The following is a 61518-nucleotide window of genomic DNA, read 5'->3' as shown; positions in this document are numbered from 1 at the left end:
TTTGTTGATTCAGTAGGAATTTTGTGAGGTTACTTTGGTTTGATGGTCTCGGTTTTCACAGCTTGCTGCAAATGCAAAAAAAATTGCAAAATAAAGGACATTGTTTTTAGAAGTTGTTTTAATGTAGGCCTTTTTTATGGCAAGAAAATTCCAGAATGTTCCTCAGCAGTTATCAGTCTTCCTGTTCCAATGTGTGTTCCCATTTTACAACCGGATGTAACTAGAAGGGATGTATGCGATCTATTACGTGCACAGTATTTATAATATGTCTTTCCAAAGCTTGAATGTGTGAATGACATGCTTGGATTGAGTTATTCACACTTAACAGCTTCTTGGATACTGCTGAGTTCTCTCATCGCTCCTCTCACCATTACTAAGTGTAGTTTCTGAGATGGTGGCAGAGAATAGAGCACTTCTAATACGGAGGCACTGACCTTGCTATTATCTATTTAGCGCTGACTTAAAAAAATATATATATATAGTGTAACTTGCACAGCGTTTCCTAAGTTAGGGGTCGAGACACCATGTGGGGTCGCCTGATTTGAAAATGGGGTAGTGAGATGTGTAATAAGCAGTTGTAAACAGCTGTAAGTAGCTATTATTAGTGGAACATCTAATGACCAAACATACACTGATTGGAATCTTGTTGAAAAATAAAAAAATATAATAATAATAATAACATTTTATTTTTCTGAGAGTGTTTGATGATGATTGTATACAATGTAACAATACAACGCCTATCGCACGTGCCCTGTAGGCCTAGTCATGCAACCAGACATTTACGCCTCTTTATGGCCATTATCCATTTCAAATGGAGCTCGAGATAATGGGCGTGCCCTAACGGAGGACCGTACCCAATCCTGTCCATACTACTGGATGACGGGACTGTCAGTTAACCGGGATACCGACAGAGGTTTTAGTGACGCAATATTAGAGCCTACGGTGGACCCCGACAGTGGCAATCAAAATTATCGTTCTCAGGATAACATAAAGATTAGGGTAGAGCTATAGGAAAGAATATCAAATGACAGACAATCAACTTGTTTAAAGCCCGTTTTGAGTCATGATTCTGTCTGGTAGGCCAATCCAGCCGTTTTTTATTTTGCTGCGAAATCAATTCCTTGCTAAACAAGGCTATAACGATATGCGGAGGAGCTACATTTTACTTCACTGCTTTTGTTGAATTGTGTAGGTGGCATTCGCCGTTTGTCGCTCTGTAAACAATATTATTTGATTACACTTGTTAATTAGCGTGCAATGAGAGATGAATACACCTCGAATATGTAGTTGTGACGTCTGACTTCGAGGAATTACAAAAAGCATCTGGACAGCGAGATGGATCAACAGAAAGACTATGAAACAAGCAGCGTGAAAGGGTCTGTCTTAACTGAAACCCAATAACGATATTGGTCAACCTGAGACTTTGGAAGGAAAAAGGTAATTTAACTTTTTCTAGACCGAGGATAATATAATCGAAATAAATACTTACTGAAAAGTGGTTTCAGTTAATACAATGCAAACATTTTAAAACAATTATGTTTTATTAAATTAATATTAGGCTATCATCAAACAAGCATAATAATAATACTGTTATCAAAAATAACCCAGTAGGCTTATAATTTTAATTTGTATGGGTTTGTTTCAGTCCCTGTATATCGCAGAATGTATAGGCTATGAAATTCTATAGCCTCACAATCAATAATTTCATGTGATGAGATACTATTTTAATAGGCCGGCACATAATGGCTGACTGTAGGCTATTATTGCAGAAAATGCATCAAAAGGAACGTTTATACATTTTAATCACTGTAGTCATGTCGTTTAATCACAAATTTCTACACCTCTTACCATGTTAATGTTGACTACTATTATTTGTAACTTTACAACTGTATGAATTACTATGAATTTATTATGTTTTATTTCCCTATTTGATAACTGAACAACATTATCCAGCTCAGTAACATATGTGTAATTCAAATTCAGACACTCCAAAAGATAAACGCAATTTCCATTAACTGTATGGTTAGCAGCATAACTTTTGCGTCTCTTAGAATCATCTAAGGCTTTAAGGACCATATGATACATCAACATGATCATTTGCAGTGGTTAATGAAAGGCTCAACATTGTTTTGAAAGAGATCCAAAGCATTCAGATAGGTAGGCCTAGTGGCTGGCAGCAGGTCCCTGTTGCTAGGTTCCACAACTACTCAACATGCAGTGTTATCATTGACTTGCAAGGTACCAGGCAGTTCCTTCTTACCAGTTACTATGGTTTCTGTGGATATGTACAGTACCAGTCAAAGGTTTGGACACACCATTCCAGGATTTTTCTTTATTTTTACTATTTTCTACATTGTAGAATAATAGTGAAGACATCAAAACTATGAAATAACACATATGGAATCATGTAGTAACCAAAAAAGTGTTAAACAAATCAAAATACATTTTATATTTGAGATTCTTCAAATAGCCACCCTTTGCCTCGATGACAGCTTTGCACACTCTTGGCATTCCCTCAACCAGCTTCACGAGGTAATAACCTGGAATGCATTTCAATTAACAGGTGTGCCTTGTTAAAAGTTAATTTGTGGAATTTCTTTCCTTAATGCGTTTGAGCCAATCAGTTGTGTTGTGACATGGTAGGGGTGGTAAACAAAAGATGGTCTTTTACCAAATAGGGCTAAGTCCATATTATGGCAAGAACCGCTCAAATAAGCAGAGAGAAATAACAGTAATAACAGAAGAGACTGCGTGAATCAGGCCTTCATGGTCAAATTGCTGCAAAGAAACCACTACTAAAGGACACCAATAAGAAGAAGAGACTTGCTTTGGCCAAGAAACACAAGCAATGGACATTAGACCAGGGGAATTATGTCCTTTGGTCTGATGAGTCCAAATTTGACATTATTGGTTTCAACCGCTGTATCTTTGTGAGACACAGAGTAGGTGAACGGATGGTCTCCGCGTAAAGCTTGGAGGAGGAGGTGTGAGGTGTGATGGTGCTTCGCTGGTGACAAGGCACACTTAACCAGCATAGCTACCACAGCATTCTGCAGCGATACGCCATCCGATCTGGTTTGCGCTTAGTGGGACTATCATTTGTTTTTCAACAGGACAATGACCCAAAATACACCTCCAGACTGTGTAAGCACTATTTGACCAAGAAGGAGAGTGATGGAGTGCTGCATCAGATGACCTGGCCTCCACAATCACCTGACCTCAACCCAATTGATAGTTTGAGATGAGTTGGACTGCAGAGTGAAGGAAAAGCAGTTAACAAGTGCTCAGCATATGTGGGAACTCCTTCAAGACTGTTGGAAAGTATTCCTCATGAAGCTGGCTGAGAAAAAGCCACAAGTGTGCAAAGCTGTCATCAAGGCAAAGGGTGGCTACTTTGAAGAATCTAAAATCTATTTTGATTTGTTTAACACTTTTTTGGTTACTACATGATTCCATATGTTTTATTTCATAGTTTTGACAGTTGCATCAGCTGCATCCTGAAACAGTCTTATTCTACAATTTAGAAAATAGTAAAAAATAAAGAAAAACCCTTGAATGAGTAGGTGTGTCCAAACTTTTGACTGGTACTGTACATGTACTCTAATCTCTTTCTAGCTCTTCCATCACATGCTTTAAATGACTGTATTCTGCTGAATATCTGAAAATGGAAGAATACTGGCCTAACCACCAATTCATGTTTATTCTATTTGAAAGTGGTCAGTTAAAAGGTTGCTTTTATGAGTCAGCCGTGTGTGCATAGCTGCCAAATGGCTTTTGGGTCATTCTGTATGAAAAGGGGACAGATACTGTAGGCCATGATTTTCCCTGACATTTAGCTCAAATAATAGTTTTTTGGATTACTGAAAGCCTCTGTAATGACAGAATGGCCCATATCCTCCATTTCCCTCGCTACTTGTATAATTTGTATCAGGAATTATGTAGAAACAACATTGTTTCCACGTCACTTCAATGAAATAACGTGGAATAGATGTTGAATTGATGCTTGTGCCCAGTGGGAATTAGAATACAAGACTGCTACACAGTGCAGAATTGGTGTGACTGTATCTATCAACAATGCCTGCCATAATATCCTCATGAGGAGAGCAGAGCATGATGATCAATCAGTGTCAGTGATAGGAGGCAGACCTAGATTTCAGTCTGAGGTTTGTTTGCACACATCCTTTCGGTCTTAATCAGAATATAGCACACAACCCACCAGTCATTGTATTATCACCTAATAATACATATGTTCCTGTTCTATTCTGGCTAGCCAGTTTATCTCATTAATTAACCATTTTATTCTCTCCCTTGGTGTGGTGAGGTGACTGACAATTCTATTGATGCATAATGATAAATAGATAGAATTTGCCTCAAGGTTTCAGTCTAGCAACAGCCATCACACAATAATATCCTCCGTGCAGTGTACAAATTAATGTTAATGTAGAAAAAAAGCAGGCCAATTTACATTTTACTGTAGGTTATTTAATAGGCCTTGAATCCGCTTTATCACTTTGAATGTATCACTTTGTGTGTTCAACCCACATGGAATGACTAAAAATAGAAATGAGAGAAAGAGCACATTTGAAAGTGCTGCAGGAATGTTAGAAAATCACACTTAGAGAGAGAAATAGTAATGGCGCCTTGTTGTAGGCACTAACAGAGGCTTTATGCCTCGATCACACATACAGCGTTATTGCGCAAAATGGTACACAGCATCATCTGGATGTGTGCAACAAAAGTTCAACATTCACATTCTGCTACCATTTACTGTCAAGCCGTCTACGCATACAGTTTGATGCATGCGTTCAATAAATCCAACGTATTCACCACACAGAACGCACTGCAACTGCCTCTGTAATGCAATGCTGCAAGGCAAACACAACGTTCCATTGGAAATTAATGTACTTTTGGTGTACCAAAATGCAATGACACTGTTGGTGTGATCGAGGTGTTACTCCGCCATGGCTCCTCCACAATTAATGTTTTTTGTTGGGGGGGGGGGTTGGATAAACGCCTAAAATATGGTCTCTGGAAAAACACATGCTTAGGAGATCTTATGTTTTCTTCTATGACATCATATTCATCAGCTAATGACACTATGAATTTTAAAGCACATATATAATCAAAACCACACTGCTAACCTTAGTGCCTGACCCTAACCTTAAATGAAGACCAAAAAGCACATTTTTGTTTTCATACATTTTTACAATATGGCCAATTAAGACTTTGCAGCTGGCGAAACCCTCAGTTCTGCCTCCAGGACAAGACTCATGACAATAAACGTCAACCTAAAATATGTCATCAATTTTTTTAAAGATCTCCCAAACCTGTGTTAAACACCGAAAGTAAGGTCTGAGGTTATCCCAAAACCCCATTCTTTCACAATTAATTCCCCCCATATGAATGGCTGAATGAACCAGAGGTTTCATTTCCATTTTTTAGTACTACAAGCTGGCGAGCTCTATGGATGGAACTGCTTATAGTTTGGTGGTTACAACATTTTCTGTTTGAGGTTTGCCGTGGAGCCATTCTAAATGATACCAGCCTGTCTAAAATAACAGTATCCAATGTTTATATAAGCGATAAGCCTTTTTTATTGCAGTCTTGAGTTGTCCCCATAAAAACATTGACTTGGTCAGTGACATGGTTTGAGAAATTGCTCCCTGGCATGGTTTAATTAATGCATGAAATTGCTATGATATTTTGGAGATGGAGAGCAGTGGTAAGTTAGTTGTTTGGCCTGCTTATAATAGTGTAGTAACCGGGCTTACATCTAAATAGCTAAACTCCAAGGACTGAAGTCCTTTTAGCCCTTACAATACAAGTTCTGGATATAAACCATATGCCAGACAAAGTACCAACAAGTAGTCTTAGCCTTATCTAAATAAAGTATGGGAGAGTGGGGTCAGTTGAACCAAATAGGTATGATGTGCCACCAATGTTTCTAGGAAAGTATACCAAATATTTAGGAAGAGGTCATCATTTCATGGAGTCTGAAGGAATAAACCACATGGAAAAAGTGGTAAGCAAGTTTGGTCCAAAAAACAGATTTTCACCAAGTCAAATGAATTTGTTGTGTTAGAGGTTTCATGATGCTTTTATCTAAACCAAAGTAGATAATTTAAATATTGTTCTATACATAATTTGGGGTCTATATAAGCTACAATATGAGGTCCTAAACCTAGCATGAAAGTCAATCCTTGTAGCTGTGTGAGCTAATATAGTCAAAACGTTTTCCTTTGGACAGTTGAGCCAATGGCCATGGGGTAAGTTGAGGGTATGGCAAGTTGACCAAATGTAAGTGTTTTCTTCCCAGGTGTAATGCAAGGCATTAATCGCAGGAATATGACGTCAAATCAAATTTTATTTGTCACATGCGCCGAATACAACAGGTGTACCTTATAGTGAAATGCTTACTTGCAAGCCCTTAAACAACAATGAAGTTTGAAGAAAATACCTAAAAAAAGGTAGGGGAATAATAACAAATTACTAAAGAGCAGCAGTTAAATAACAATAGCGGGGCTATATACAGGGGGTACCGGTACAGAGTCAATGTGCGGGGGAGTATTATGGCTTGGGGGTAGAAGCTGTTTAGAAACCTCTTGGACCTAGACCTGGCGACCCGGAACCACTTGCCGTGCAGTAGCAGAGAGAACAGTCTATGAATAGGGTGGCTGGAGTCTTTGACAATTTTCAGGGCCTTCCTCTGACACCGCCTGGGGTAGAGGTCCTGGATGGCAGGAAGCTTGGCCCCGGTGATGTAATGGGCCGTACGCAATACCCTCTGCAGGATGCTCTCGATGGTGCAGCTGTAAAACCTTTGGTGGATCTGAGGACCCATGCCAAATCTTTTCAGTCTCCTGAGGGGGAATAGGTTTTGTTGTGCCCTCTTCACGACTGTCTTGATGTGCTTGGACCATGCTAGTTTGTTGGTGATGTGGACGCCAAGGAACTTGAAGCTCTCAACCTGATCCACTACAGTCCCGTCGATGAGAATGGGGGCGTGCTTGGTCCTCCTTTTCCTGTAGTCCACAATCATCTACTTTGTCATGATCACTTTGAGGGAGAGGTTGATGTCCTTGCACCACGCGGTCAGTCTCTGACCTTCTCCCTATAGGCTGTCTCATTGTTGTTGGTGATCAGAAAGGCCAGCATCTCGGAGTCGCCTCTTCCCTGTTGACGTTGAGGCAGGTACTATTTAATGAAGCTGCCAGTTGAGGACACGTGAGGCACCTGTTTCTCAAACTAGACACTAATGTACTTGTCCTCTTGCTCAGTTGTGCACCGGGGCCTCCCACTCCTCTTCTATTCTGGTTAGAGCCCGTTTGCGCTGTTCTGTGAAGGGAGTAATACAATGTTGTACGAGATCTTCAGTTTCTTGGCAATTTCTTGCACGGAATAGCCTTCATTTCTCAGAACAAGAATGGACTGATGAGTTTCAGAAGAAAGTCTTTGTTTCTGGCCATTTTGAGCCTGTAATCGAACCCACAAATGCTGATGCTCCAGATACTCAACTAGTCTAAAGAAGACCAGTTTTATTGCTTCTTTAATCAAGACAACAGTTTTCAGCTGTGCTAACATAATTGTAAAAGTGTTTTCTAATGATCAATTAGCCTTTTAAAATGATAAACTTGGATTAGCTAACACAACGTGCCATTGGAACACAGGAGTGATGGTTGCTGATAATGAGCCTCTATATGCCTATGTAGATATTCCATAAAATAAATAAAAAATGCAGTTTCCAGCTACAATAGTCATTTACAACATTAACAATGTCTATACTGTATTTCTGATCAATTTGATGTTATTTTACATTTTCTTTTCTTTCCAAAACAAGGACATTTTTCAGTGACCCCAAGCTTTTGAACGGTAGTGTATGCAGATATCTTTGTTAGAAAGAATAATGTATTTCCCTTGACGGAGTGATGCTGAATATAAAACACTCAATTTACCCCACTCTCCCCCATGTAGGCTAGGCATTCTAACATCTGTAAAACACACTTCTTCTGGGAAAATAAATTACCCGTGGCATTAAAAGGGATACATAAATACGCAAAAAATCTCATTAAATCTTTAAATTAATTCTGTACACCAGTTACACCAGCTGATTGGCAGAGTTGAAGTGGAGTTACCTCCAAATGGAAACCTAAAAATGAGAGACAACAACTGTTATGTTAGTGTTGGGAAGGCCATGTTGTTTGTAGGGAAGTGCAGTATTTACTGATGATGGAGAGAAGTGTGGCAAGTACAGGGAAGATCCTTGCCAGTCCCATATGAAGTTGGTAGCTTTTAGCAGTTTTAATGTCTTCTCTGTGCCCTGTGTGCAGTGTCAGGGTAGGATTTTGCTGACTGACTTTTCCCCACAAGGGCCTTCCCTCCCGTCCAACACTGAATGGATTAGAGGCTTTAGTGTCTCATTCACTGTAACACCGAAGGGATTTGGAGGGAAAGGATGTTCTCTCAATCTCTGTTGATCTCCTTTCAAAGTGCCTAATCATGGAGACAGTGAATTACGTGCAGATCAATGTGTATATGAACGTTTCAGTTTGACAAATGCATTGAAATAAGTCATTTAATTTTATACATAATATTGTCTTTTGAGGAATGCAACATTTTAAAACAAAGAATACCCATTTTAAATGTATTATTATTATGGAAAAACAGACAAAGCTATTTAGACATTTATGTTTCTGTGTTGCCTCCATTTCCCTCTCCGTCTCCCCAGGATCTCTCCTCCATGCTAAGATGCTGGCTTCTTCAGGACTAAGAAATGCATCCGAGGTATCATGTTTGGCGAGAGAAGAGCTCCAGTAACGATGCCTAACCCCAAGCCTGCACCCCTTGGGGAAGAATGGTTTACTCCACTGTCGTTCCCCCTGTGGAGGCAGGGGAGTCCAACAACGCCAGCCTCTGCTGCCTCGTCATGAGGCTGCTGAACCTCTCTGACCACCTCCTCCAGGGCCAGCCTGACATGGAAGACATGTCCATGCAAAACAGCTCCAATGGCATCTCCTGGTCACCTCTGGACCTGGTCACAGTCACGCCAACATCTGAGGCCCAGGATAGTGTGCAGGGCGTCAGCCTGCCCCTCCAGGTGTTCTTCTGCATGGCCATGGTCTCCATCCTGCTGGTGGCCTTCCTGGGGAACGTGGTGGTGGTTCTGATGGTCTACCAGCGCGCTGCCATGCGATCCGCCATCAACATCCTATTGGCCAGCCTGGCCTTCGCAGACATGATGCTAGCTGTCCTCAACATGCCCTTCGCCCTGGTTACTGTGGTGACCACACGCTGGATTTTTGGGGATGTTTTCTGCCGAGTGTCGGCAATGTTCTTCTGGCTCTTTGTCATAGAGGGCATGGCTATCCTGCTTATAATAAGCATAGATCGGTTCCTGATCATAGTCCAGAAACAGGACAAGTTGAGTCCCCACAGAGCCAAAGTGTTCATAGTCATCACTTGGACTCTCTCCTTCTGTTTCTCTTTCCCACTAGCCACAGGTCACCCTTCTCTCCAGATCCCCTCTAGAGCTCCACAGTGTGTTTTTGGCTACACCAGCGAGCCGGGGTACCTCGCCTACGTATTGCTCCTCATGATGGCCTTCTTCTTCATCCCCTTCATGGTCATGTTGTACACTTTCATGGGGATCCTGAACACCATCCGGCACAACGCTGTGCGCATCCACAGCCACCCGGACAGCATCTGCCTTAGTCAGGCCAGCAAGCTGGGCCTCATGAGCCTGCAGAGGCCCTTCCAGATGAACATAGACATGAGCTTCAAGACACGTGCCTTCACCACCATACTCATCCTCTTCTCGGTGTTCACCATGTGCTGGGCGCCCTTCACCGCCTACAGCCTGGTTTCCACCTTCAGCAGCCCCTTCTACCACAAGGACAACTTCTTTGAAGTCAGCACCTGGCTCCTTTGGTTGTGCTACCTCAAGTCGGCCCTCAACCCTCTCATTTACTACTGGCGGATCAAGAAGTTCCGCGATGCCTGCCTTGACCTGATGCCCAAGTACTTCAAGTTTCTCCCTCAGCTGCCCGGCCACACGAAGCGGCGTATCCGACCCAGCGCTGTGTACGTGTGTGGGGAGCATCGCTCTGTGGTCTGACTTGGAGGACACAGACTTCACTGCCATGTAGGTTTTGTTCGACCATTTATCCAATTTGCTCTCACCAGTCAAATTCATGAGGAGTTGTGATTGCTGTTTCGACAAGGACAGTATATTTTAGCTGTGTTGAATTTGTTTACAAAGCATGTAAATTAACTGCTTCTGTGGTTTTAATTATGGTGAAAGGCAGCCAGGCTATTACATTTTTTTCCTTGATATTTCTGTTTGATTGTTTTGTGCCTATTAATTAGTCTATGCCAGTCAGAATGCTGCTACATCTGCTGAAAATGTGCTATTTCAGTGTACTGCACTTAGGCCTCTCTTGAATGTAATAAAACATTTACATTTCTTACCATGTTAATACAGTCTTTGGCATTTACTTCTGGTTTGGTTTACTTCTTTATAACTCATGTTAGATTTTTGACTTATACTGTACTTCTGCAATTATACTATGGTTTACACACATCATAAAAAAGGCAAATAAATGTAGAAAAAGGTTCCTTAGCAACCCACAAATGTTTGTATTTTTGATTTTTTTTGCTGCAGTCTATTTGTTTAGATTGACTCAACATGGCCTTGAATCCTATTTGTGTTTAATGTACCATGCACTCTAGAGACGCATTACACCAGGGTTTGCCAAATGGTGGCCTGCGTGCAGTTTTATTTGGCCCCCAAAATCTTCTTAAAAAAAATATTTTATATCTTCATTGTTGTGCATAAAAGACTAAGAACCTCAGAAAATCAGCTCCCAGAGATTTTCATTTTTGATATCTGTTCGTAAGTATTCCCACGCATGGCATGATCTAATACAAACGTATGCAAGGTTAGAAATGATGTTTTAGTCTAATATTATATGTGCGTGTGGTCAATTTGCAGTCTACAAATGATTTGTAATTATTTTCCGTCTCCCTGATCATCCGCTCAAGAAAATAATTGGCCCAAGGCACATCTCTGCATCACCCAGTGGTGTCTCTTTCCTGTCAGCCCCTCCACTGAGTGTCTACACACGTGAAACGTTTCCACAGTGCATTTATGCATGATCTCACCATACACTTGTTTCCATAAGTCCGCCTTCATCTTGGCTATTGATATTAGCTACACACTTCAATGTTGCATTGGTCACACTGCTTATAAAACAGTGTTGAATATGGTAATGGTATATTGCCAGTCAGTCATGTCTGATGCCTGGACTATTTGAAGGTGTTTATGCACACGGTTCTGTTTGATATGCTAACAGGTTTTAGTGGAATTCTCCTGATGTATTTAACATTCAACTGGGTTAGATAGTAATAGGTAAACAACTCATTTCTGTTAATACGAACTTCAATTACAAAAGCAAAAGGTCATCTCTGCAGACACATTTGGGTCATGGTCCCAGGCATTATAGTCTAAAACGGATGCCAGACTCTGAAAGGTCAACGGGTTGATTTCCAATGTGGACATTTAGCCTCAAAGAGACGTTGGCCTCTGCAACCCTTTGTAGCTGGGCCAGGTGAATTTAGATACATTCAAAATAACATAGTTGTACCAAGGCGATTCTTTTCAGCTTGAAGAATATAAGGGATGGTGTTCTTAAATCAGCTTCCTCTCTGGAATTCATTATTCTGCCAGCAGTGACTAATGAGCGTGCTAAGGGCTTTCAAGCTCACTATAAATCATAGCTCCGAGCACTATTACTAAGCAACAGCTACTTGGGGGTGTCTCAAGAGAAGGTGGATCTAGTATTGTTCAGTAAAAGGTGTTGTTTTCTTCCTCTTAAGGAGCCTTGTGTTTAAATAACATGCATTATAGAATGTGTTGAACATAACACGAATGATATCCAATTATATGGGCAATAAATGGTATGTGATGTGTGCCATGACCTGATTATTCTATGATGTTGCAGTTGCTCCTGTGGACTGTCTACTAGCAAGATCCGTAAAAAATATTTCCTGGAAACACATTGCCCATGCACCCTTGAGTCATCCCGTCAGCTCTAAGGTAATGAGCCTGAAGCTCTTCTTGTGTGCAGGTATATTCTATGGAGTCCATTTGAGGACTAAATTATTTGACTTCAAACTATAAAAACTGTAAACGAAAATAATAATAATTGTTAGCAAATGGAGAAGAAATGTGTGTTGAGATCAAAACCTCCAAAATTCTAACAAAAATATAAAAGTTGTAAACAAAAATATTCAGCAATTGTCACATTTGTTTGATCAAATATCTTGTTCTTGCAACTGAAAAGAGATGGCGAGCAACAAGAGAAAGGAGATGGACGGCCGATGAAAAGCGATGGCGAGCAACAAGAGAAAGGAGATGGACGGCCGATGAAAAGCGATGGCGAGCAACAAGAGAAAGGAGATGGACGGCCAATGAAAAGAGATGGCGAGCAACAAGAGAAAGGAGATGGACGGCCGATGAAAAGCGATGGCGAGCAACAAGAGAAAGGAGATGGACGGCCGATGAAAAGCGATGGCGAGCAACAAGAGAAAGGAGATGGACGGCCGATTAAAAGCGATGGCGAGCAACAAGAGAAAGGAGATGGACGGCCTTTGAACAGAGATGAAGGGCGGTCCACTGACTTGATTACTAGAGTAGGGGCTAAAGATACAAAATCCACTGAAACCTTGGACTGGGAAGAAAAAAATGAGTTAACTTTCGTACTTGGGCCCAGGTTCTACTTCATGCACATAGCTCATCCAGCTTGAGCTCTTGCTTGTTTCCATGGCAATCGGAGGCACTTGCCTGTGGATAGACTTGTGTCTATCCACAGAGTAGGGCATGTGTCCCTCCTCAGGCGGGTCTATGTGAAAACCACCCAAGACAGACTCCCTCATCTCTGTGGTGGCGTACTGTCAGTCAAGTAGACCTATAGCAGTCAGGTGTTAGACTGCAACACAGATGATCTGCAGCGATCATAAATAATTACTATGCAGCCAGAACCTGTAGGTTCTGTTACATTGCTTGCATCCATCCTTAATCACCAGATCAGTGTAGATGAAGGAAAGGAAGACACTTTACAATATTGAGATGCACCCACCATCTCTACAGTATGCTGCCAGGGGCTTTACTAAAGATCAGCTGACAGACAACTACCACATGGTAGAAAATGGAGCAGGTCTAGACACTGACCTTCCTAAAAACCCATGAAGAAAAGCATTTTAGAATCATGTTTCTTCTATTACAGCGGTCTACATTCGGTTCAATCTAAAAATGTATCATTCAGCAATCTATATGTGTAGAATGTTGATTACTACCTTTCAGTTAAATATCCCCTTTGGCATTCCCCTTTGAAAGCAGCAAATCTCGTTCCATCTGGCACACACAATCCAGATAATGTAATATTATCCAAGCCACTCACTCAACCGTTCACATGGTACCATGATGGCGGGATAAAAATGATTTAATTTACTTCTGGCATAGTCTAAAGAGAAAATCCTTTACAGACTTCAGTCTATTTTGCTGTTCAATATTAGGGAATACTCCCCTCTCACAGTGGTGATGATTATAATATTGTGCACTAGGAAGTCATTAGGCAAAAAGGTAAGAGACAGATCGAAATTGACTGGTGGAGGGGTGGTCCAAAATAGGTGAGGGTTATCAAACTATTCTTTTTTGCTTTGGGGAGGGTTCTGTGTTTTTGGGGGGGGATACATTTGTGCTTCTGCTCGTATTTTCCCTCTAAAAAATGGCTTGACTTACTTGATATTACATTAATAAAAAGTGTAGAAACGTTTGTGAAGGTTTGGTATGGCTTTAGCTACTGCAGGCCTATGATATGAAGGCAGTGTGCCACAGCGCTACAACTGACTTTGACAGTTTAACTTGAGGAACTTCAGGCCTACCAGAGTTACTCCTATAATCTAAGAATATGCTTCTCTTTATACAAAATATTCAGACCAAAAAGGTACAAATGACCTGTGTCGTAGCATGCCACCAGCATATCTCTCTAGGGTTAGGAAAGTATTCAGACCTCTTCACTTTTTCCACATTTTGCTACAGCATTATTCTAAAATAAATGTAATTGTTTTTCCCCCTCAATCTACACACCATCCTCCATAATGACAAAGCAAAAATATTTTTCTGATATTTTTGCACATTTATTTAAAAAATAAATAAAACAAATATACATTTACATAAGTTGGAAGGTGAACCTTGACCCCAGTCTGAAGTCCTGAGCGCTTTGAAGCATAGAGTTCAGAGGCACAGAACTGGCGAAGAGAACCAAAACATTCTGAGGCATTGAAGGTCCAAGAACACAGTGGCCTCCATCATTCTTAAATGGAAGAAGTTTGGAACCACCAAGACTCTTCCTGGAGCTGGCCGTCCACCCAAACTGAGAAATCGAGGGAGAAGGAACCCGATGGTCACTCTGACAGAGCAGAGTTCCTCTGTGGAGATGGGAGAAGCTTCCAGAAGGACAACCATCTCTGCAACACTCCACCAATCAGGCCTTTATGGTAGGGTGGCCAGATGGAAGACACTCCACAGTAAAAAGCACATGACAGCCGACTTGGAGTTTGCCAAAAGGCACCTAAAGGACTCTCAGACCATGAGAAAAAATATTCTCTGGTCTGATGAACCCAAGATTGAACTCTTTGGCCTGAACGGCAAGCGTCACGTCTGGAGGAAACCAGGCACCATCCCTATGGTGAAGCATGGTGGTGGCAGCATCATGCTGTGTGGACGTTCTTCAGGGGCAGAGACTGGGAGACTAGTCAGGATAGAGGGAAAAATGAAAGGAGAAAAGTACAGAGAGATCCTTGATGAAAACCTGCTCCAGAGCGACTGGGGCGAAGGTTCACCTTCCAACAGGATGACCCTAAGCACACATCCAAGATAACGCAGGAGTGGCTTCGGGACAAGTCTCTGAATGTCCTTGAGTTGCCCAGCTAGAGTCCGGACTTGAACCCGATCGAACATCTCTGGAGAGACCTGAAAATAGCTGTGCAGCGACACTACCCATCCAACCTAACCGAGCTTGAGAGGATATGCAGAGAATGGGAGAAACTCCCAAAATACAGGTGTGCCAAGCTTGTAGCGTCATACCCAAGAAGACTCTGGGCTGTGATCACTGCCAAAGGTGCTTCACCAAAGTCTGAATACTTATGGGTCTGAATATTTATGTAAATGTGATAGTATTTTTGCTTTGTCATTATGGGGTATTGTTTGTAGAATGATGGCTGTAAACAAAGTGTCGAAAATGTAAAGGGTCTGAATTCTTTCCGAATACACTGTATGTATTTGTTTTTACTGACAAATAAAAATCAACCAATCCAAACTGTGCCACAGCCAATTGATGAATGGAAAGAGACATCTGTTACAAAACACTAAAAAGTTGAATGACATTCTGAGATTGTTGAGCCAAGCCTTCAATACTGGGTAAGCCTACAAGGTAGGGATGGATGTATTTTCTGTTTGTTGAGCTTGACAGTCTATTTATTGTGATGTTGTAAATGCAAACCATAATATTAAAGTGCCCAGTCAGTATGCTTTGTTTATTGGTTGTATGGTGCATTGACATTTGTTACATATATTTTATATTATTATAAATATGCCATCAGAATGTAGAACATCTGATTTCCCCCTAGCTGATCATTGTCTGCAGCTGGCTCTGATCGTAGTGTAAATGAAACGGGGAGGGAGAAGGAGCTCGTCTGTGGTGGCGGTGAACCCTCAACTTTCTGGCCCGTAGCCTACGTGGCATGTGCCACACAAGTGGCAAAGTTGATATCCACGTTTATAAACACAGGGTCGCTAGTTATTGTTTTTCATTGTTTGAGGGAGAGGGTCTTCAATTTATTTTATGACACCTTTAGTTGGACTCGCCCCCTCCCCAGTAAATTTAGATCTGTCCCTAATACAAGTTTCATGTGCAGTTGGTCCCAGTGTGTGTTATCAATAGAGGGCGCCAGTGGTCTGTGTATCTTTCATTTCAGTAGAATGAAGAAGATACTGAAGATACAGTAGCCTGGATGAGGCAGTGATTTAAGACTACTATGGATACATATCTAGCTTCTGTGAAATTTGAAGTGACATGAATAAAACAGTTACCACCTCTGAATTATCATGTTGAATATAAACCCAAAAGACACAAACTAAGTTACATTCCAAGAGAGGCTAAGTGTTTTTTAATTCATCCATGAATTATTTATTACATTACCGCACTGAGGACTTAATTGGAATGTTAATTCAAATGACATCCCAAAGGAATTTACTGCAAATCATTTGAAATAACAGGACCATTCACAACGCTACTACACTAGGTGGGTATCAGATATTTTTTTGTCTAAATGGGTACGACTGTTGAGAAATCACTTTGTAAGACAATTGTGTTTGGGGCAGCTGATCTACAGAATGTCATTATTCATTTATGATTTTTTTCTAGATATCTAGATATTCATTGGCTGCTTTGGCGAGCAATAAATCCGCAATTGATTGTGGGTAAATCGGTACTAACAGGCTGATCTACAAATAATAATGAGTAGTTAGGTTATTTGTAGATCAGATCAGTCAGCTGGCAGTTTCCAACTGCAACAGAGTCGATGTGGCACAAGCCCATTCACTCTTCAGTCCCAGACGTCTTCTTCTGAGAGAGGACCAGATCCTTTACCTCGCTGGTTAGGGAGACCAGCTCCTTCCGGATGGCCTCTGCCTCGTCCCCCTCCTCTGGGTTCTCTCCCTCCCCCTGCTCCTGCTTTTTCCCCTGGCTCTGGCTCACCAACCTCTTAACCACCAGACCCTGGTAGCCCGTCAGCAGCCTGTGCTGCTCCTGGAACAACCACACCCGTCCAAAAGCTTCAGTATGACGTCATCTTAAAAATTGTGTCAATTGTAAACAGGTCACAATGTAAGTGTTGCAGAAACAGATCACCATAGGTCCCCCATAGAGCTAATCAAAAACATCCCAACAACATAAAAGGCTGCAAATATACACCATTCTAACTATTACTGGTATAATATCACTAGCAATATAAATGAGAACCAAGGAGAAAGGGAGCAGTACCTCAGAGACGCGGCCCACCAGAGTCCCTATGATCTGGGGGACACAGCGTCCGGGGGCGTGCAGCATGCAGTGGGTGCTGGCCTGGAAGAGCAGCACACTGGTCAGGTGGAGAATCAGGGCTGGGTCCTCAGTCTCCTTCAGCTGCTCTATCAAAGCCTGGCGGTGCAGGAACAGGGCCTGTCTATAGGAACCAGAACAACATGCACTGCCCAGTCAGCCAACAATGTGTAGCACCTCAGACAGTGACCCAGGTCCATGATTATAGACAAGGTAAATGCTTGGACTTAAATTTTCTCCCTTTACCTTTCTCTTTTCTTGTCTCCCTTCTTCAGCATGAATCCACACACCTCAACTGCCGTTTCAATATTGGTTAAAAAATCTTCAATTGTCTGAAAATATCAATAGTGTCAGAAAAGCTTTCCATGCATATGATACATATATGAGAGAGCAATCTCAAAGTAATTCTCTTTGTTTTATAACATCTGCAATGATAAGTAGTAAAACCTCCATCAACTGAATGAACATAACTTACCTTTCCATTCAGAGTGTTGTGCACTTTCATAAGAGGCCCTTTGGTTTCCACTGGAAACATTCCTAATATCTTCACTCTGACCTAAAGGGAGATATATTGACATGCATTGTGACATTTGGGAATGTGCAGAACATGGATAAAGCCTCACTAAAGTACCCGACCAACAGGATTGAATGGGCTTGGAATGACAAGCTGAGAGGATAGCTAACCTCATTGGTGATAGAGCTGGGATTCTCTGCTGACATCATGAGTTCAGCTGCCATGAAATTCACCAGGATGTTGGTAACGTCTGTGCACACTGTCTTCAGGACGTACTTGGCAATGTGGACCTGGGTCTCATCTGTGGACTCAAATAATGATGGATCAGTTGATGTTTATGCTGCATTACTAGGTTTTTCATTCAATGAGGATTACCTGTACTTCTGTAGGAGTTAAATAAAGCGGTTTACCAGAGAAGAGCTTGGTCCCTTTCTCAAAGAGCCTGATGTTGTTGTACAGGTTGGAGAGCTCCTCCTGGAAGTCTTTCACACTTCTCTTCTTTGTCACCCCAGTCGTGGAGCTAGTGGAAGACATGAACACAGTCCGAACCACCTCCTGGTAGGTCTTAGTCAAAGGCCTGCAGGCAGAGCAAAACTCTTGCATTTAAAACTGGCGCACTGATGCACAGTATTTATTTTGTGTGTTGAGTAAAGGGGTTAAAACATTGTGCTTGAAAGTGATTGTGACTGATCCTTGAGTGTGACAGGAATCCCTACCTTACTAAATGCTCCGCCAACTCAGAGAGGATTTCTTCGGGGCAGTCACACACTCTCTCTTCTAGGACAGCAGTGATCTCCTCCAGGGCCATGAAGGGGACTTCAGTCTGTTTGTTACGATCTGCAAAAGAGTGAAACAAAAATATAATTGGCCTTAATGGGGGTACTACAGTTACCTTGGTCTTACACTAACAGGCTTAATCACCCAGGGGAGCAATCTCCTCCAACACCACTGTTAAGATCTCATTACAGAGGACTACCTCACTGAACAAATAATGTAATACTGTACATTAATTGACATAGGGTTTTATTGTGTACACCCACAATAACTTCAGCATGTGATCCAAATGGGAGCAGTGCTACATAGTGAATTCATTGTGGAACCCAGGCAACATAATGACTGTAGTCTTACTTTGTGGGATGACTGCTGTCTCCTCGTCACTGTCATCGTCCCTCCTGCCCTTTTTCTTGGTTTTGCGTATCCTGACCTCTCTGGCATTGCATCCTCCACCACCTCCTTTACTGCCACTGCCCTCTAGGAATCAAAACAATATCAGTCAAACAATTAATTAACACTCTCTGCAGGGTCTGCAGAAAGCAGATGTTTCAGGTTTTCAGGGATGCAGTATTTTTAACCTAACTTGCGTTTTTAAGGAAAAACGGATGTGGGGTCTCCACTCAGGTGTCTTTTTACACCTGCTACTTTAGGTTAATTAATGAATAACGGGGAATTGACCAGGAGTCAAATCTCTCCAACTACCCAGCAGAAAATACCTGGGCTTAGAAGAGTTTATCATGTCTAGTTGATAACCTAACAAACATTTTCTAGAGGGATTAGAATGAGGCCTGGCCTGTACTACCTGTAGTCTTTTTCCTCCTCTCCGCCTCCCTCTTCTCCTTTTTGGAGGGGGCTGTATTTTCTGTCATCATAGCGCCTTGCTTGAGATCATCTTCAGTTATCAGGAAAACAGGGTTGTTCTTGGCTTCCTGAAAGAGAACAGCATGGAATTGATGAAGTGGAAAGGAGACACTTTGCTGACTTTATTGTCGCCATGGGAAAGTTTTGTTACAGTGTCATGTCCACGTTTAAAGTGGTGTTTAAATACAAACCAAATTGACAAAACTTTCACAACAGTTATATACCAATAAAAAGAGACTAGCCTGCTGGCCTTACTGGGTCGAAAGGAACATTAGCTCGAGCTATTTAGAAGGGATATCACACCTGGCACAAATTATTGTCTAGTTCTGTTTTTCATGCCGTGGGGTAGGCCTGGCGGTATACCGTATTTAATGATATACCGGTATAGATGCAGGGACCGGTTTGGGTTTTTACTTTACCTTCTATACTGGTATTTGAATGTTTGGTTTGTTAAATGTGATGCCATGTGTAATATCAATTTGTATAGTTTACTTTGCTACTTGAGTCATCTCTCTCAGCTCTTTCTCTCCTTGCCACTTTCCACAGACCTAGCCAGGCATTTGATGTTCCTCAACCATGAGACATTTGCTTCAGTCTGCATGGTCAATGCAGCACATGCAACAATGTTCATGACAACAATGCTGTTTTCACTCTGCTTCTTAATATAAATCCACTTGCGTTCTATAATGGCACTATTGGTTTGTGTTTCTTAAATCAGCAAACAGCTAGTTTGTCTTTTCTTAGCAAGTTGCCCTAAATCTTGTGAGATGCTAATTGTTAGCCGCTAATGCTAGTAGCTAGCTAATAAATGTACTGAGTAAGAGCGAGCGTAATTAGCTATACAGCCTGATAATACCAGTGATGGTGTAGACCTAAATCAGCATGTTGTTTGTGCAACAGTATCTTCTAAATCAAAGAGGAATATTGTTATATAAATATTCATACACATAGCTCATATAAACAAAGACATTCCGTCGCAAGAACACATACACCCAGCCACAAGACTGACCCCCTCTATTGGTCGGATGCTCAGGATAAGGCTCTGCTGTGCACCAATGGGGCTTCTGCTCTGGCTAGAGCAAGGCCCGCCTCCAACCCTCCGACCAGTCAAGAAGACCGAAACGACAAGACTCCACCTACTTTATTCTATGTATAAAAATGAATGAAACCGTTGTATAAGGCCTCTTTTTCACCTGACTCCTTGCCGAGTTGTATGAACTAGATCCGTGCACGTAAAACTGCAGAACAAGATATCTTTGACTCATTAAAACTGTCTTTTGTTACAACTGAAATCCACTCTGTCCAGCGTCCGTGATTTGGTCTCAACTCTCCAGTATTTAAACACTAACAGAACTTGGTAGCGTAGGATGGTTATTCTTGAATTCGATCTATGATAAGTTAGTGTGAGAGGACGAGACTGATCACGGCTAAAAAAATCAGACGGAAGAGTGACTTCCCCAGCCATTCATCTTGCCTCAGGAAATCTGATCGGAGCGCTCTAAATAAGGTGAGCTGAGCCTGTTAAATCGAAATCTGCATATTGTATTATAGCCTAAACCAAATTTTGATCAGAAAGTACTGGGCGTGAGTATGAATCGTTGCCAAATTTTTACATAAGAACCTAAGACATTGATCGGGGAGATCTTGTTTTGCTCGTTTTTATTTTTTAATTTTTTATTAATTGTTTTATTTTTTTATTATTTTTATTAATTGGCCTATTATGAGATCAAATAAGTATGCACGTAAAAGATCCTATTAAATAAGTGCTATACTGTTTAATTGGTTGTGTTTAGAGGTGTAGTATGCATGTAAAAGATCCTATTGAATAAGTTCTATACTGTTTAATTGGTTGTGTTTAGAGGTGTAGTTAATTAATAGATCGACTGAATCTGCATGTAAAAGATCCTATTGAATAAGTTGTAAACTGTTTAATTGGTTATGTTAGAGGTGTAGTCGAATAGATATAGGATATGTAAGTTTGGCCTTCCACAAGACAGAGATCGGGAATGATGTGGCTATTGCACATCAAACAATAAACATAATATGAACCAGAGTTGACATTCCATGATTTGGAGACCGGGGAAATTAAATTGAAAGAAACGTTTGTCGCGGAGTAAACCGCTAGGTTGGGATACGTAACTGGGCTATTATGCACACGTGCTGATAGACAAAGCTACCTTAGTATCGAATGGCCGTGCAACTTTGATTGACAGCAGCCGGGCTGAAATACTGATTTTCGCTTTTTTCATTCCTGTTGATATTGTCTAAAGTTTAAAATTATTCTGACAATTGCTATAGAATCGCTCAAATTTACTGATATAAGTTCATAAAGGAAGTTACTGAATTGTTTACAGAAAGTATTTAAAATAATTCACTGAACAACTCTTAGTTTTCTAGAAATTCTATCTATATTTCCTACAGAGCTAGAATTACTCTGAAAATTGTTATAGAACCGCATATCACTGATATATTGTTCCAAAAGGAAATCGCCGAATCATTTCTAGAAAATTACCTAAACAAATCGCTGAACAGATTCGAATTACATGCCGGAGAGGCACACACGTAACTGCAACCACATTACTGATAAGATCTTTCTGTGCCAGGGTGGGGGCGAGAGAAGTTTGAGCTAACACCACAGCAACGGGCTCAACGAGGCCCCTACACTGGACCATACAGAGGGGGAAACTACCAGTGGTATAACTGCGGAATTCCCGGTCACTATGCCAGATATTGCACGAAACCACTCTCCCCGCAGCAACAGCAATGGAGAGAAAGAGAAAGAGGACGTGGAGGGGCACCAGGAAGAGGAAGAGGACCCTTTCCTAGACACATGCAGCAGGAGCAGCAAGATTACAACCAACCCTCCCACTTCAACACCTGATCGCCCAGTAAGAATGATGAGGATGCCACTCCTGCCGATGACCACACTGTCTGAAGCCCAAGAAGTGTACTGGCTAAAATGCCTACCCACAGGGCCTGCCACCCCTCACATCCAGTTTAAGTTCAACCAACTGAAAGCTCATATCTACACTCTGCACCCATATAAGACTCCCCAAGCTGAGATCCATTGCACACTCAATGCAACAGAAACTGATGACTGCCTCTACACTGCAGACTGGGACGAAGACATGATGCACCTGACCCCACCTATCAGGTGTTGTACCATTGGGTGTGGCCCAGAGGGGGTGGCAGCACCGGTCATCCTACGATCAAGGAACCTCCATGCACCCCTGGCCTGGACGGCTGAAGCATCAACAGCCATAGCACTCCTGAAAACAGATCTATCAGCGGCAGCAGCTCTGACTGCACCTGACTACAAGAACAAGTTCCATTTGGATGTTTCTGAAAGGGAAGGATTCACCTCATCCGTCCTATTCCAGAAACAAGAGGGGGAGAGAAGGGTCTTGATGTACTACTCTTCAAACTTGACCACATTGAGGTAGGACAGTCAACATGCTCCAGATACGTTGCTGCAGTAGCAAAAGCTATTGGAAAAACAGCTCACCTCGTGATGTCACCCTTCAATCAGCCATCATCCCTCAACCAGCATTGGCCAAATTAGCTGAAATCATCGGATTGACGCAGGCCCTCATCAGAGGAAAAGGAAAGACTGTGAATATCTATACACACTCAGCCCATGCCCATGAAGCAGGCCACACTGATGGACCCAGAACTTTTATGAGAAGCACATGGCCCCACACACGAAGGCAAACTAAAGACCCTCCAAAAGGCCTCGCACATCTGGTGGCACCCTCACATAAAAAATATGACTTAAGACTTATTTTATGACGATGATTTATTTTGTGACGAATGCAATGTTTGTGACAGACACAACCCAAAGAAACCATATCGAACACCAATGGGCTCATACTTAATACCTAATGCAGGTTTTCAGGATATTAGTATAGACTACACCGACATGGGCCCCGACAATGTATCTAAAGGCAAACGCTATCTCCTAGTTATAGTAGATAGGTTCTCCAAATGGGTAGAGGCAATACTAACAAAAGGGGAGGATGCTAGGTCAGTCTTTGAGTGGCTACAAACCAAACTAATACCCAGGTATGGCATCCCAAGACAAATCAAATTTGACAAATGGCTCACATTTAACAAACACCTGAGATAGGTGGAAGAAAGATTTGGCATAACCCACAGATTTGGATCTGTGTACAGGCCCCAATCCCAAAATCTGGTGGAACGTCAAACCAAAAGCAAAAGCTAAGATAGCTAAAGTATGTGCCTCATGTGATAATGACTGGTAGAGTCATGCATGGTCCACCAAGGGAGGGAGGTCATCCTCCCTGGCATTTTAATTCGTTGTCATCTCAAACACTGTATTCAAAGTGCCCACTATTATATTATCACTATAGAATTAGAATAGTCATTCTATTTCCATGATTCCAACCGTTTCTCTAATTCGCAAGTCAAATCGCAATTGCAACATTAGGTTAAAAATAAGTCCTAGATTATTTGCCCATATCGTGCAGCCCTACGTGTGGAAATTCTCTCAATTGAGCAGTGGTAAGTAAAAATACTTTAAAGTACAACTTAAGTCATTTTTTGTGGGTTTCTGTGCTTTACTTGACTATTTTTGACAACTTTAACTTCACTATATTCCTAAAGAAAATACTGTACTTTTTACTCCATATATTTTCCCTGACACCTAAAAGTATATTTTGAATGCTTAGCAGAACAGGAAAATGGTCCAATTCACACACTTGTCCAGAGAACATCCCTGGTCATCTACTACCTCTGATCTGGAGGACTCACTAAACACAAATGTGTTGTTTGTAAATGATGTCGAGTGTTGGAGTGTGCACCTGGCTATCCATAATCTTTTTTTTTTTTAATAAGAAAAGGGAGACATTTGGTTTGCTTAATATAAGGAACTTGAAATTATTTATTATTTTGATACTTAAGTACATTTGATCAATTACATGTACTTTGATACTTAAGTATATTTAAAAACAAATACTTTTAGACTTTTACTCATGTGGTATTTTTACTAGGCGACTTGAACTTGAGTAATTTTCTATTACCATATCTTTATGACAATTGGGTACTTTTTCCACCACTGCAACTGAGTACAGGAAATGCAGAAATGATAAAATTGCTGAAATTTGTTTTGGTTGAAGTTGAATTGAACAGTATAAAACAGTCAGAATGGAGAGAATCATTGAAATCACTTGGAATGTATGTGTTGCCACCCTAGGATCTATCACTACTCAAAGCAAATGTACAACTTTTATTATTCAAAAACTAAAAATACCGTCAAACCGTCCAATTAAAAAAAAAATATTGTGATATAATATTTTGCCCACATCGCCCAGCCCTAACGTGGTGCCCTATACCTGCACCCAGAAGGGAGTAGTTCAAAGACAGAGCTATACACGGAGCGTACAACTCATTAAGAACACCGTCCTAATATTGAGTTGCACCTCCACCCCCTTTTACCATCAGAACAGCCTCAATTCGTCAGGGCATGGACTCCATAAGGTGTCGAAAGCATTCCACAGGGATGCTGGCCCATGTTGACCCCATTGCTTCCCACAGTTGGGTCAAGTTGGATATCCTTTGGGTGGTGGACCATTATTGCTACACACAGGTGACTGTTAAGCGTGAAAAACCCAGAAGTGTCGCAGGTCTTGAAACAAACCGGTGCACCTTGCACATACTACACTGCTCAAAAAAATAAAGGGAACACTAAAATAACACATCCTAGATCTGAATGAATGAAATATTCTTATTAAATACTTTTTTCTTTACATAGTTGAATGTGCTGACAACAAAATCACACAAAAATGATCAATGGAAATCAAATTTATCAACCCATGGAGGTCTGGATTTGGAGTCACACTCAAAATTAAAGTGGAAAACCACACTACAGGCTGATCCAACTTTGATGTAATGTCCTTAAAACAGGTCAAAATTAGGCTCAGTAGTGTGTGTGGCCTCCACGTGCCTGTATGACCTCCCTACAATGCCTGCGCATGCTCCTGATGAGGTGGCGGATGGTCTCCTGAGGGATCTCCTCCCAGACCTAGAGTAAAGCATCCGCCAACTCCTGGACAGTCTGTGGTGCAACGTGGTGTTGGTGGATGGAGCGAGACATGATATCCCAGATCTGCTCAATTGGATTCAGGTCTGGGGAAAGGGCGGCCAGTCCATAGCATCAATGCCTTCCTCTTGCATGAACTGCTGACACACTCCAGCCACATGAGGTCTAGCATTGTCTTGCATTAGGAGGAATCCAGGGCCAACTGCACCAGCATACAGTCTCACAAGGGGTCTGAGGATCTCATCTCGTTACCTAATGGCAGTCAGGCTACCTCTGGCGAGCACATGGAGGGCTGTGCGGCCCCCCAAAGAAATGCCACCCCACACCATGACTGACCCACCGCCAAACCGGTCATGCTGGAGGATGTTGCAGGCAGCAGAACGTTCTCCACGTTGTCTCCAGACTCTGTCACGTCTGTCACGTGCTCAGTGTGAACCTGCTTTCATCTGTGAAGAGCACAGGGCGCCAGTGGTGAATTTGCCAATCTTGGTGTTCTCTGGCAAATGCCAAACGTCCTGCACGGTGTTGGGCTGTAAGCACAACCCCCACCTTTGGATGTCGGGCCTTCATACCACCCTCATGGAGTCTGTTTCTGACCGTTTGAGTAGACACATGCACATTTGTGGCCTGCTGGAGGTCATTTTGCAGGGCTCTGGCAGTGTTCCTCCTGCTCCTCCTTGCACAAAGGCGGAGGTAGCGGTCCTGCTGCTGGGTTGTCAGCATTCAAAAGTGACCAAAACATCAGCCAGGAAGCATAGGAACTGAGAAGTGGTCTGTGGTCACCACCTCTAGAACCACTCCTTTATTGGGGGTGTCTTGCTAATTGCCTATAATTTCCACTTGTTGTCAATTCCATTTGCACAACAGCATGTGAAATGTATTGTCAATCAGTGTTGCTTCCTAAGTGGACAGTTTGATTTCACAGAAGTGTGATTGACTTGGAGTTACATTGTGTTGTTTAAGTGTTCCCTTTATTTTTTTGAGCAGTGTTCAAAGGCAATTCAATATTTTGTCTTGCCCATTCACCCTCTGAATGGCACACACACACAATCCATGTCTCAAGGCTTAAAAATCCTTCTTTATCCTGTCTCCTCCCCTTCATCTACACTGATTGAAGTGGATTTAACAGGTGACATATATAAGGTATATATGGTATAAGGTACAATAGCTTTTACATGGATTCACCTGGTCAGTCTCATGGAAAAAGCAGATGTTCTTAATGTTTTGTACAATTAGTGTATCTCCATCTCAAAAGACAATGACAATCTGCCCATCAGGTAACTTCATGACAGGTGTGATATACCTTCTGAGCTTTATGCTGCATGGTTTCCTCAAAGAGACAGAGACAGTTGCTGATGAACTTCTCGCTGATCACCACGGTGTCTCCCAGGACCCTGGCAGTCGACAGCACGTTGGTCGTTCTCATGGCCTCGTTGATTATGATGCCAACGTCCTCCATGGACAGACAGCTGGGCAGAATGGGCTACATGTCAAAAGCAGGGGGAGCACATGTGACACTGTAAGTTTCTCAAGAAAATGAGATTATTTTATATAGTGCATTCAGAAAGTATTCAAACCCCTTGACTTTTTCCACAATTTGTTACGTTACAGCCTTATTCTAAAATGTATTACCCCATAATGACAAAGCAAAAACAGGGTTTTTAGAATAATAAAAAAACAGAAAACATAAATATCACATTTACATAAGTATTTAGACCCTTTACTCAGTACTTTGTTGAAGCACCTTTGGCAGCGATTACAGCCTCGAGTCTTCTTGGGTATGATGCTACAAGCTTGGCACACCTGTATTTGGGGAGTTTCTCACATTGTCCCGAAGCCACTCCTGCGTTATCTTGGCTGTGTGCTTAGGGTCATCCTGTTGGAAGGTGAACCTTCGCCCCAGAGCAGGTTTTCATCAAGGATCTCTCTGTACTTTGCTCTGTTCATCTTTCCCTCGATCAAGACTAATCTCCCAGTCTCTGCCGCTGAAAAACGTCCCCACAGCATGATGCTGTCACCACCATGCTTCACCGTAGGGATGGTTCCTGGTTTCCTCCAGACGTGACGCTTGGCATTCAGGCCAAAGAGTTCAATCTTGGGTTCATCAGACCAGAGAATTTTGTTTCTCATAGTCAGAGTCCTTTAGGTGCTTTTTGTCAAACTCCAAGCAGGCTGTTATGTGCCTACTGAGCAGTAGCTTCCATCTGGCCACCCTACCATAAAGGCCTGATTGGTGGAGTGCTGCAGAGATGGTTGTTCTTCTGGAATGTTCTCATGTCCACAGAGGAACTCTGGAGCTCTTTCAGAGTGACCATCGGGTTCTTGGTCACCTGCCTGACCAAGGCCCTTCTCCCCCGATTGTTCAGTTTGGCCGGGCGGCCAGCTCTAGGAAGTCTTGGTGGTTCCAAACTTAAGAATGACGGAGGCCACTGTGTTCTGTGATCTGTTTCTCGACACAATCCTGTCTCGGAGCTCTACTGACAATTCCTTCAACATATTTCAGTTGTATTTATTTATATAAATTGGCAAAAATGTTTTTGCTTTGTCATTATGGGGTAGTGTGTGTAGATTGATGAGGGAAAAAAACGATTTAATACATTTTAGAATAAGGATGTAACGTAACAATGTGGAAAAAGTCAAGGGGTCTGAATACTTTCCGAAGGCACTGTATATTTTAAATGTGTCAAGTTAGTTACTGAGCAAAATCAACAAATTATGCTATAAATAATTGTTGTGATTTGGCAGAGAACGATTGATAAAGCAGGTTGGCATGGACCTGCACATCGGCCCATGTGGCAGAGTTGACAGCCTCCTCCACAGAAGCCTCCACCTGGTCTACCAGGGCCTGGCCTACACAGGCTGCCCTGAGAAACAGCAGCTTGCTGGACTTGAAACGTTTCTTGATGTAGCTCACTGGGTCAGCGATGCCAAGTCTGATCAAAGAATCAAACTCTGTGTGGAGGGAACAGAGGACATATGAGGGTACAAAATCAGGTTTTAGGCAGATTTCCAGTATGGAAATTATGAAAAAGAAATATTGCAACCAATAAGCTTAGGATATCCCCTAAATAATCAAAGGTGGGAGTACCTAAATAGCCATTCTGCTTGAGGAAGGAGTCCACCCAGGCATTCTGTGTTTTGGAGTAGATGTCAGGGATGTAGACAGCTTTGTCCTGCCGGCCCCCCACCACAGTGCCTTTCAGACGGCCAGTATTCACCAGCTCCTCCAAAACAGCTGAGAACCAAAAGTTAGCTGAACAATAGCATGACATACAACTGCATATGAATTATTAAGCGTACTCAAAACATTGTTTGTACAGAACACACAGATCAAATTATTATACACCCAAAACACAGTACAGTACTGACAATTCAGCTAGGTCTGAATTTTAAAACAACAGAAGGAACAGCTACTTACAGTAGAGAAGATGTTCCTGAAAACCATAGACGCCAATCACATTACCAACTGGTGTTGGCCTACAAAAGGAACTCAAAGGAATTAAGTATTAGGAGCAGGGCGGGGAAAAAAACGAAGATCGTGTTGGTTAAAAAAGCAAGACAGATAGGGATTGGTATGGAACATACCGAGTCACCGCACTGAAAAGCCCACGGATGCGAGCTCCATGGCGAGAGACAAATGCAGGGGTAAATAAGACTCCCCTGTTGTACTCATCCATCTGGCCTTGGATGACTTTCCCAAGGCGCTTCGACAGCTCCTACGAGACACAGCATAGCACACAATCAGACAAAGTGGTTAACATTTCAGATAACTGTGTGTACAGGTCCATACATGCACCTCAAGCTGAAACTCAAGCTACCGACAAAGCACACGGATACTTAACTTTCAAAAGACTATTGATATCAAAGTATAAACATGATAAAAAAACAGATATTTTCTATAAGCATCACCTCAAATCTAGAAGAGGTGATGGTATTGACAAGGAGACAGAGGTGGCTCTAGACTCACGGTTAGTGCTATCCGGTATCCTTGGGACGTCCCTACTCTGACGTCAGAGTTGGGGCATCCCAAGGACCACGTTTAGAGTTTTTTCCCCCCTTGCCTCACCTCAGTCAGGAAGTTCCCTGGAAGGTCATAGTTTTTACATAGTTCTGGGATGTTCACAAAGCCTGCCACTTGTAGTTTATCATTCACCTCCTCAGAAACTCGATTCAGGTAGTTTCTAGAAGACAGGGGGAATTCAGAACAAATCTAATAGCCCAGTAGCTGACAGTACTACAATGAAACAATGTGTTGTGTGAAACGTCCTACTCACTCATCGATAAGCTGCCCCAGCACCAGTTGAACGCTTTTATCAGATCTTGCAATGTCATTTGCTCTGGCCTCAACATGAACCCAATCAACGTTGATATCCTGTAAACAATAATAAAAAAACCTTATTGTCAGAAACACTTAACTACAGTGCTTACAAACTAGGAAGAGGAATTAGTAGTACTGCAGAGTGACACACACCTTCTGTAGGTCCACAATGTTGACCCGACCTTTGGAAAGCAGAAACAAGATTTTTTAAATCTATGTCACCATAATAGTATTATATATACAGTTGAAGTTGGAAGTTTACATACACTTAGGTTGGAGTCATTAAAACTTGTTTTTCCACCACTCCACAAATTTCTTGACAACAAACTATAGTTTTGGCAAGTCGGTTAAGACATCAACTTTGTGCATGACAAATAATTTTTCCAACAATTGTATAGAGACATATTATTTCACTTACAATTCACTGTATCACAATTCCAGTGGGTCAGAAGTCTACATACATTAAGTTGACTGTACCTTTAAACAGCTTGGAAAAATCCAGAAAATTATGTCATGGCTTTAGAAGCTTCTGATACTCAAATTGACATAATTTGAGTCAATTGGAGGTGTACCTGTGGACGTATTTCAAGGCCGACCTTCAAACTCAGTGCCTCTTTGCTTGACATCATTGGAAAATAAAAAGAAATTAGCCAAGACCTCAGAAAAACATTTGTAGATCTCCAGTCTGGTTCATCCTTGGGAGCAATTTCCAAATGCCTGAAGGTACCACGTTCATCTGGTCAAACAATTGTACGAAAGTATAAACACCATGGGACCACGCAGCCGTCATACCGCTCAGGAAGGAGACGCAATCTGTATCCTAGAGATGAACGTACTTTGGTGCGAAAAGTGTAAATCAATCTCAGAACAACAGCAAAGGACCTTGTGAAGATGCTGGAGAAAACAGGTACAAAGGAATCTATATCCACAGTAAAACGAGTCCTATATCGACATAGCCTGAAAGGCCACTCAGCAAGGAAGAAGCCACTGCTCCAAAGCCACCATAAAAAAGCCAGACTACGGTTTGCAACTGCACATGGGGACAAAGATCAAACTTTTTGGAGAAATGTCCTCTAGTCTGATGAAACAAAAATAGAACTGTTTGGCCATAATGACCATCGTTATGTTTGAAGGAAAAAGGGGTAGGCTTGCAAGTCAAAAAACACCATCCCAACCATGAAGCACAGGGGGTGGCAGCATCATGTTGTGGAGGTGCTTTGCTGCAGGAGGGACTGGTGCACTTCACAAACTAGATGGTATCACAAGGAAGGAAAATTGTGTGGATATATTGAAGCAACATCTCAAGACATCAGTCAGGAAGTTAAAGCTTGATCGCAAATGGGTCTTCCAAATCGACAAGGACCACAAGCATACTTCCAAAGTTGTGGCAAAATGGCTTAAGGACAACAAAGTCAAGGTATTGGAGTGGCCATCACAAAGCCCTGACCTCAATCCTATAGAAAATTTGTGGGCAGAACTCAAAAAGCATGTGCGAGCAAGGAGGCCTACAAACCTGACTCAGTTACACCAGCTCTGTCAGGAGGAAAGCTTGCGGGAAGCTTGTGGAAGGCTACCCGAAATGTTTGACCCAAGTTAAACATTTTAAAAGGCAATGCTACCAAATATTCATTGAGTGTATGTAAACTTCTGACCCACTGAGAATGTGATGAAAGAAATAAAAGCTGAAATAAATAACACTCATAATTCTGACATTTCACATTCTTAAAATAATGTGGTGATCCTACCTGACCTAATACAGGGAATTGTTAATAGGATTAAATGTCAGCAATTGTGAAAAACTAAGTTTAAATGTATTTGGCTAAGGTGTATGTAAACTTCCGACTTCAACTGTGTGTGTGTGTGTATATATATATTTTTTTAAATTTAAACTAGGCAAGTCAGTTAAGAACAAATTCTTATTTGCAATGACGGCCTACACCGGCCAAACCCAGACGACGCTGGGCCAATTGTGCGCCGCCCTATGGGGCTCCCAATTACGGCCGGTTGTGATACAGGCTGGAATCGAACCAGGGTGTCTGTAGTGACGCCTCTAGCACTGAGATGCAGTGCCTTAAACCGCTGCGCCACTCAGGAGCCATGTAGGCCATTTAGCAGACGCTTTTATCCAAAGCGACTTAGTCATGCGTGCATATATTTTACATAAGGGTTGTCCTGGGAAATGAAACTACTACCCCGGCATGGTAAGCACCAAGCTCTACCAACTAACTGAACTACAGAGGATGGTCTTTTACATAACCTTTTGTCCATGTCAATAAATGTAGGTGTATGTTAAACCTTGAACATCTACGCAACCATGATATGAGATGAATGAGTGCAACACTTTTTTCCTTTACGACAAAGGTATTGGAATCAGAAGAAGATTGCCTAGACAACTAACCTCCATGGACGTAGAGCTCATCCCGTATCTCTCTACTGATTTGGGACGGGGTTATGTACTCTTTGCCATCAAGTGTGTGTACCACATCCAACTTCTTCTCTTCCACCAGCTTGGCAACGATTTCAATGCAGTTCCTCTCGGACAACCTGGGAAGGATTTACAGTAGAAGGGGTATTTAGACACAAAGATCCTAGAATTTAGTTCTATATGAAATTCTATGCATTCCCCACAGTGGCCTTCAGAATGTATCCAAACCACGGATTACAGCCAGTATCCCTACTGGGCTAGAGATACCTCTTACAAGGAACGGGTAACGGACATGGATGCATACAAGGAAGCCCACTACGACCTCCGACGAGACATCAAACATGGAAAAGGACAATACAGGAGGAAGGTGGAATCCTATTACACTGTCTCCGACTCCTGTTTTATTTGGCAGGGGTTGCAGACGATAACAGATTACACAGGGAAACCCAGCCATGAGTTGCCCAGCGATGCAGAACTCCCAAACAAGCTAAATGCCTTTTATGCTTGCGTTTCCGGATGACTGTGATCTCGCTCTCCGTGGCCGATGTGAGCAACCGTTTAAACAGGTTAACAATCACAAAGTGGAATACCTGCATGTGCAGACCAGCTGGCAAATGTAAAATATATTTTCAATCTCTCCTTGTCCCAGTCTGTAATCCCAACATGTTTCAAGGTCATCACCATTGTCTCTGTTCCCAAGTGCACCAAGGTAACCTGCCTAAATGACTACCCAGCCCTGTAGGACTCACATCTTTAATTAGGAAGTACTTTGAAAGGCTGGTCATGACACATCAACACCATCATCCATGACACCCTAGACCCACACCAATTCGCATTCCGCCCCAACAGATCCACAGATGACGCAATCTCAATTGCACTTCACACTGCCCCGTCCCACCTGGACAAGAGGAGAAATAACTATGTGAGAATGCTGTTCATAGACTACAGCTCAGCATTCAACACCATAGTCCCCTCCAAGCTCATCACCAAGCTAGAGACCCTGGGACTGAACCCCTTCCTCTGCAGCTGGATCCTGGACTTCCTGATGGGTCGGCCCCAGGTGGTGAGAGTAGGCAACAACACCTCAGCCACACTGAACCTCAACATGGGGCCCCCTTTGGGGTGTGTGCTTAGTCCCCTCCTGTACTCACTATAGTGGATTGGATCGAGAGGGCTGTAATGGAGCGGCTCGATAGCTTCAAGTTCCTTGGCATCCACATCACTAAGGACTTACCATGGTCCACACAATCGTGAAGAGGGCATGGCAGCGCCTCTTCCTACTCAGGAAGCTGCAAAGATTTGGCATGGGCCCTCAGATCTCAAAAAGTTATACTGCTGCACCATCGAGAGAGCATCTTGACTGGCTGCATCACCACTTGGTATGGCAAATGCACCACCCTCGACCAAAGCGCTAGAAAGAGTGCTGCGGACATCCCAGTACATCATTTGGGCCAAGCTCCCTGCCATCCAAGACCTCAAGCTCAGGCAGTGTCAGAGAAAGGCCCAAAAAATTGCCAAAAACTTCAGCCAGCCAAGCCATAGACTATTCACTCTGCTACCATCTGGCAAACGGTACCGGAGCGTCAGCTCTGGGACAAACAGGCTGAGACAGCTTCTACCCCCAATGCAATAGACTGCTAAAAAAGTCAATTAATGGTACCCGAACTATCTGCACAAATGACCTTATCTTGTACTGACCCTACGCACACTCACTATACAGTGCATTTGGAAATTATTCATACTCCTTGACTTTGTCCACATTTTGTTACATTACAGCTTTATTCTAAAATGGATTACATACCCCTTTCCCCCCCTCAATCTACACACAATAACCCATAATTAAAAGCAAAAAAAATGTTTAGACATTTTTGCAATAAAATTAAAATACATTTACATAAGTATTCAGATCCTTTACTCAGTACTTTGCTGAAGCACCTTTGGCAACGATTACAACCTTGAGTCTTCTTGAGTATGATGCTCCAAGCTTGGCACACCTGTATTTGGGGAGTTTCTCACATTCTTCTCTGCAGATCTTCTCAAACTCTGTCAGGTTGGATGGGGAGAGCCACTGCACAGCTATTGTCAGGTCTCCAGAGATGTTCGATCGGGTCCGGGCTCTGGCTGGGCCACTCAAGTAGATTGAGACTTGTCCCGAAGCCACTACTGCTCTGTCTTGGCTGTGTACTTAGGGTCATTGTCCTGTTGGAAGGTGAACCTTCGCCCCAGTCTGAGTTCCAGACGCTCTGGAGTAGGTTTTCATCAAGGATCTCTGTCCTTTGCTCCATTCATCTTCCCCTCGATCAAGACTAGTCTCCCAGTCCCTGCTGCTAAAAAACATCCCTACAGCATGATGCTTCCACCACCATGCTTCACCGTAGGGATGATGCCTGGTTTCCTCCAGACATGATGCTTGGCATTCAGCCCAAAGAGTTCAATCTTGGTTTCATCAGACCAGATAATATTGTTTCTCATGGTCTGAGAGTCCTTTAGGTGCCTTTTGGCAAACTCCAAGCGGGCTATTATATGCATTTTACTGAGGAGTGGCTTTCATCTGGCCACTCTACCAAAAAGCCTGATTGGTAGAGCGCTGCAGAGATGGTTGTCCTATTTCAGTTGAAGGCATTCAGCTGTACAACTGACTAGGTATCCCCCTTTCCATTTCTGCGAGGTCCTCCCATCTCCACAGAGCAACTCTGGAGCTCTGTCAGAGTGACCATCGGGTTCTTGTTCACCTCCCTGACCAAGGCCCTTCTCCCCTGGTTGCTCAGTTCGGCCAGGTGGCCAGCTCTACAAAAAGTATTGTGGTTCCAAACTTCTTCCATTTACGAATGATGGAGGCCACTGTATTCTTAGGGACCTTCAATGCTGCAGAACTGTTTTGGTACCCTTCCCCAGATCTGTGCCTTGAGACACAATCCTGTCTCAGAGCTCAATGGACAATTCCTTCGACCTCATGGCTTGGCTTTTGCTCTGACATGTCAACTACCTCATAGACTGGTGTGTGCCTTTCCAAATCATGCCCAATCAATTGAATTTACCACAGGTGGATCTCAAGGCTGATCAATGGAAACGGGATAAGCCTAAGCTCAATTTCGAGTCTCATAGCAAAGGGTCTGAATACTTATGTACACTTCCATTCAAAAGATTGGGGTCACTTAGAAATGTCCTTGTTTTTGGAAGATTTTGTCCATTACAATAACATCAAATTTATCAGAAATACAATGCAGACATTGTTAATGTTGTAAATGACTATTGTAGCTGGAAACAGCAGATTTTTTATGGAATATCTACATAGGCCCATTATCAGCAACCATCTCTCCTGTGTTCCAATGGCACGTTGTGTTAGCTAATCAAAAACCCTTTTGCAATTATGTTAGCACAGCTGAAACCTGCTGTCCTGATTAAAGAAGCATTAAAACTGGCCTTTAGACTAGTTGAGTATCTGGAGCATCAGCGGGTCTGATTACAGGCTCAAAATGGCCAGAAACAAAGTACTTTCTTCTGAAAATCGTCAGTCTATTCTCGTTCTGAGAAATGAAGGCTATTCCATGCGAGGCTGTGTACTACTCCCTTCACAGAACAGCGCAAAATGTCTCTAACCAGAATAGAAAGAGGAGTGGGAGTCCCTGAGGCACAACTGAGCAAGAGGACTGGTACATTAGTGTCTACATCATACCTAGTAACTGCAAATTGATCTCGTACTAGTACTTCCTGTAAAGTTCCATTCTTGTGTATTTTATTCCTCGTGTTACTATTTTATTTGTAACTTTGCATCGTCGGGAAGAACTTGTATGCAAGCATTTCACGGTAAAGTCTACGCCAGCTGTATTCGGTGCATGTGACAAATAACGTTACTATCTCAAATGGGTAGATTTAGCAACTGTTCCCTATAGAAGGCCAGGGGTTCTGTTAACATTACCTAACAGACTCTAGTTGACAGTTAGATAATACAATATTAGTCCCGCTAACGTCTGCAGGAAGCCCATAGGCACAGTTTATTTTTTAAGTATGTTGTATTTGTTATACAACAACAAAAAAAACAGCTAACGTTAGCTGTCCTGCTGGTTCAGCCCACCACACGTTAGCTCAAGTTAGCCAACTCGGACTGTAACGGTAATTCTATGACTGCCCAGACATAAACAGTCAACAAGTCAGTTATCTAGCTAGCTAATTTACTAGTTACATCTGACTATAAAGTTCAGAGAAGCTAGCTAACGACTCGAGTATCGTTAGCTATTTTGGAATAGCCAGCTGGCTTTCGCTACCTCTGCACTGTGTCAGCAAACTGTGCTCTCTGGAAATCCGCTGCCAGACGTCTGATTTCTTCCCAGGCGGCTGCCATCGTATTGTTGGGTTTCTAAAACGATTCCACTACAGGTTTGCATGAGCGATAATCTTCAACTCTATGGCTATATTTCTTGCTACTAGCTAAACCATGTTGTGCAAAGTACAATAACGTTAGCTAGTAGTGATTCACACGTCAACATAACAGCAACGTAATACGGAAAGCCCGAGAGTCCAAAAAGCACCATCATTTTGCCCACCAATTTTTTCCGTAACCTCGCCTCCGTCCTCGCGTGTGACGTCACATAATTAAATTAATCATCATCATCATCTGGCACCTGCACGTCACATCTTTGGGAAAACGTCGAACAAACACAACAATTTCACTGATTCACACATATTAGCCTGTTATTATTATAATAGCCTAATTTCATAACTGCTTGAGAGCAGGAAATGCAAGCTAGCTACAAATGGTTTGTGTATCCATTGTCGTAAATTACTCACTGGAAATCAGCCTACAAACAAATGGGCTTATTGAAAAATATGAAATTGTATGATTTCATCCTAATATGCAATGCTGTAGCATACATAAATTACAAGGAGGGGAATTCTGCAGCAAAACATGTTGGCAGTCTCCTTATATACATTATATTCCAAAATGAGGTGTCCTGGTTTTCAGACGAGATCATGTTTCATGAGCTACCATAACATTGGTTGAACCACAACATTGCAGAAGAAAATGAGCTATCAACCATAAATCCAAGTGTCAAGGTTATTACAAACGCTATTAATCGTAGGCACGACGTGTGTGTTCGCACAGAAATGGGACCTCTTTACATTGAAATGTCTGCGCCAGTCAAAATACTGCAGATTCATTTCTTCGTCTGAATGTAACAGTGTGAGTTGGTTAGCTTGCTCTTTGGGGGAGAGGAAATTATCCACATGTATAAAGTCATCTCTAGGCACAGAGTTCTCATTGGCCTAAGAACAATTGGCTCAGATCCAGCAGCTAGTGGGTTGTACAGCTTTTCAGTGATGTAATTTGTGAATTGAGTTCTCAAATGACAGATAGAATTTACAACTGGAAATTGTATTCAGGAAGTATTGATCATTGATGTGTTCTCTAAAGGTTTTTCCATAGGTGTGTATATCGATGTGTTTGACCAATTCATTGCTCACCCTGGCATGGTCAGGGTTCCAGTTGCTCACAATCCAGCAGACCAATTTAGTTTTAATTGGCAATAAGAAAGCTCCCCCCTCCTCTTGGCTGAATATAACTGACCCATAAGGCACTTCAATATCTGCATCTTGCCTATAATTCAAAGTCAAATTGAAAATATTTCCAAGACCTGGCTTTTAATAAGTGTGGGACGGGGACTCTAGATTCCTCCACACCCATTTTTGGAAAGGTGGGCACTGCTGCAATGGTGGTAGATTTGATAAATCACTTTTTGTGTTTCTGTGATGGATGATGACCCCATTTGACTTATTGTATAGGTCTCAGTCAGCTGTTAAAAAAACAGCCATCAATATTGAACAGGGTGCTGCATGTGTCCAAATCATAGGAATGACCAGAAGGCCACAGCCTTTTTAAAACTATGGTCTTATTATTAACCTCCTTTGTAATATCGCCAAGACGTTCTTCTTTCTGAATTTGTCATTTTTATGATTCAATTGGTCTTGCAAGCCAGTTACTTGGTGGTTTAATAATGTAACAAGGCAGTAAATGTATTAGTTTTGTTTCAGTATGTATATTTTATCAGGTGATTATGCATTGTTTACCTTATAGCCTTTATATCACAAAAATCGGACACTATCTGATCACAGATGTCCAACATAGGAACATGTCCATTTATTTTAGCTTACATAGCAAGATCACAATCGATGCTTGGGAAAAGATTATCAAATAGCCTAAGAAGCTGTAGGTTGATCATGATTGAGTAATAACCTATAAACCAACTAATTTCATACATTACTAACAAATGAGAAGATATGCTGGTCAGAGAAACTCAGAGGATAATCAAATCATATAGGCTGCTGATTCATTATACAGTACTACTGTAGCTTTTACATTTAAAAGGGCAATTTACAAACCTTGCGCATCCCATTCATTCAACATTTATTCATCGCATTTGAGGAGGAAAGCGCACTGTGAATTAGGCTTCCCATTTGATGTTGACCAATCGAGCATAACGATTTGCAAACGAAATCATGTTATTTTAATAACAAAGATGGTAGATAAATAAGAGAGTTTACTCGAACCGTTTACCATTAAAAAATGGTCAAGGTTCCTGTCTGTGTAGGTGGGCATGTCCTCTCTTACACGAGTCTGCTTTCCCCATGTGAGCATGCCTTTCCTGTGTGAGATGATTCCTCCATAATATCTGTCACACTCATGGGAGAGAGGGAACAGCTGTTTCTGGTCTAGTTATTGTTCCCTCCCATTCGCCCCACAAGCCCGCCCGACCAGAAAAAAATTGCCAGTGAGATGTCTTGCACTGGGACACCCCCTGGGGCAGTAAGTAGACCAGAATGGCCCTCCCCGATCAGATAAGGTTAGGGAGAGTGGTGTCTCGCTTCGTTATGATCTAAAAGGCGATCTGCATTCATACTCTGAGAGGCTTTGTGGATATGGGCCCTGGTCTATAGACTCCCGTCTAGCTCTATTAAGAGTTCAAGTTAATGAACTGTGGTGAGATTTTACCCCGTTTTGATGAACTTGTAGTTTCCAAGTACAGACTCTGGAGGGCAGTAAAATACAAGTAATGTCTTTGCATTGATGTCTGCAGATGGCGTGAGGTAGCATTAAACCAGTCACAGCACTGTCATGGAAGCCCAAGATTAAGCTCTGAATAGGAAGCCACTATAATATATACGTCTCAGTTGTCTAGGCTAGTAAATACAGGTATGTCTCAGACTCACAGACATTCTTATAAACTGTTTTTACACATTAAGTGTCTCTGTGTTGGAAACCAATTATTGTCTTATTTTATGTAATGGTTATGGACCAACTAGTAGTTTTAATTTCTGCGAAATCCCCCTTGAAGATCAGCATGGCTTTGACATTTGAGAGGTTTTTGGTTGAATGGGAAAGCAGTGGTCTATATAGCAGCATGTCCTTGTAGCCACTCTGAGATCCCTCTCTCTCTCTCTCTCTCTCTCTCTCTCTCTCTCTCTCTCTCTCTCTCTCTCTCTCTCTCTCTCTCTCTCTCTCTCTCTCTCTCTCTCTCTCTCTCTCTCTCTCTCTCTCTCTCTCTCTCTCTCTCTCTCTCTCTCTCTCTCTCTCTCTCTCTCTCTCTCTCTCTCTCTCTCTCTCTCTCTCTCTCTCTCTCTCTCTCTCTCTCTCTCTCTCTCTCTCTCTCTCTCGCCCTCTCTCCCTGCTCTCCTGATTAACCTGTGGGCCCTGCTGTGCCCAGTGTCAGCCAGTTGCATCCTCAGACAGAGCAATTTATTTTCGCAGGGATTTTTTTTTCTACTTCAAAATGGAATCCATTGAAGCCTACAGAGAGATCAGATAACTCTTAAGCACTCATATGTAGGCTCGACTGTGCATCTAATTTAGATATAGGATTTACAAAAGCAAAGTGCATGGTCTTTTCTCCCACCACAGAATGGAGCTCTGTTTGCATTACACAAACAACTAGTGCACCTCCTTAGCATTTGATCTAAATCGTCAAGGAACATTACTGTAGCAACGAGTGGAGGGAGCAGGGTAAAGGGGTCCATTTAGATAGGGGCTGCAGGTGGCTATTTCCTCTTTGTGTAAGACCAGATGCTCATATGTTTAGAATAAAATAGGACTGACCTTAGAGGAAAACAGGGAAAACATTCTGTCCTTGTAATACATTTGATTTTGTATGTCAATGAGTACACATAGTATTATTGCTTTGTTTATTTTGTGGGAGAATGCTACAACCTTGTGCAATGTGATATGCCATCTGTATGGAGATGCCTTTTTTTGTTGCATTTTCAGCAGGAGAGTATAATACTATTTAGTTCACACAGTATGACTATACTTCAGCAAATGTGAGATACCACATTTTCTCTGCCTTAAAAGTAGAATTTAATAGAATTCCAGAAATAGATGTGACCTTATGTGGCACTGAGCACCTACAGGTTGCGGTGAATTGGACTACAATTAGAAGTGTACTCATTCAAGTTGGTCTCACCCTGCACCCGTGTAGCATACACTTCACTATTGTACCATGGCAACAGTCCGGATGACAGGGAACTATTTTCACCACTTCCCAAAATGCAGTTAGTTGCCTGTTATAATTCATATTCTACATGTACTATGTTGATTGTAATGACAGGATACAGTTGAAGGACAGACTAGACTACATGCTGCACACACGTTTACATGAAGAAAGCTGAAAATGCGGTCAAGAATGTTCTTTGAGATTTTTTGTCAACCTTCTGTTAAAAGTGTGTCTAGACCAGCGAAGTGGTTTGTCAATGAGAAGCCCTGTCCCCCCCCCCCACACCGAAGAAGGGACAGGAGTTTTCCAATCTAACTGTATACTTCAAAGGCATCCTCTCCTCTCTTATGTAATAGCTACTTCAAACAATTGAACTTAAGATATTGTCACTAATAATTATTCTAAATGCATATATTGCTTTGTTGATGCAGCAGAACAAACAAAATACACATTTGTTGTATGTAATTGTAATTATACACAAGCAAAAAACTACACGATGACGGACAGTGGTGTCTGAGCTGTAGGGAATAGGTCTTTCATAGGACAGGGCGCAAGCTGTGGCCAAAGATGGACTCTGATGGTATAAGATCGTTCCAGCCGTGTGTCCTACCCAGGACGAAGAAGACTAAGTGGGTAAGTAACATTATTTTCTTCAGCAATACGGTTTGGTAACACTTTATTTGGATAGGCCATCTGTAGATGCTCTACAGACTATCTACAGTAACATTTCAACTAACTATCTACTAACCCTTACCCTAACCCTAGACCTAATCTTAAGTCTTAGCCTTACCCTTATTCAAAACCTAACCCTAACCGTAACCTTAGCAAGCAGTTGCTTATCAACAGATAGTTTGTTGATAGTATGACCATCTGTAGAGCATCTACACATGGACCATCCAGACTATCCAAACAAAGTGTGACCTACGGTTTTAACCAGGTGTTGCCATGACATATCAGAGATGTCATCAGGTTGTCACCTGTGTTATGGTCTGATGACCAGGGCCCATTCAGATCCAGTAGGACTGAGACAGGGGTTGCAGAGAAAGGTGATTCCACAAATCCACACAACCTTTCAAAAGTGTTGACAACCCTGGTGGTGATCTTCTTCCGATTCCTTGAAAGGAAGAGAGTGAAAGTGTTCCTATGACTGCTCTGTTGTAGGTAGTGGAATGTAGGAGGAAGATACGTTATTCAGGACAAGCAACCATTTATTGCAGTAAAACCTCCCACAGAGAAGGAGCTTTCGAATCATTATGCAAAGAAATTGGGGTCACCAACGCTGCCACTTGGTTACTGTGGGCAAAGCTGCTGTTCGATGTCTTCATTTGTTTGCTTTCTTGTGTAACAGCAGAAACATGTTCATGGGGCATGTTTCACAGCTCTGTTCAGAATTGTACTCAAATAGCCCTGTAGTCTTTTAACAGCTTGTGTTACATTACCTCATTACACGGTTTGTCCCTCTTCTTATTTAGTCTGGAGAGTTAGGTCACAAATGCTAATGTGTGTCGTCTTATTGTCATGAAAGACATTGATCCAATTGATATGTAACAGTAAAACATGCAGAAAAAAGCAATGAGCCCATTTGTTCAATTAGTAGTTCAACACTTTTGGATTGACTATTATGGGTTATTTATTTTCTGGAGTATTGGGTGTGTGAAAATGTTGTAGCACTTTTATCGAAGCTTAAGAGTCTCATGAGTAAGGCTCTTGTGTCATCTAGTCTTTTTTCTGTCCCCATCAGGAAGAAAAAATGAACAATGCCGATTTGCTTACTTGACATTTGGCTCTCTAACAGGTATAATAGAACATCCTGAAAGGCCTTGTAAGTAGCAATTCTGCCTGTCCAAACTATCATTTGTAACGAGATACATCTCCTAGCCTGTTAGGTGTTAAGCAGAGAAGGAAATGAAACATGATAAAGACAGGAAAATAACAGAGTAGTGCTGGTGTGAGAGCACAACACGTACCTTCACAGTAATGTCTCTCTGGGATGCTCTCTTAGATTGAACACTGCTATATCATCCTATGGGTAGCATTAATTCAGGCCTGAATGTTGGAAATCATCATGTTTTTTATTTGGTCTTTGCTGTCTGAGTGAATGCAGATCGTGATTGCATGTTCTGGTTATGAATAAATGGTTGACCTTAATTTCTTGTTAACATCTAGCTTAACAAGTATGACAGTGTAGAAGTGTTTTATCCAGTATTCCTATTAATCCAGCTTTGACCAGCATTTAAATGCCCCACTAATGATAGATATAACAAGCTATTAAAATTCAGACATTTCAGTTTTGTCTCTGTAAAAGTGAATTCCTCTTGATTGAAACGGGTCTTACTAATTATGCAGAAGCCAACTGGACATTGTGTATGATGGCAGTTCAGTTGACCACATGAAGGGTAGAACAGAGGGGGTGGGTGTAGGGGGAGAGATCTTCAGCTGTCCAAGTCTTCTGCTGTAGTTGGAGAGGTTTGGAGGGTCGTGTACACAGCAGCCACTCTCATGCAGTAGTTGGAGATGTTTGGGGTGTGAACACAGTAGCCAATACTCCTTTCAGGGGTATATAGGCAACTACACCAGCAGTCTCTATTGAGACCAACATGTTCAGTGAGGGTGGGAAGACATTTTTATTTCTATGTATTTTTCTCTCCTGGGTGAGGTGCCCATCTATCATGCAGCAGAAGTGCTGGGTGAATTCACAAAGGGATTGTATTGCCCACAGCAGGGGCCTTGGTTTGGCGCTTATCTTTTCATTACCTGACAGGAGAAAAAGCCCCATGGTCCCAGATATAACCCTTGTATCACCCCTCAACAAACACTCCATCCTCTGGGGGACAGCTGGTGTTCAACAAGTGGCAAGGTGGAGCCTCACCTGACAGTGTATAGCCTAGCACTGTGATGCTCACCTGTGATCTGCCCTGATCCAGTCACATGGGTGGAAATGCGTTTGTGAAAGGTGGCCATACTAAAGGATCATAATAACCTGAAGATGGCATGGCGGTCCTGCTGGGATCTGACTGATGCAAATGTCATTATATAAATGTCATGACAGTGTCCTGTTCTCACCCATGCATTCACAAGATGTGTTCATATGGACTATCTTTTGTGAGCATTTGTGATTTATAAATATCAGAAAACATAAAGTGTAGGTCTGTAGTTAGTGCAACTTTTGCGTAATTATTGTCCGTGTCTTTATTTTCAGCCGGAACAGGACCTTGTCCATGTTCTTGTGGCATCCTGGATCTGGTGCTGGTAACATTGGCTGTCAGTCTCTCAGCATGTCATTGTCATTCCTGAGGGCTCAGCTGGGAGATCCCCTTGACTGGCCATCTGGATGCCTAAAAACATGTTCTGTCCACAGATAGATTGACAGATATCCTTATTTTTCCTTAGCCGCAACCTGGTTATATGGAGCTGTACATGTCCTTGTTTTCACTGGGAACATATTTGTATTGAAATAAAACAGGAGTCGCTGACAAAAATATTTTTGGGGTGAAAGGGTGTATGAAATGGATACTTTGTAAATGGCTGACTGCCAGTCAGAAAGTGTAACTGACATATTGGTTTTGTCATTGAAATGTATCAACATCCAAAAGGAGAGAAGGATTGTAAAAAAAAAAATCTGAATTTATAGTGTGGTCGAGGTTTGGCACATATACAGTAGAAGAGAATAGTCTGAAATAGCACCTGGTGGATTCATTCTGACTTAGTGTTTAGTTTTGTCACTAACTCAATGATAAACATTTATCTAGGAATATGATGAAAAGATGAGGAATTAAACTATTATGTTTGTGCCATGGTGAAAGCACAAGTCAATAACGAGGAGGCAGAAAGGTAAGTTTGGCTATTTACTTCATGGTGCTGGCAATGACTGACCTTCCACACCTATGGGGCGTGCACGCTATACTGTATATGGAAGTGTCTGTGCACGCTCCTTAACGTACCTACAACCCAACAAGCTCTCACGATCTCACGTCAGAATTAGACGTTCATCCATGTTCCTCAACCAACAAACTTCAAAGTTGTTCCAAACATACAATTTTGAGGGTGGTTAAGATTGATTTTAGGGATTAACTCCACATTTTTAAGAATCTTTTTTTAAAGGATGCTCTTAAGGATCCGCCCCTTTTTTTCAATATTCGCCTAAAATGACATCTAACTGCCTGTAGCTCAGGACCTGAAGCAATGATATGCATATTCTTGATACTATTTCGAAGGAAACACTTTGAAGTTTGTGGAAATGTGAAAGGAATGTAGGAGAATATAACACATTAGATCTGGTAAAAGATAATGCAAAGAAAAAACCATGGGCTTTTTGTATTTTTGTTGTACCATCATGTTTGAAATGCAAGACAAAGGCCATAATGTATTATTCCAGCCCAGGTGCAGTTTAGATTTTGGCCACTAGATAACTGTGCACTCTCCTCAAATAATAGCATGGTTTTCTTTCACTGTAATAGCTACTGTAAATTGGACAGTAAAGTTAGATTAACAAGAATTTAAGCTTTCTGCCAATATCAGATATGTCTATGTCCTAGAAAATGTTCTTCTTAATTACAACCTCATATTAATCGCATTAGCCTACGTTACCTCAACCGTCCCGTTTCGGACCCACCAATCCTGTAATTAAGGTTAGGGTTAAGTTTAGGCATTAACTCCGAAGGGTTAAGGTTTGGATAGCCTTAAAACCAAAATCTCCAAAACAACTTTTTAGCACTGGATTCAAACATGCAACCGTCAGCACCAGAGGCAAATGCCTTCCCCATCCTCAACACCCCAGCATAACCGAAACCTACTTGAAGGTAACAGCGCTCACTGCTGCCCCTAGTGGCTGGTTTCAACGGCATCTCCAAACATTCCTTAGACATGGATGGATGTAGAATACTGACTTGTGTCACGGGTGACCTGGCTTCATCATCACTATACCCAATACACAAAATAAACAGGGTCATATTTTACTGTGGAATCAAATATACTGTATGTATTAGTCCCAGAGGTAATCTCTAATTTTAACAGTCATTTTAGCAGTCATTTCTGCTCTCCTTTAGGATATAGCTAGGCTATGTATACTTAGGTGGCTACAATGCACATACAGTTTAGACCTACACACACACACACACACACACACACACACACACACACACACACACACGTGGTGGTCAGTGCCGTTGATGATGAGGGAGGACATTTTTTTTGTTTATGAGCATGGCCTTATTTATATTACAGCATGTTGGATGACTATTAATATTCCATTCACCCAGTTCAATGTAACAGTGATAGATTTAGGCTACTACATGATACTCAAATGTTCCATATACCTATCATGAGGTTTCTACAACCTAGCCAACGAGTGAAAGTTTACAAGTTTACAACGCAGGTAAGCAGTAAGCAGTTACACTGGCGGGCCCCTTGGCAATAAATGAATAAAACCAAAAGCTTACCTTGACTTGGAAGAGTTCCAGTGTTGTGTTGGATAGTCATAGCCAGCTAGCTAACATTGCATCCCTCTGTCTGAGCCTGGTGTTTGAGTAGCTAAACTAGAAAGCTGCATTGGCTAGCTCAGTAAACAAAACTGAAAATAAAAAATAAAAAAATGCATTTCTCTCTCTCTTGCTTCTTTTAATTTGTTGAACACTGTTCAACTATTGTCTTTGTCTCCAAGTCATCTACTCACATGTTGTGCACTGCAGTGCTAGCTAGCTGTAGCTTATGCTTTCAGTACTAGATTAATTCTCTGATCCTTTGATTGGGTGGACAACATGTCAGTTCATGAGAGCTCTGATAGGTTGGAGGATGTCCTACGGAAGCTGTCATAATTACTGTGTAAGTCTTTGGAAGGGGGTGAGAACCAAGAGCCTCCTAGGTTTTCTACTGAAGTCAATGTACCAAGAGGAGGACGCAAGTTAGCTGTCCTCCAGCTACACCATATGGTGCTACCCCACAGAGTGCTGTTGAGGCTACTGCAGACCTTCATTGTAAAACAGTATGTTTTAATCAAATATTTGGTGACATGTGAATATATTTTGTATAGTTTTATCTAACGTTTTACAATTTTAATTTTTATGAAATTCACTGAGAAAGATGGTCATCCCCTTCCTCCTCTAAGGAGCCTCCACTGGCACACACACACACACACACACACACACACACACACACACACACACACACACACACACACACACACACACACACACACACACACACACACACACACACACACACACACACGCACACACACACACGCACACACACACACGCACGCACATGCACAAATGTAGAGGTTACTGCATATAGTGAATGTGAATCATTTGCATTCTGGTGTTAAACATACTGAGGAGAAAATGAACTCTGAACAAAATTAATAGAAAACCATTTTAGTCTGGGTCAAAATCTCTCCCTCTGATGGGGACTGCATTATAGTTTTTTTCAACTGCTTACACAGGTTTTTCAAAACTGTCTCCTTTTTTCAAAACTCTACACACAATTCCCAAAACTGCACACGCAAAATGCAAAATGCCTCTCATCTCCTTCAAAATGTAACACTGCATTCAAAATGCCATAAACACATGTCAGAATGAAGCATTTGCATCAAATGGCAAACACTGCTTTCATAATAGTATATTTTTGGATATACCATGTAAACACTGTTGTTCTAAATCTAAAGCTCTTTGGTCTTTCATAGGCGTATATCTACATTTCAATACAATGTTCTACAGTGAAAGTAATCTGCTGAGAGGGGTAACAAGTACACTGTAAACACCAATGCAATGTAGAAACAGAAAATATTTATTAGGCCAAACATTACTGTTGTATACAGCAGCATACAACAAAACCATAAACATATGTAAACCAAAAGTATATTCTTTAGAATACAGTAAAGAACACAATTGTGTGTGTGGGGTCCCGGGGTGGGGTGGGGTGGGGGGGGGGGGGGGGCAGTCCAGGTATTGGTAGGGGGGGGGGGGGGGGGGGGTGCTAAGCTACGCTTCAGTGCTAAGCTACGCTTCATCTCTTCTCCGGCCTGGGTCTGGCCACAATACTTCGTCCACATCACAAGATACGTTTTCTCTTGCCAAACATCGAGGGAAGTATCTCCTAGCATGGCGTATACAACCTTGGACAGAGGCAACCTCTATGTCCCCACATGCGTCCTGCATTGCCTGGAGAAGCGGCATGCGGGCATAGGGTTGGCAATCATACACTTTCCAGCGCCAGGCTGAGAAGAATTCCTCTATGGGCTTTAGAAAAGGTGAATATCGGGGTAGGTACAAAACTACAAATTGTGGATGGGTGGCAAACCAGTTTTGGACCAGAACAGCCCGGTGAAAACTAACATTGTCCCATAAAACCACAAATCTAGCAGGCTCCTGATCTGGATCAGGGACAAGCATTGTGTAAATTGTATCCAGAAAAGTGAGCATATGGCCGGTGTTGTACGGACCCAGTGTGGCATTGAGATGGAGGACCCCGTTTTGAGTGATGGCAGCACATAGTTATATTACCCCCACACTGTCCAGGGACATTGGTAATTGCCCTCTGTCCTATTACATTTCTTCCGCGGCGCCTGGTTTTGGTGAGGTTGAAGCCAACCTCATCCACATAAATAAATTCATGGCGAATTACATGGGCATCCAGCTCCAATACTCTCTGTAACAGACAAAAGGATATACAGATGAGTAAATATGGTATGTCTGAAGTACTGGAAGTAGTGTTGCATACATACCTCTACAAAGTCATGTCGCATATTCTTGACTCTGTCAGAGTTTCTCTCAAATGGCACCTTGTAAAGTTGTTTCATCGTCACTCGGTGCCGTTGGAGGATGCGTTGTATGGTCGACAGGCTTACAGCATTGATGTTGTTAAATATGGTGTCATTATTCAAGATATGCTCTCTTATCTCTCAAATCCCAATTGCATTGTTGGCCAAAACCATATTTATAATTGCAGTCTCTTGTACATCTGTAAACAAGCGTTCTCGTCCTCCATGATGTCTTTGCCTTTCCACTCTGTACAGAATTCAAACACAGTATGTGTTCAGCATAGGTACTGTAAATAATGTACAAAAAAATGTAGTACATCATGATAACCAACCTCATTCATTCAATGCAGTGCAGTAAATGGATGGCTTAGAGTTAGAAATGTTTATGCAATACTATGCAGTCATACGTATTTTACAGTACGTTACTGTAATGCTAAAATAGTCATTAGATAGTTGCATGCCTGTTCTCATTTCTGAAGGTTCAAATTATGGACGCCACTGTAAATCGACTCAAGTTGGGCTGGACTCTCAGTCCAGCCTCTCTCATGGTCAAACCGTGGTTGATCACATGATCAACAAGTGTTGCCCTAATCTCATCAGAGATGGCTCACCTTCCTTCTCTTCTTTGCCCTCGTCCTCTTCTTCCTCTTCCTCTCCCTCCTACTCCTCTTGCTCTCTGTCCATTGTTGGCATCCATTGTTCAAAGCAGGTAATCTGACCTTTGACCTATTTATAGGCCTATATTACAGTAAAGCAGGGATTGGTTAGTGATCAGTTAAGCTATTAGTGTTTGCACATGTGAGGAGTGTGTGTGACCTGGTGAATAAGTGTAGCATTTTGATTAGTTTTGTTTGGAAAAGGAAAGCAAGTCACTTCCTGTTATATTTTTGTGTTTTAGGTAGAAAATTGTGTGTAGTGTTTTGAAAAAAGTGTTTTGTGCAATTGACAACTGAGTCAAAGGCGGAGAAATAGCTTATGGTTTTGGATATTTGGTGTGTAGTTTTGCACTTTGAGTGAGAGGTTTCAAAAATCGTGTGACATGAAAATATTTTGTGTGTAAGCAGTTGGAAAAAACTGTAAAGCCTGTAGTCACCGCCCCTCCTTTGCCTCGTGCATTTTCTTCCATCTATTACAGTATCCCCCCCTCCACACACGTTTGAAAAAAATACTTTCCTTATTTTCTACCAGATGAAATGGGGATTACTGAACCCCACAGAAAATTACCAAATGACGTAGGGTAATTATGAGTGGTTATGGGTCACAATTACCCATGCGCTCACAAATATTGCACGCTCAGGTTTTCAGTGAACTTGGAAAAATCTGTAAAAATGCATAATCACTGTTGTTCAGCATGGTGATCTTTAATATGGTTGTTATGTTCCACATAGTTTCTCCAACTGATTATTCGATAGGGTGACAAATGAACAGTACACTTACATAAATACATAAGTCATAAAATTCAATATGAGTGGGAAGGGTATTATTCTTAAAGGGCCTAAACTCCCTCAACCAATCATGAAAAGAGCACATTTACATTGGGACTTTTGTTCACATTTACATTTCAAATGTACTGTATTAACCAACAAAAACTGGATTGACTCTCTGAAACGCACATTTTTCTTCATAAACTGAATAACAATAGGTTAAAATGTGGCACCACTTTGAGAGTTTATGCAAGGCTAGGTCTCAGCAAAGCTAAGATCTTTATTTTTTCACAGTACAAGAAGTTTGTGGTTGAAATGCCTAAATAGATTCTTGGCCGGGGGAGCAGTGAACCTAAAAGGAATGTTGAGCTAAATGAATGTCGAGATGTACACCTGATCCACATTAAACCCATTATCTTTGTCCACTCGTCCTGCAGATATCTACATTTTTCATACCTGTTACCTCACATTGGGGGGTGGAAGATAGAGTCACCTTTCATCCTGAAATACAGCAGTTTATTTCACATTGGGAGCTAGAATCTAGCAACTAGGTGAAGTGCATGATTTTGGAAATGAATTGTGTAACAATGGGGGAGGCTAACTATGATCAGAGTAGCCGATAATTGCATCCAGCTCACTGTCACACTGTAATGCCAAATCATGCCATACTGTATAGTTAGTGTTCAACCAACTGGTAGAGAGGCAGTATTCTGTGACATTTTTGAGACTCACACACTATGTTGCATTCTTTTTCAGGGTCATTATGTACAGTGACTCCCTTGTTAGTGGTACAGGCTTTTCACTATGGCCAGCTGTTTATCTGCAAACACACACACACACACACACACACACACACACACACACACACACACTCTCTCTCTCTGCTGGAGTTAGAGGGGTTTAACTATCCTTTTCTGCAGCAGGGTTGCAGAGGGAGTGTGAAAAGTTCATTTAGATTTATCAACAGCAACAACAACAAAAAACAGAACAAAGAATAAAGCAACACATTCTCTGCTGGGACCTGTATCTACTAGCTCATTTGCATAAAGGTCTGCAGATCAAAATTAACGGGTGCTTTTTTAAAAATATTACTGTGCAGCTTGTTTCAAGCCCCCTCACTGTTTTCTAGTGCCTCCATATCAAAGGCACAGGAAAGCAGGGAGAGGTGGGAGTTGTGTGGCTGTGTATGTGTACGCCTGCGTGTTGAATGTGAGTTTTTTCTGTCAGCTCCTGTCACATTTTCTCTCCTTTTTTCCATTGGTCAGCTTATCAGTTCCTCATGCTTTCAGGCTTGACAGAGACTGTCTTTCAAATAGCTATTCAATTGGCCAACCAATTCCTCATCCCTCTGGAGAAAATTAAGCTGACTAGTAGTTATACTTAATGTGCAGCATGAGAGCAAGTGTGTTGGGGGAAATGTTTTCATAGGCCAAGGCACACACCTGGATGCTGGTCTACACAACAGAGGGAAAAGTGCTGTAGTGGTGTTTCTGCCTAGGCATCAGGTCTGAGGGGCAGAGTGATTCACTTTGTTTTATCTCTTCCTCTGAAGTCTCCTGGTTTCTTGATTGTGGTAGAAGGTGGTCATCTCTGCATATGGTAAAGATTTTTGAAGGGATTGTAATCATGACTGAAGCATTTCATCCTTTTCACATGGATGTGTTTATTCCCAAATCTGTCTATCTGTGAGTGTGTGCAGGGTGGGAACGTATGTGTTGTATGTGTTGCCTCTGCGTGTGGTGTGTGTGTGGGGTGGGAACCCGCTCGCACATTTGTATAATTTTGGTTCTCACATATGCTCAGAGAAAAATGTAATAAATCAAATTAAAAAGCAATACCTCCCATGTGTTCCTAACCAAAGCAGTTTCTGCACCATTTGTCATTACATTAAATTAGTCATTTATCAAGTTCCAATGTAGGTTGGACAATGTTTTCAAATGGACAAATATCAGGAAAAAAGTTAGAATGAGGTAGAACCCGTTACTAATGAATGTATATTTAGAAAAATAGTTGTGCCTTGGAAATTTCTCATGAATAAAATCAAAGTGAACACAACTAGTGTTTCCTTATTGATGTTGATGAATTATCATTGGGTAGGCGTGGTGCAAGAAAGGGGATATACTTGACTGTATTTACATTATCTACAGTGTATGCTTAGCTTTTATTATTCCAGTAATGAATGTTTGACTGTGAGGAGAGGGCTTGGGGTTCAAATCTCAGTACAGAAGAAATCAGACGTAGAGGAGACCGGGGAACAAAGTAACTGTTTTAGGCTTTTGCTTAGTATGAAAATAATATTTGAGGTAGATTCATCATTTTTTTCTATAAACAACATACAGTACATGCAGTATCTTATCTGCCATTACAGACTGTAAAGGAGTTTCTAGGACATACAAGTTGTGTACAATTTAACCGAAAGTGGTGGAAGTAAAATGTTGCTCTTGTATTTCTCACAGGGTTAATAGTAACAGGCTGCAAGGTTATTGTAACACGATATTCAATGGTAAAAATCAGGGGTAATTTAAAAAATGTGTGATTTGAAGCTGATATTTTGATGAAAATACACAAAAAAAATGACTTTTTTAAATTTATATTTTAGGTATGTCATATTGATCAAAAATGGAGTAGCCAAAATTATCTTCTGTCATTAGAATTGTATGATCAACTTCCCGTACACCATTCTGTTTCTCCCTATAGAGAGAGAGAGTAAACAACATCCTTTGTTTTTCTTCTATCTTGAGCTATCCCATCTGCCGCCTCTAAATTTAAATATGCATGAAACCAAACATTCAGTTAAACATGATGAATTACATTAAATACATCATGGTATGTTATCATTCATTCCTTGAAACATTGACATGCACAAATATCTTATCCATGAAGGGTACAATAGCTAATAATTCACAAATAGTCTTATAAATGATTTCTGCTTTATTTTGAGTAACAATATAATGACAAATTATAAAGCCTCTATACCAGGGCTCTTCAACCCTGTTCCTGGAGAGTAACCGTCCTGTAGATTTTCACTCCAACCTTAATCTAGCGCACCTGATTCTAATAATATAGTGGTTGATAAAGTGAATCAGGTTAGTTACAACTGTTATTGGAGTGAAAACCTACAGGAGGGTAGTTATCCAGGAACAGAGTTGGAGTGAAAACCTACAGGATAGTAGCTCTCCAGGAACAGAGTTGGAGTGAAAACCTACAGGAGGGTAGCTCTCCAGGAACAGAGTTGGAGTGAAAACCTACAGGAGGGTAGTTCTCCAGGAACAGAGTTTGAGGGAAAACCTACAGGAGGGTAGCTCTCCAGGAACAGAGTTGGAGTGAAAACCTACAGGAGGGTAGCTCTCCAGGAACAGAGTTGGAGTGAAAACCTACAGGAGGGTAGCTCTCCAGGAACAGAGTTGGAGTGAAAACCTACAGGAGGGTAGCTCTCCAGGAACAGAGTTGGAGTGAAAACCTACAGGAGGGTAGCTCTCCAGGAACAGGGTTGGAGTGAAAACCTACAGGAGGGTAGTTATCCAGGAACAGAGTTGGAGTGAAAACCTACAGGATAGTAGCTCTCCAGGAACAGAGTTGGAGTGAAAACCTACAGGAGGGTAGCTCTCCAGGAACAGAGTTGGAGTGAAAACCTACAGGAGGGTAGCTCTCCAGGAACAGGGTTGGAGTGAAAACCTACAGGAGGGTAGTTCTCCAGGAACAGAGTTTGAGGGAAAACCTACAGGAGGGTAGCTCTCCAGGAACAGAGTTGGAGTGAAAACCTACAGGAGGGTAGCTCTCCAGGAACAGGGTTGGAGTGAAAACCTACAGGAGGGTAGTTCTCCAGGAACAGAGTTGGAGTGAAAACCTACAGGAGGGTAGCTCTCCAGGAACAGAGTTGGAGTGAAAACCTACAGGAGGGTAGTTCTCCAAGAACAGAGTTGGAGTGAAAACCTACAGGAGGGTAGCTCTCCAGGAACATAGTTGGAGTGAAAACCTACAGGAGGGTAGCTCTCCAGGAACATAGTTGGAGTGAAAACCTACAGGAGGGTAGCTCTCCAGGAACAGGGTTGGAGTGAAAACCTATAGGAGTGTAGCTCTCCAGGAACAGGGTTGGAATAAAAACCTACAAGAGGGTAGCTCTCCAGGAACAGGGTTGGAATAAAAACCTACAGGAGGGTAGCTCTCCAGGAACAAGTTTGGAGTAAGAAAACCTACAGGAGGGTAGCTCTCCAGGAACAGGGTTGGAGTAAGAAAACGTACAGGAGGGCAGCTCTCCAGGAACAGGGTTGGAGACCCCTGCTCTACACCCTCATTATTAGGTCATCAGTAGCCCAACATGTAGCCTGCTGGCTGCTCTGTGTCTCTCAGACTCGCTCTCTCAACACCTTGGGCTCAGGGACCAGTGGTTGTGCAAGTTTAATTTAGTTAATATAGTATTGATTTCTCCTCTGTTTTCTCAGTGTTTTTACAGCTGCGTGGCCCCAGGTGTGCCAGTGAGTACACAGTCAGGAACAGAAGCCCAGGTTATCAACAGCTCTGTCATTTGTAACGGCCTTATTACCTGCATGATAAACAACTGCTTCTGGTCATTTGTTGCTAAGGTGTACAAACTCAACAGCCATTTGGCTGTGTTTTAAAATGTACTGCCGCACATGGCAGTGCATAGTGAAGTGATGGAGAGACTTGTTTTAGATGGAAGCCCTCCAATATGAAAGAAATGAAGGATTAATTATAACTTGTGCCCATTCTCTCTCAGATCCTACCTCATGAACTGTTCATGTTCATCAAGAATAAGAGCCAGTAGCATATCTTCCACTACTCACCTGGCTCGGGGACTACTCAAAGATTCAAATCACCTGGATCTAAATCAAATTTCCATATCCATGGGGTCTTTTTTTCTCCCTATTCCAGGGGTGTGAACAAAACAAACAAGGCTTTCATTTATGCCTATAATATTAGACAAATAATGAACCTACAAAAATAAATGGTAAGCGGAAATGGGAAATGAAATGGGAAACAGTCATTCATCACGGCCAACTGAAGGATGTTTCATGCAGTCTTTTTATAGTATAGAGGTCTAGGTATATAGTTTAAATGACCCTTGCTGTGAATTATGGTGAACATAGCACAAACAATCTCCTCGAAAAGTTAAAGGGGGAAAATTGAGGGCAGAAACATAGTTTAAATATTAAAACTGCTAATTAGTTCTCAATGCCTGCCATCATATAGTAATTTCAGGCTGAAAAAAAGGAGCCAGTGACTATATTTTTGTAACTCTAAACCACCAAAGAGTAGAAAAAAAGAGTAGAAGTCAAGAATTGAGATATCAGAACGGGTGGCATTGCTTTATGAGTGTTCTGTATAGTTCCTTTTCTGTCGGTGGTGAACAATTTGAGAGAAATGTGCCACGACATGGGCAGGACCTTAAGCAGCTACAATTAGAGCCAGTCTCTGACTGACATCTATTTCCACTTCCAGAGGGATGTGCAAAAAAAACCCAGCCTTGTTGGCCTTGCTGCAGACTGCATCAGAGCCAATTCCTCTGGGGATCCTAATCTTAGCTGCAAACTAAGAAATTGGGGTCAGGAAAATGTAAGGAGAATTCATTGAAAAGTAGATTTCCTATACAGAATGTCTCAATCCTCTGATGCGCCTTGTAGAGAGTAGGCTAGTCAAAAGGTCGTTCCTATGTGGTCTGTGTAACTAACAGGCCTAGATGATTATACAAAATACTCACATTACTTTTGCATGTAGTAGTGAGCATGCTTTCTGTTTACAGGTCGAAGGTCATCTGGCCCAGGGTGTCCCAAACTCGGTCCTGGGGCCCCCCTTGGGTGCACATTTTGTTTTTTGCCCTAGCATTACACAGCTGATTCAAATAATCAACTCATCCTGTGTATTGCTGATCTAACCCTGATCTAACCTACTACAAACAGCACACAGTTCTGTCATTCACGAAGTGGACATAAAGGCACTGTAGTCAAATTGTTAGCATCGTTTCAGTTTTGATTATTCAGAGCCATGGCAGAACCTTTAACTCTATAATCATCATCGCTGTTCTGTTCCATATTTCAATGTTCATTCTAATGTATCCCTTCCTTTCTCTTTCTGATATTATATAAAGTGTTTTACCCCATCAATCAACATAGGTAGTGAATTAGCATTTGTTACATGCCATGCAACCTATTACAGATGACTTCCTTTCAATACGTCATGATTCAGTCCTAAAAAAGGGCTCCACATAAAATCCTTGGAAATTGGCTACAATATGCAGCATTTCCTGTTGGATTAAGTTTACTGCAAGGGCATTCAGCAAGGTAGCAACACATGTAAAATGATGTGGCATTGTCGAATGAGAAAAAACAAATTTACTTGGGAAAGTGGCGGTGGTTAACATTAATGAACCAGGATTTTTCTGGAGAAATTGGATTAAAGCATTAATCTCCAAGCATGAAATAAAGATCGTAAAGTGTTGGAAGCCTGTCTGGAGAATAAAATCATCTAATTCAGAGAAAGTTAATTCCATCAATTTTAACTCCTTTTAAAAGATGTGTCACGACAACAGTATAAAAGTGTGAATTGACAGAAGAGTAAAGAGGATCAGTTGTCATAGCAGAATTCATACTGTACATACTAGCGGAGGTTGGTGGCACCTTAATTGGGGAGGACGGGCTCGTGGTAATGGCTGGAGCGGAATTAGTGGCATGGTATCAAATACACTACCATTCAAAAGATTGGGGTCACTTAGAAATGTCCTTGTTTTTGAAAGAAAACCAGTTTTTTTGTCCATTAAAATAACATCAAATTGATCAGAAATACAGTGTAGACATTGTTAATGTTGTAAATGACTATTGTGTCTACATAGGCGTACAGAGGCCCATTATCAGCAACCATCACTCCTGTGTTCCAATGGCACGTTGTGTTAGCTAATCCAAGTTTATCATTCTAAAAGGCTAATTGATCATTAGAAAACCCTTTTGCAATTATGTTAGCACAGCTGAAAACTGTTGTCTTGATTAAAGAAGCAATAAAACTGGCCTTCTTTAAACTAGTTGAGTATCTGGAGCATCAGCATTTGTGGGTTTGATTACAGGCTCATAATGGCCAGAAACAAAGACCTTTCTTCTGAAACTCGTCAGTCTATTCTTGTTCTGAAAAATGAAGGCTATTCCCTTTAGCAGCCTCCACTGGTACATATTTTCATTTCTATAATCCCCACTCTCAAAATGCTTTCAGTTTCCAACCCCAGGCACCATTAAAGGCCCAATACAGTCAAATACTTTATTTTGATTTGCTTTATATATATTTCCACACTATGAAGTTGGAAAAATACTGTGAAATTGTGACAGTGATGATAATGCCCCTCTAGTGTAAGAGCTGTTTGTAAAGACCGTCTGAAATTTCAGCCTGTTTGGGTGAGACAGAGTTTTGGCATGGTAAATTAGTTAATAGACCAATAGGAAAGAGAGTTCCAAACCTCTCTGCAATTACAGCAAAAAAAATATGTTTTCCCCTCCCCACTCAGATCACTCCCAAACAGCTTTGCTAAGAAGCTATTGTTGTTATTTTTTGACTATTTTAATTGGGGGAAAAATCACAGTATTGTACTTAATTGTTAGCCAGAAATAATTTGATATTGAGATACAAATGGTTGCATTGGACCTTTAAAATCAAAAGTGCCTAGTTGAGATGGAAAGGTGATGTGATAAGATGTCAACTGTCATACTGTGTGACTGCTTGTTTCTGTGTGACCTGTGAAGCGAGGCTCAGCTGTGTAGCTGCTTCTAAATCAGTTTTTAAATCAATGTGGCCCTTCCCCTGCGGAGCCACACAGTTTGCAGGGCAAAAACATCTCACCTGTAAGTCCGATCCTTCTCCCAGTAAGTCAGATCCTTCTCCCGTAAGTCAGATCCTTCTCCCAGTAAGTCAGATACTTCTCCGGTAAGTCAGATCCCTCTCCCGGCAAGTCAGATCCTTCTCCCCGTAAGTCAGATCCTTCTCCCCGTAAGTCAGATCCTTCTCCCTGTAAGTCAGATCCTTCTCCCCGTAAGTCAGATCCTTCTCCCCGTAAGTCAGATCCTTCTCCCAGTAAGTCAGATCCTTCTCCCCGTAAGTCAGATCCTTCTCCCCGTAAGTCAGATCCTTCTCCCCGTAAGTCAGATCCTTCTCCCCGTAAGTCAGATCCTTCTCCCCGTAAGTCAGATCCTTCTCCCGGTAAGGCTCTTTAATTGCTTCATACCCTCCATACGGAGCCTCCAATGACATTTTCTGATCAAACAGAAATTGGCTTTCACTGGGAGAAGGATCTGACTTACGGGGAGAAGGATCTGACTTACTGGGAGAAGGATCTGACTTACGGGGAGAAGGATCTGACTTACGGGGAGAAGGATCTGACTTGCCGGGAGAGGGATCTGACTTACGGGGAGAAGGATCTGACTTACAGGGAGAAGGATCTGACTTGCCGGGAGAGGGATCTGACTTACAGGGAGAAGGATCTGACTTGCCGGGAGAGGGATCTGACTTACGGGGAGAAGGATCTGACTTACGGGGAGAAGGATCTGACTTACGGGGAGAAGGATCTGACTTACGGGGAGAAGGATCTGACTTACGGGGAGAAGGATCTGACTTATTTCTAACTCAAGGAGGTAGGATAGGCCTAGGTTTAATTAACACTTTAATTTGTACGCTGTCTATGTGACACTACAGCTAGGTCCAGTCAAAGGGTGAAAGTTGTTCTCTAGATGTTCTGGATAAACAGTTTATGTTATCTAAGGACTCTTTTGATGTGAGGAGTTGTACTGAACATGTGGCTATATATTCTTAGGAATGACTTTCCCCTCTGGCTGGCACTATGAAATTGACTTGAGAATTGAGCTGTGGGAGAAAGATATGATGGCTCAACTTTGCCTGACTCCCTCATCTTAGGTGAACTCTTGAGTCAACAGAAATGTTAGCTAGCTTAAAAGTAAACTTTTTAGTGCAAATTATTATCAAACATAACACAGGTAGCATTTATATACAGCGAGCTCCAACGGTATTTGGCTCTGTACTCCAGCACTTTGGATTTGACATGAAACAATGACTATGAGGCTAAAGTGCAGACTGTTAATTTGAGGGTATTTTCATCCATATTGGGTGAGCCGTTTTGAAATTACATAACTTTTTCTACATATACTCCCCATTTTAGTGGACCAAAATTATCGTGAGAAATTCACTTATATGTCTATTAAAGTAGTAGGAGTTAGGTATGTTTTAATTTTAAAAAATTGTAAATAAGAATAGATTGTGATTCTATTACATTAATGTGGATGCTATCATGATTACAAATAATCCTTAATGAATCGTAAAATAATGATGAGCGAGAAAGTCACAGACGGACATATATCATACCCCCAAGAAAGGCCAACCTCTCACGATTATAATAGCAGGGGAGTTTAGCTTTATGGTGTGTGTGTGTGGGGGGGGGGGTGATATTTGTGTGTCTGTAACAATAAAAGTGACTCCAAAATGACACAATACATTATGAATTTCTATTGGGCACAAAATAATCTCAAACACAACCAAAACAAACTTCAAATGAATCCAACAAATTTGTAGTCACAAGCTTGCTGCAGTCATTGCGTGCTATGAATATGGGACCAAATACTTTTCACTACTATAATACATACAGTGGGGCAAAAAAGTATTTAGTCAGCCACCAATTGTGCAAGTTCTCCCACTTAAAAAGATGAGAGAGGCCTGTAATTTTCAGCATAGGTACACTTCAACTATGACAGACAAAATGAGAGAAAAAAAATCCAGAAAATCACATTGTAGGATTTTTAATGAATTTATTTGCAAATTATGGTGGAAAATAAGTATTTGGTCACCTACAAACAAGCAAGATTTCTGGCTCTCACAGACCTGTAACTTCTTCTTTAAGAGGCTCCTCTGTCCTCCACTCGCTACCTGTATTAATGGCACCTGTTTGAACTTGTTATCAGTATAAAAGACACCTGTCCCAACCTCAAACAGTCACACTCCAAACTCCACTATGGCCAAGACCAAAGAGCTGTCAAAGGACACCAGAAACAAAATTGTAGACCTGCACCAGGCTGGGAAGACTGAATCTGCAATAGGTAAGCAGCTTGGTTTGAAGAAATCAACTGTGGGAGCAATTATTAGGAAATGGAAGACATACAAGACCACTGATAATCTCCCTCGATCTGGGGCTCCACGCAAGATCTCACCCCGTGGGGTCAAAATGATCACAACAACGGTGAGCAAAAATCGTGAGATTTTAAGTGAAAACCTCCTTCCATCAGCAAGGTCATTGAAGATGAAATGTGGCTGGGTCTTTCAGCATGACAATGATCCCAAACACACCACAAGGGCAACGAAGGAGTGGCTTCGTAAGAAGCATTTCAAGGTTCTGGAGTGGCCTAGCCAGTCTCCAGATCTCAACCCCATAGATCATCTTTGGATGGAGTTGAAAGTCCATGTTGCCCAGCAACAGCTCCAAAACATCACTGCTCTAGAGGAGATCTGAATGGAGGAATGGGCCAAAATACCAGCAACAGTGTGTGAAAACCTTGTGAAGACTTACAGAAAACGTTTGACCTCTGTCATTGCCAACAAAGGGTATATAACAAAGTATTGAGATAAACTTTTGTTATTGACCAAATACTTATTTTCCACCATCATTTGCAAATAAATTCATAAAAAAATCCTACAATGTGATTTTCTGGATTTTTTTTTCTCATTTTGTCTGGCATGGTTGAAGTGTACCTATGATGAAAATTACAGACCTCATCTTTTTAAGTGGGAGAACTTGCACAATTAGTGGCTTACTAAATACTTTTTTGACCCACTGTATATAAGTGAATTTGGATGAAAGTACTTTTAAGTTAAAGCTGACAGTCTGCACTCATAGTCATTGTATCATTTCAAATCCAAAGTTCTGGAGTACAGCGCCAAAACAACCAAAACAATTTCACTGTCCCAATACTTTTGGAGCTTACTGTAACATTGATATGGAGCTGAACAGCTTTGTTCGTACAAATTCTAAATTAAAGTTTCACAGCAGGGTAGGAAATATGTTGGACAGACAGCATGAAAATCAATGCACTTACAGAGAGTGTAGCCTAGTGTCAGTCACCCCGTAGCATCTGGGTTTACCATGCAGCTATGTGAAAAACCCAGTTATTTTCACTGACATTTGAAGCCCTTAGCGCTGTATATGTCATAATTAAGTGTGATAAGCATTCCCTGCCAGCATAATATCAGTGCATGTAACACAACACCCACACTTGATCTAACTTTAGTTTCTTATTGGCTTCGCTTAACAAGAAAAACTCACACTAGCTGACATTTTTGTTATGACCCTCATTCATTCTGTCATCGAGTAATCATAGTTTCACAAATTTATTCTGATCATCGATACTTCAGTTCACAAATGTCCAATTACAGCTTAACTTGCCTTCTATTGTTGAAATATACACCAAGGTTTTTCATGCAAGGTTACAGTCAGGCATTTTCTCCCCAGAAAGATTCACACATATAATTTGGATTAAATGACTGTAATTTCCCGTCTTTGTATTCCCATGGCCAGACTAAGATAGAGATATGGTCCATATCTCTGCCTTTTTGGCAGTCCCCTTGTAGAAGAATCTTAAGAGCCAAATCCAATTAGTTTAGTTAATATTCACATTACAGTGCTGGGGATCCAGCCTGGACTTGGTCAATCTGAGTGAACAGTGGTATTGATTTTACTTATAGACTCCTAGGC

General features: G+C 41.6%; 3 protein-coding genes and 1 pseudogene across 3 annotated transcripts in view; 2 read left to right on the top strand and 2 right to left on the bottom strand.

Moving 5' to 3' along the window:
- Positions 1–115, top strand: part of LOC139415060 (NADH dehydrogenase [ubiquinone] 1 alpha subcomplex assembly factor 4-like) — a 2924-nt gene extending 2809 nt beyond the window's left edge. Inside the window, exon 3 of the mRNA XM_071162822.1 lies at positions 1–115. This exon is cut by the window's left edge and continues 2012 nt beyond it. The gene's annotated coding sequence lies outside the window, so the exon portion shown is untranslated.
- An 829-nt stretch (positions 116–944) lies between these two features.
- On the top strand, positions 945–10472 carry LOC139415059 (probable G-protein coupled receptor 63). Its single transcript, XM_071162821.1, has 2 exons — positions 945–1437; positions 8726–10472. Exon 2 carries the CDS (start codon positions 8852–8854, stop codon positions 10109–10111), a length of 1260 nt encoding a protein of 419 aa, XP_071018922.1. The 5' UTR covers positions 945–1437; positions 8726–8851; the 3' UTR covers positions 10112–10472.
- Positions 10473–16207: 5735 nt separating this feature from the next.
- Positions 16208–36668, bottom strand: LOC139415058 (E3 UFM1-protein ligase 1-like). Its single transcript, XM_071162819.1, has 19 exons — positions 36372–36668; positions 32080–32225; positions 29835–29863; positions 29638–29735; positions 29430–29544; positions 28949–29079; positions 28782–28840; positions 28452–28598; positions 28140–28315; positions 26667–26846; positions 19247–19373; positions 18799–18921; positions 18387–18507; positions 18081–18247; positions 17841–17971; positions 17632–17712; positions 17403–17488; positions 17100–17280; positions 16208–16865 (listed from the first exon to the last, which is right to left on the bottom strand). Exons 1-19 carry the CDS (start codon positions 36446–36448, stop codon positions 16656–16658), a joined length of 2385 nt encoding a protein of 794 aa, XP_071018920.1. The 5' UTR covers positions 36449–36668; the 3' UTR covers positions 16208–16655.
- A 36-nt stretch (positions 36669–36704) lies between these two features.
- LOC139415402 (4-galactosyl-N-acetylglucosaminide 3-alpha-L-fucosyltransferase 9-like) lies at positions 36705–45433 on the bottom strand (annotated as a pseudogene).
- Between the last annotated feature and the right edge of the window lie 16085 nt (positions 45434–61518).

The sequence above is a fragment of the Oncorhynchus clarkii genome, chromosome 8 (assembly GCF_045791955.1).
Source record: "Oncorhynchus clarkii lewisi isolate Uvic-CL-2024 chromosome 8, UVic_Ocla_1.0, whole genome shotgun sequence".
NCBI lineage: Eukaryota > Metazoa > Chordata > Actinopteri > Salmoniformes > Salmonidae > Oncorhynchus > Oncorhynchus clarkii.
The sequence above is the reverse complement of the archived record's forward strand: the minus strand, read 5'-3'. Positions and strand labels throughout refer to the sequence as shown.

What these genes read in the sequence shown, in the direction of transcription:
- LOC139415059 (XM_071162821.1), top strand. Translation starts at nt 8,852, where the DNA reads ATGGTTTACTCCACTGTCGTTCCCCCTGTGGAGGCAGGGGAGTCCAAC.
- LOC139415058 (XM_071162819.1), bottom strand. Translation starts at nt 36,448, where the DNA reads ATGGCAGCCGCCTGGGAAGAAATCAGACGTCTGGCAGCGGATTTCCAG. An exon ending in CAGGGAACTTCCTGACTGAG is followed by an intron (nt 29,080 to 29,429) that starts GTGAGGCAAGGG and finishes TGTGTCTCGTAG; the next exon opens with GAGCTGTCGAAGCGCCTTGG. An exon ending in GGAGACAAGAAAAGAGAAAG is followed by an intron (nt 17,281 to 17,402) that starts GTAAAGGGAGAA and finishes TGGTTCCTATAG; the next exon opens with ACAGGCCCTGTTCCTGCACC.